This window comes from Salvia miltiorrhiza, chromosome 4, assembly GCF_028751815.1.
Source record: "Salvia miltiorrhiza cultivar Shanhuang (shh) chromosome 4, IMPLAD_Smil_shh, whole genome shotgun sequence".
Taxonomy (NCBI): domain Eukaryota; kingdom Viridiplantae; phylum Streptophyta; class Magnoliopsida; order Lamiales; family Lamiaceae; genus Salvia; species Salvia miltiorrhiza.
Window position 1 is genome coordinate 7,706,720 of NC_080390.1, and position 72,089 is coordinate 7,778,808.

A 72,089-nucleotide genomic window follows, 5' to 3' on the forward strand; every position below is an offset into this window, starting at 1 on the left:
TATTTTTGCACACACCACCTACAATTTACCATCTGTCCCCGCCCTAACCCTACTGCTTCCATTTTTTTCTTCAATTAAAGTAGAATATATTGCATATATTGATGTGCACCTTTCATTACCGACCATTCTTGTTTTGTAGAATATTATGTTTATGAAATGAGCAAATAAGTTACTAACAAACACTACAAGAAACAGCGGCTCCAACGACCGAAATTAACGACCGAAATTTTCGGTCGTTAAAAAGGCGGCCGTAACGATCGAAATTTTAATATTAACGACCGTTTTGTTTAATATTTTAAATCTTATTTTTTTATTTCCTACGACCGAATGAAACGGTCGTTAATTTATAACGACCGTAACTACGACCGTTTTTACGGTCGTTGGTTTTTTTTTTGAATTTTGATATATTTTTAATTTAACGACCGTTTCTAACGGTCGTTGTATTTTAATTTATTTAAATTTGAGTTCTGATATTTTTAAGTTTTCGGAAATATTTAACGACCGTTTTTTAACGGTCGTTGTATTTTAATTTATTTAAATATATTTAATATTAACGACCGAAATAATTATTTTTAACGACCGTTTTTCGGTCGTTGTATACCGAAATTATTAATATTATAATTAAAATTAGCAACGACCGAAAAACGGTCGTTAAATTGACATTCGGTCGTTGAATTCGCGGACTTAACTTAGGTTTTCTAATTTTTCCCCCATTTTCTTCTCCACCCTTTCCTCATCCGATTCTCCGCCTCCTTCCGCCGATTTCGCCGTTCCCGACACCGCCGCCTCCGTCCATCGAACGGCCACCTCCACCGACGCCGCCGCTGCTGCTCCTCTCCGTCCGACGCGACCGCTGCTGCTTCTCTCTGTCCGACGCGACGCGACCGCTGCTGCTCCTTTCCGTCCGACGCGAGTGGCGTACAAGGATTACATCAGCAATTGCAAGAAGGTCCTGTTGATACATAAGAAGAAGATTGATTATCTTCAGCCTAACATTGAGGCAGCTTGGAGGGCTTATTGGGCTTTGCCTGATACTCAGGCAAGGTCTGCTCAGGCGTCCAGGAATCGCCGCTCAGAGCCAGGCGGTCCGGGTACAGGGATGGCTATCCATCATGGAGGGTCGCGCAGTGCTTTAGATCATGCTGAGCATCTGGTAACTTTACAACGTTTTATTTAAATTTTTTATGCATTACTAAATTGTTACTTATATTTTTAATGTGTTTTGTAAGGCTCGGGAGAGCAATATTTCTTTTGACGAGGCTACTTGGGCGACTTTTCGACGGATGCATTATAAGAATGGACAGTATACCGCTGGACGACCTGCGCAGCACGGGGTATGACGTTAATTTAGTATGTTTAAATTCCTTTGTTCGAATAAATTATTTTACAACTATTCTAACTATTTTTGTATTGTAGTTGGAGGTCGAGAGGCGATTGGCAGAGCTTCGCCAAACACAGGAAGAGGTCACGCCCGTAGATGTAGAGCGCATCTTCCGAGAGGTCGTCGCTCCTGATTCGAGGGGGCGCATCATGGGATTAGGCATGATGATGTCTAGGGCGATTACTGAGAGCGGCGAGTCGTCGAGCACGCACTCCACTAACACCTCCCAGTTTCCTTTCCCTGTTGCCTCGAGAGATGAGCTCATTACATTGAGGGAGGAGCTGAGCTCCACACAGAGGGAGCTAGAGGTCAGGAGAGCGAGCGAGGAGGCTCAGAGCAAGGCTATACAGGAGATGCAAGCCCAGATCGCCCTCCTCATGCGAGGATATCATGCACAGTCCCCCTCCGACGCCTCTGATGGGACCCACCCGGACCTCTGATTATATTATTTACTATCGTTTGTTTGATACTATACTTTGAATACTGAATTTCTAAACTTGTTGACATATTTTATGATTTGCTACTTTGTTATATTTGATGTCTTTCTACTTTGCTCATCTTCATGATTTTGAATAATTTATAGATTGTTATATAATTGAAAACAGGAATACAAAACAAAAAAACAAAAAAACGACCGAAATTAAACAACGACCGAAATTTAAAAAAAAACGGTCGTTAAGAAATGACTGAAAAAACAGGAAAAACGACCTCTAACGACCGAAATTTCGGTCTTTAAACAACGACCGAGTTAAAAACGGTCGTTAATTCTTTCGGAAGAACAACGACCGTTTTAAAAACGGTCGTTGTTTAACGACCGAAAATCAGGACTCAACGACCGAACTTCGGTCGTTGATCAACGACCGTTTAAAAACGGTCGTGGATGATCTCAGAAGATCAACGACCGTTTGAAAACGGTCGTTGATCAACGACCGAAGTTCGGTCGCTGAGTCCTGATTTTCGTCGTCCCTGGGAGCTTGGCTGCGGTTTTAAAGACCGAATAAACGGTCGTTATAATTAAATTTCGGTCGTTGAATTTCAACGACCGAAAAAAAACAGTCGTTGAAGACCACACGACGAACAAAACGGCGACCACAGTTTTCGGTCGTTGTTTCGGTCGTTAGGTCTGTAACGACCGTTTTTTCGAGTTTAACGACCGAAAATTCGGTCGTTAGAGCCGCGTTTTCTTGTAGTGAAATATATGCCTAAAAAAACAAGTTACTAACAAATATAAATAAATGGAATTGAAATCATTGTTCAATTCAATTGGAGTAGTATATATCACTATAGAGTGTAGGCGTTATAATTTATGAACTACATTACAGATAATAAAGTAATGAATTCAACTTATTTATCAACCAAGCCACCATATGAGAATGCATGAATTTTTTTAATTCGATCTCCAAAATGTGACTCTTAGGTTCACTAAATTAATTGTTCCAACTTTAACCTTTTCTCGATTTTAACTTAGGGATAATTACGTCAAAAATATACGAACTTTCACACATTTTTGATTTAGGATATGAATTTATAATTTTGCCTTTAAATGCACGGACTTTCATTTCATTATGATTTTGCACATGATGAATTTTTTTGACGAATGATTCGTTATTATATTTTTGTATTCTTGCAGTGGAGTTTTCCTAATGTGCAACTACACCATTTAGGAAGAATTTTATTTAAGTCATATAGATAGTTCTGGCTTCTACCTTAATATTCATTCGCCAAAAAATATTTATCGTGTACGTGCAAAATAAAAAAGAAATAAAAATTCATGTATTTAGAAGAAAATTTTTAAATTCATGTGTAAAACAATATATATATATATATATATATATATATATATATATATTCATGTATTTTAGCATTATTACCTTATACTAAACGAAGACTTCTAATTACGTAAGTTCTTGCATCGAAAATCAGTATCCTACAACCATTGGCAGATCCAGCTTATAACATGGGGGTGCAGCTGCAGCCCAAAAAAAAAAAAAATCTTAGTAGTATTAATACTTATATGTAAATTATTTGAGATTTAGTTTTTGCACCCCCAATTAAAAATATAACCTTAAAAAAATATAAGTTCAACTTAAAAAACAAACCCTAAACTTCAATATTAAACAATATTTGAGTATATTTATTTTTATTATTAAATATTTTTTATATTTATAATTATTTAATTATTTATCGCACTCTTAATTTAAAAACCCTGAATATTCATAATGAGTGTATAATTAATCCTCTACATTAATTCTATACTACGAATTAATTACTGAACTTATAATGACTTTTGCAATTAGGAAAAAGGTAGGTTTTAGTGCTGAAGAAATAATAGCGTTGAGTAAATAATATGCCGCCACCTTTTCTAGAAAAAGTATATTTATTTGTTATTAAGAACATTGAGGTCAACATTTGTTGGATAAATAATTGAGGGAGAAAGTGAGAAAGAGACGTGTGAAACTTTGGAAACCATTGTATTTACTTTGATTATAAGTTATTGATTATATTAACTTAAAAGGTCTATTTGTAGCCTCTAGCTAGGTTTAAGCTAAATATAAAATAGTAGATGTTTGTTCAAATTTGACAACTAACTATCCAAGTTGGGATAAATTTCCCTTTCATGTAATTTCTTAATTAACATATGAAAATTGAGTCCAAAATTTAATTTTCACAACTTGAGACGTTCTATCTAGTGATGCTAATATATAGGATGCAACAAGTTGGGTCATCTAGCATGAGATTATCACGTTGTGATGTAATAATTAGAACTTCATTTGTCCCAACTAAATAGGTGCGAAGGTTTGAATATGAATATTGAGAAAACAAATAATTTATAATAAAATATAAAAAATATTTTTTTCAAAAATATATTTGTCAAAAAAAGTAGAAGAGAGAAGTGAAGATAATTTTAAGTGAAATGAGGATAATTATGTGTGGAGCATAATTCCATTTGGTGTAAATTAGGGATGAGCAATCGGTCGGTTCGGTTGAAAACCGATCCGAACTCCTAAAACCAAATCATCCAAACTTTTAAAAAATGTCAACCGATCCGAACCAAAATTCTCCTTCCAACCGATCCGATCCAAACCATACTTAAACTTAGGTTTCGATTTGGTTTTCGGTTTATCCAAACTTTGATATAATATTTAAATTTTTAATTTTAGAAACGTATTTCCTATCAATGAGAATTTTGTAACAAAATAAGTTAAACCAACCTTAACTCAAATATTAACCATAAATATAAAATTTACCTATCCACTGACCAATTTCAATTATGATAAAATTGTAATTATATATATACATATATATATATACACATATATATATATATATATATATTATAACTTATTAAATTAAAAAACTTCGGTCGGTTCGGTTTCATTCAAATTTTTTAAACACAAAACCGATCCGACCAAAAAAAATTCGATTTTTCTAAAATTAGAACCGATCCAAAATCAAAATAATTCAAAACCGAACCAAACCGACCAAATACCAATGGTTCGGTTCGGTTATTTGGATCCGGTTCGGTTTTGCTCACCCCTAGTGTAAATAATGAGTTATGTGGGGTGTTTGTTATGTATTGATTTTTCATTTTAGGAAGTGACCTATTGGAATGAGACATCCAAACATGACATATTGAATTGAAACGAAGGGAGTAAATATAGGAAAATCCGCCATACTTAATCGAAATATATACGAGTAAATCTCATATTTAATTGCACAATTATCTGAAAATTATACTCCCTCGGTCCCACTTGAAATGTCTCAAAACTATAGGACATTGAGACATTTCAAGTGGGACGGAAGGAGTCCGTCCCACTCCAAATGACCCTATTTCTATTTTGGGTTGTCCCACTCCAAATGACCCATTTCCTTTTTTGGCAATACACTCTCTCTCTATACTTAATATTTAAACAATTTTCACCAACTCACTTTATCTACTTTATACACACTTTATCTACTTTATACATATTTCTTAATCTCTGTGCCGGTAAATTTAGGACCATTTGGTTTGGGACGGAGGGATTAGTAAATTATACTCCCTCCGTCCTTATAAAAAGTATCCATTTGTAAATGGCACGAGTTTTAATAAAATGATTGAATGTGTTGTGAGTGGAGTAAGGGCCCTACTTTATTGTGAGTGAAAAACTTACCAAAAATAGATTGAATACATTTTATGAGGACGAACGAAAATGACAAATTGGATACATTTTATGAGGAATGAGGGAGTAGTACTTTGTTCATACAAACCTGCAAATTATATAAAAGGAAATAGATCACACTTCAAAAAATCAAGTATAGCAAACTCAATACTCCCGCTATTTTTTAATAAGTGCCCTATTTTAATATACTTGTTTCTTAATAAGTGTCATATTTCAAAAATTGAGAGTGTAATGATGATATTTTTCCTATTTTATCTTTATTTAAAGTTTATTTGAATATAATAATTAGTTGTGCATCTGTATTTATTATGATAATTAATAAAATTATAAATATAAATATCTTATTTTATTGGTATATATATACATTCTAATGGTTGAGGACACTTTATAAATAACGGAGAGAGTATTTGTAAATCAAATAACTCTTAAGAATATATTTTAAAAGTGCTGGTGAAGTGCAAATTTAAACTATTTAATCTCAAAAAATACTAATTCTACAATTTGGCTATATTTTTATGTGATTTTGTGGTCTTGAAATTGAAATTATTGGAGGTGGAGGCAAACATGTTGACGTGAGCTACGTGGAAGTAGTTGATTGCTGGTTAAGCGGCGGACCAGCACCAACTTTTTTTGTCTTTATTTTTTTCTGTTAACGTTGGTTTCGAAGCCTGCTTTGGTCATCATCCGGTGAGTTTGCGTCACCTGGCCCCACGCCGTAGCGTCATTGTCGGTGCAGTTAAATTCAAACGCGTGTACACATACAAGACAAGACCGGTGAAAATCATTGGGTGGAATGTAAAGTTTGAATAAGAGAAAGTGTAATAGGAAATGTCTACTCGATTTCATTACATTTTTGCCAAAAAAAAAGAAAAGAAAAAATCATTACATTTTTTGCATTTGCATATTGATATATGAATGTTGGGAACTTTGTGGAATATCATAATCCTTATTTTGATGATACCAAAATCCATAGGTCTTAATTGTAATGGACTACAACTGTTTGAACTCAAGTGTTAGTGTTCGGTTCTAGTTAGTTTGCGGTTCTGAAGACTGAAGACTGAAGGACGAATGACTGAAGACTGAAGACTGAAGATACCAACTGAAGTATCAGTTGAAGAATCAGTTCGAAACTGATTACTTAATGCGTGCCGCGTGGACTCAGCGGACTGATACTAAAGTCAAGTATCAGTTAAACATTCTTCTTCGGACTGAACTTCCAACGTTCAAAGGAAGCCACGTACTCCAAAAAGTACAGCCGCATTAAATACAGAGATCTCAGGATCATCCCTCTCTGCAGAGGTCATTCCTATTTGGTGGCTACTTTATCAGAGACGTCACATCTCTTGCTCTTCAACATAGTCGTTCCCACCAAACAAGGAACCTCGAAGATTGAAGCCTCAGCCCAAATTCGAAAAGCACTCCAAAGGAAGAAATCTTGAAGACGTTCTCCGCCAACGGATCTATTCAAGACCTCTCCTATAAATAGCGCTCGAGGATCACTTCAATCTTCACCGATTCAACAACATAAGCTGAAACTCTGCCAAAATAGTTTCTCAGCCAAAAGCTTAACCTCCCCAAAGCTTGAATCGAAGAAGAGAATTCCAAAGCCAAAAATCAGTCACTGCTAATTACATACATTCTCTTAGACCTTAGGCAAACCTCTGTTTACCCAGAAGCCTAGGTCAAACTTGCTCTAAAGAACTTGTTCTTTGAAGAATAGTTGGTAAGTTTTCAAACCTCCTTTCGAGAGATAGAATCGAGTGTTTGAGTGGTAAGGAGTTCAGGAAGGTACTCTGACTCCGTGAGATCCTAGTGTAAGGTCGTGCTAGGAGTGATAAATCCAACGCGAGTGAAGTGTTGGTACTGAAGAGTGGAATCTTCAGTGGTACGGTTGTGTGCACCCGGCAAGCACACGGTTCGGTTTACAGTGCACCAGTTAACCACTTGCGGAGTGGATTGTTGGTCTGATCAACCGACCGTGGATGTAGGAAGTGTTTTCCGAACCACGTAAAAGTCTCTGTGTTATTTACAGCTTTCAGTTTTACATTCATACTTGTGTTCTTTCATTTGATAAACTGAATTCTAATTAACTGCAAAAGGAAACCTAAGACTAACAACGTGCTCAACCGAGGCTATTACGAAACAAAGTTATTTCCGCTGCGTATGATATCAGTCTGACTGATCTATCCTCTGATAGTCAGGAAGAGTGATATCATCTCTGTTTTAGCAAACTCGACTGAAGCCTTAACATGCATCAGTTAAGTTCCAGTAACTTAACTGATAACTTCTTACTGAAGAGTTTTTCAGTATCATTCGTCAACCCTGTTTGGTCAAAACTCCTTTCTGTTAACAGGTGTCTTAGTTTGCTTGTAAAGTTTCGTTTTGATCTCTATCTTGAGATCCCTCTGTTTTAGAGGAGAAAAATAGCCCATAGGTGTATTCCCCATCCCCCCATACACCTATTCGAGACCCTCCGGACCTAACAATTGGTATCAGAGCAGGTTGTTCGCAAGAACATTCTGTTTCTGATTAGGTTCTAACTGAACTAGATCCTACTGAGGGTAATTTTTCTTTGACCAATTTCTTCTCAAGATTCTTCTTGAGACTGCTTGTTCTGTGTTTACTTCTTGTTCCCTGTGTGTCTTCTCTTTCTCTTTTCATGAACAGGATCAAGAAAGACTCCTCCAGCGATTCTGTTCATACATAATTTCGAGGAGTCAACGAACTTGAGATTGGGACATTGGATTCTGACCACGACGACAGAATCATCTTTTCAGAAGAAAATCAGAGTCCAACCTACTCACAATCAGAAGGAACAAGCAGATATGATCAAATTCGACAAGAGTATCAAGACCTAAGAATGAGATTTGAAAATCTCCTTAGGACAGATCATCAGAGAGATCAATCATGTGCAAGATGCTCGAAGGATCATCATGCGCTATTATCAGACGAAGACGAAGCTGATAGAAGAAATGTTAAAGAGCGTAGACTGATCAACAGACTGAAATTGCTTCAGTCTCAGAAACAAGAACTTCTGCCACGTCTTGAGGAAACAGAGATAGACTTCAAAAGGACGTCAAAAGTATTTGAAGAAGTGATTCATGAAGAAACACTTCAGTTCAGAAGAATGATGAAACAAGAGAAGAACGTGCAGCAACAGTTGACAAAGTAGTAGCTGAAGGAGAACCAGTCATCCATTTAAGGGGGAACTTCCGAACTTCCACTACAGTTAACGACTAATCTAGTGCTAGTCACTGTGTAAGCTTCTCTCAACAAATTCATTTTTTTTAATGACTGAGTTCCTTTACTTATTTCGACTGAAAATTGCTCTTAGCTGATGTGTCATTAAAATTTACTTTCTCATTTTCTTGTTAAATGACACGTAGAAATTCCGTTTAATTATGGATGACACACGATCACACGATCCCGCCCTTTTTACTAACAAGCGGATTGATCCACGTGCCACGTCTCTATTTGCACGGATTTCAAAAGTTTATTGAAACCGCCTTGTGCACGATCTTCCATATTCTCTTTAAAATTGTTTCATCTTCTGAAAAAGATTTACTCAATCTCAGAGAATCTTTTGTGCCAAAAATTTTGAAGTGTGCTTTCTCTCCAAGACTAACAGTGAATTCCACAGTTCAATCTCTGTGAGAACAGTTTACAGATTTTTGCAAAAATCTTTCCTTTCAAAATCCACATGGCAAAATCCATATCTCAACAGGCAATATGTTACGAATCCATCGTTACATCTGAGGCTCTTCAGAGTCTCACTAAATATGACAAGATTAATGAAATCTTGGAACGCCATGGATGGACGAGGTTTCTTCAAAGCTCGCCGGAATTCCTTCTCGACAAGCAGACCATCAGAGAATTCTATGACAACATCAAGACTGATGAGTCAACTGGTGACTTCACAACGGAAATCCATGTCTTCACCAACGAAGATTTCTCAGAATCAACGAAGTTCACCATCAACGTCTCTCGAGCAGCAAGAGAACTGTTCAATCTTCCAACAGAAGGACCATCTCCATTCTTCACTGATGAAGAAGCCACCAATCTGATGAGAGATACACTGATGAATGATGCATCTTTCGATTCCAACATCACAAATGTTTTGAGCATGTCAAGATTGCATCCCCATCTCAGGCCAATCGCCAAAATGATCAAGAGGTGCTGGTTTGGCATTCTTGGATCACCTGGTCATCTCTCAAGACCACACAAATTGGTGTTGATCGCTTTGCTTCAAGAAGGTCCATTTAACTGGGAGAGGGCTTATCTTCAAATATTGGCTTAAGAAAAGAAGGAATCTCATTTCGTCCCACGAATCTTGACACGTTTGATTTTGGCACGAGAATTAAGGAGTAGTAGATTAGTGTTTTAAGTGTGTAGTTAATAAAGTATAAAAATGATAAAGTAGGAGAGAAAATGTAATAAAAGTGATAAAGTAGGAGAGAGAAGATAATAATTATTATCTTATTTGGAAATGTGTCAAGATTCGTGGGACAGCCCAAAAAGGAATACGTGTCAAGATTCGTGGGACGGAGGGAGTATTTTCTAGATTAAAGAACTGTTTTATCTTTAACTAACATTTGCACCCCATCTAATGCACGAAAATTATTTTAAAATTGTTATATTTATATAAAACTAATATTGAGAGCATCCATAGTGGGATACTCGATCCAGCTTACTTGAGTAAGCCGGAGATCGAGTATCCCACTGCAACTGCTGCTTACTCGAGTTATACTCGATTTTTCGGGCAAGGCCTGATGGATAATTTAATTTTGAAATCAACAGCTTTGTAGCCGATTTAATTTTGTTTTTGTTTTTGTTTCCAACGGCTTTCTTGCGCTTTCTTCAACTTTTTTTTTTCTTTCTATAAATATCCCTCATTTCTCATTCATTCACATATCCAACAAATTTTCTCCTTCAATCTCTATCTTTCTCTACTAAATTTTTATATTCTCTTCCTCTAAAAATGGCCGAATGGTTTGATGATACTTCTTCGTCTAAATCCAACGGGGTTGCGCAAGAAATCGTCGATGAGATCAAGAAGCAGAAACAAGTGATTGCTCAAATGCTCTCCCAACCGGAGCCAGAACGTGTTATTCACCACCAGTCTTACGTCTATCGTGATTGTGAGGTTGCCCATTTACATCTTATGCAAGACTACTTCAACGACAATCCGACGTACACGCTTACTTTTTTTCAACGGCGTTTTCGAATGCATAAGGAGTTGTTCTTGCGCATCGCCGATGCTGTGCAAGGTGAAGATGGTTACTTCCGGATGAGCTATGATGCTGCGGGCCGGGACTCTCTCACGCCTTTTCAGAAATGCATGGTGGCTATCCGTCAATTGGCCACCGGCGTCAGTGCGGATACTTTCGACGAGTATCTCAAGATCGCCGACACGACGGGGCGTATATGCCTAAAGAAATTATGCAGAGCTATCATCCGAGCATACGGTGCCGAGTATCTTCGACGTTCTACGACGGCGGACGTCCAACGCCTTCTTCAGATGCACAAGGCGCGACACGGATTTTCCGATGCTCGGGAGTCTTGATTGTATGCATTGGGCGTGGAAGAATTGCCTAAAGGCGTGACATGGCGCATATACACTCGATGGTTAAGGGAAGCCCACCTTGATCTTGGAGGCCGTTGCATCCCACAATTTATGGATTTGGCATGCTTTCTTCAGTGTAGCCAGTTCGAACAACGACATCAACGTTCTAAACCAGTCACCTATGTTCTTCGACGTCTTGGAAGGAACGTCGGCGCCAGTGATCTTTGAGGCCAACCGACAATACTACTAGATGAGCTACTACTTGTGTGATGGCATATATCTAGAGTGGCGTTGCTTCGTCAAGAGTCCACCGATGGCGACCAATCCAAAGGAGGCGAGGTTCAAGATGATGCAAGCATCAGCACGAAAGGATGTCGAACGTGCCTTTGGAGTGCTTCAAGCTCGATGGGGAATAATTCAAAGTCCGGCGCAGAGTTGGTATGTCGAGCATCTCAAGGATATCATGATGTGTTGCATCATTCTCCACAACATGATTGTGGAGAACAAAGGTGAAGCGGCTACCCACTGGAGAGATAACGACGCATGACACGGGGCGTCTAGCAGTGACTCGACGGAGAGTGCTCGACCTAGCTTTGAGGAATACGTGCAAAGATATGCAATTATCAGAGATATGCAGATACATGCTCAGCTCCAACATGATTTGATCGAGCACGTTTGGGCACGTTTCGGGCCTCTAGGGCCAGAATAGTTATTTTAAGACATGTTTTTAAATTTTTAAGGTTTATGTAATTTTTAGGATTTTAAAATTAATGCAATTTAAATTTGAAGTGAATAGTGTTATTAAAAATTGTGCAATTAAATTTAAATAAAAAATACAAAAATCAAAACTAAAAAGATCAAGTAGGAGATCAAGTCATCCCACTGTGGCTTCCTTACTCATTGTGGTCCATCCCCTTCTATTAAGTAAGCTTCTTACTCAACCACTGCTAATGCTCTGATTCAATTATCATACTTACAAATATAATAAAAAATAATTTTAACTGAATATATTTGAGTTGAATATTGAAAAAATAAAAAAATTAAGAAGAATTCACAATTATATTAGTAAAAAAATTAGAAAATATATTTATTCAAAAAAAGATGAGAGAGTGAATTTTTTAAAATTTTAATATGTAAACAAATTTTTAATATATTTTAATTTTTTTTAAAAATATGTGAATATTTTAAAATTTTAATATGTGAACTTTGGGAGTATAATTTTTAAAACTGATTTCAAATTGGAACTTGCCTTATTAATATATTATAGATTATATTTATATAAAATTGATACTAGTTCAATTATCACACATATAAATATAATAAAAAATTAATTTTAACGGAATATATTTGAATTGAATATTAAAATAAAAAATAAAGAATAATTCACAATTATAAAATTTGATATTTTGAAAAGTTAAAAAACAAGTTAAAAAATAAAAAAATACTAATAAAAAAGAATTAAAAATAGATTATTAAAAAAAGATGCATGAGAGAGGACATAATTTTTTTTTAAATTGCAATATTTAAACAAATATATTTTTATATTTAAAATCAAATATTTACATAAAATATATCAAGTTAAAGCTCTTATCGTGATCTTTAATTTGATATGCATATTAAATATTTTATAATTAATCAAATTTCATAATTTTGGAAATAAATAAAACAAATAATAAGAAGTTAAAGAAAAAGATGATAAAAATAAAAAATATAGTTTACAAATAAACATTCAATTTTATTATAACTACAAATTGCCACTTAATTTTCAAATTGATTTGAAATTGATATTAAATTGGAAGTTGTTTTTTTAACATTAAACATATTTTAAATTGTGAATTACCCTGTTTAAAAAGCAATTCAAATTAAATAGATTTTTAATTGTGAAGATGAAAGTAGTAAAATTGGCTATTTTAAATTTTTTTATATTAATTGTTAAACTTTATCTTTAATCTCATAGAATAAAGTTTTAGAGAGAAAGTGTTGTCTAACTTTTATCGAGGCGTTAGCTAAGCATAATAAAATAAGTAAATAGATAATTTATATCAAATAATTAAACATGATAGGAATTCATCAACCGATTAATATAAATGATAGATTAATTAATGGTATTAATTTTATTTATCTATCATATTAGTTTCTAGTTATCGCGATAGAATATTTTGTACACCCTAGTAATAGTTATGATAATTTTTAGACACGGTTAGTCTTCAACCACAATTATGCATGCAGAAGATTCATTTAAAATTAAAATTATTAATCTTTATTTGAGTACTATTCCAGTTCGCTCGCTGTTCATTTAATTAAATATTTTATAATATAATTTGATTGATCACTAAGTAATCATACAGTAAGTATCTAATATCTATCGTTTTTTTACGAAGTTGTATGCCGTATGTAATATCTATCTCAAATGATAAGTAATGGTATAAATTATTATGGTTAATATATATAAAAATCTCATTTATACATTGGTATTGATCGAGTTATCAAATTATAGTAACAAAAAAATAATAATCAAGTTTTAAAACTGAAGTTGGATTGACATAAAATAAACTAAAATATTGTGGTGGAGTCCATCTACGTAAACATAAAATATCACATAATTGAGCATATTGGTCAATGCAAAAAGTAAATTACGTAGATTGACTTCACCACAATACTTATTAGTTATTAGTTAATGTATTATTGCCTTTTGTGTTTCTGTGTAGTTCGATCATTAGAATGTAGGCATTTTTTTAAGGATAAATCTATTCATACATAATATAACTGCGGCTTTATATAAAAAAAAGAACGAAGAGAAACAACCAAAAACCCTTGAATGCACAGAAGAGTAAATTAAGGGATGAGCCTCGTTAAAACAACATTTAAAAAAAAAAAATCCAAAGACAAAAATCTTAAAGTGGAAAAAGAGTACTCAATAGGAAGAGCCAGGAAAAACAAGAAACGGGATGGGGGCGGGAGGCATCTCTTCAGAAGTTTCGGCCTAACCATCGCCTCCAATAGAGTCCGGCCCCCACAACCCAAGAAGCCCACACGGCGCTTCCAAAGAAAAACAACATCTGTTCATACATAATATGTATAAACATAATTGGACATTTTAGTAAATTCTCATTCTCTAAAATGTGTTTTGACATTTATAGCCTTCACCAATTTTATGAAAATAAATTTAAGTACTCCCTCCGTCCCAAACGAAATGTCCTATTTCTTTTCGGCACGGAGATTAAGAAATGTGTATAAAGTAGATAAAGTGGGTTGGTGGAAATTATTTAAATATTAAGTATAGAGAGAGAGTGTATTGCCAAAAAAGGAAATATGATATTTCGTTTGGGACAACCCAAAAAGGAAAACAAGACATTTCGTTTGGGACGGAGGGAGTATCAAATTTCAAATATGAAAATAAATCTCTTTCTGTTAGGTTCGGAGGGTCTCGAATAGGTGTATGAGGGGAATACACCTATAGGCTATTTTTCAAAATGAAACTTTAAATACAAACTGACTCAACCTTTTTACTAAAAAGAGTTTTGTCAAAACTAGGTTGACGGCTGATACTGAATACTCTTCAGTAAAGAGCTATCAGTTAAGTCAAATACTTTAACTGATACACGTAAGGCTTCAGTCGAGTTTGATAAACAGAGAGATGTTATGAATCTTACTGACTATCAGAAGATAGATCAGTTAGACTAATAACACACGCAGCGGAAAACTTTTGTTTCGAAATAGCCTGTAATTTTAATCACGTTGTCAGCAGTTAAGTTTCTCTTTGCAATTAATCAGTTTTCAGTTTAGGAAAGCAAAAGCACAAGTAAGAAGGTAACTACTGAAAGATGTAAATAACACAGAGATTTTTACGTGGTTCGGAAAACACTTCCTACATCCACGGTCGGTTGATCAGACCAACAACTTCACTGGGCATGTGCTTACGGGTGCACAACAAACTGATGCGTGTGCTTGCAACCGATACGTGTGCAACAAACCGAAACAACTGAAGAGCCTATCTTCAGTACCAACACACTGGGTTGGATTTCTCACTCCTAGCGCACACTGGACACTAAGATCTCACGGAGACAGAGCACTGGTCTGAACTCCTTTTCGACACAAACTCTCAATTCAGTTCGTTGAAAAGATGTTTGAAAAATTGCCAACTAAACCACAAAGAACAGGTTATTTGCAGTCAGTTTTACCTAGGCTTTGGATATACAATATTTGCCTAAGTTCTAAGAGAATGTATGTAATCAACAATGACTGATTTTTGACTTTGTGATTCTCTTCTTCGATTCAAACTTTGGGGAGGCTTGATTTTGTTGAGTAACGAATTCGGCAGCGTTTCAGCTTATGTTGTTGAATCGGTGAAGATTGAAGTGATCCTCGAGCACAATTTATAGGAGACGTCTTGAATATATCCGTTGGCGGAGATGGTCTTCAAGATTTCTTCCGTTAGAGAGTAATTTGAACTTGGGCTGAGGCTTCAATCTTCGAGGTTCCTTGTTTGGTGAGAGCGACTACTTTGAAGAGCAGGAGATGTGACATCTCTGAAAAGGTAATCACCAAAAAAGAATGGCCTCTGCAGAGAAAGGACGATCCTGAGATCTCAGCATTTAATGCGGCTGTACTTCGGGAGTGCGTGGCTTCAGTCTTCAGAACAGCAACTAAACTAGAAAAGAAATCTAACACTTGAGTTCGAACAATTCTAGTGTATTACAAGTGAAACCTATTGATTTTGGTATTATCAGAATTAGGATTAGGATATTTCATTAAGTTCCCAACACTTTCCTTAATAGTTAAAGATTATTTCCCTTTATACATTAAATCAATTATATTATGTTTGACTAATTTATTACTACCTAATATGTATTGATTTATTTTTGGATATATTGACTTGATTTTTTTTTATCATTTATTAATTATATATATATAAAGCTTTAGGAATTTCGTTCTCTAGCTTATTTAAAAGGTGCATTGTTATTAATTTTATATGTGGTCATTTCAAGATTTAGTTTTTGTAAACAAATATTGCATTACTAATTAATAATTTATATTCTTGATTAAATATTTATATAAAATTTAATATATTTTATTGTATATAGAAAAGTGCATATAATTTGACATATATACAAGATTTATTTTATTTATTTATTATTGAATATAAGAAATAGGAAAGATGACAATGAGTTAGGTTAATATTTGATACGTCTCATGATCAATTTCTTTTAGAAGCATTACTCTTTTTCATATTTTTTCATTTCTATTTTCTTGTTTTGTATCTTAATTTTATTTTATATTCTTCTAATATTTTATCTATTTTTTTTTTTATTTTATTTTATATATCCAATGTGTGACTCTCTTCATTTATATTTTAAATATCTATTCATATTAAAATTTGAGCGTTAGAATCCAGTTTTTACTAATATGTTGTTATTCTACTACACTAATACGCCATCCGTGCTATGCACGGCGAACACGAAAATTAAATGACACGTTTAAATAAATAAGTATAAATATTAAACAGAACTAATATATAAATAAATGCAAAATATATTTTAAAAGTAAAATAAACATATCAATTCCTCTAAATTATTTGATAATGAAAATTAACATTACACATTTTTATTATAGAGTATTGCGCGTCATAATAAATAAATAAATATTTTCATACACAAACATAAATAAAAAGTTGTAAAATATTAACGAAGAGAGAGGAAATAAAATATTTTAAAGTTTTAATAATTTATTCATTTTAAATTCATTTTTGATGAATTTTATATAATATTAAATATTTTGTCACGCACTTATATATAATAGGGTTAAGTATCAGATTGCCCCCTATCGATGGCGTCCCTATGGCTTTTAGCCCCCTAAAGTCAGGGGGGAGAACTGCTCACTACCTTAACGTGGCTTTTTGGCACCAATTTTCCCCCAGCCTTTCGACGGAGGCAGCTCTCCCCCCTGACTTTAGGGGGCTAAACGCGAGGGGGACCCCTATCGATAGGGGGGAAATTGGTGCCAAAAAGTCACGTTAAGGTAGTGGGCAGCACTCCCCCCTGACTTTAGGGGGCTAAAAGTCATAGGGACGCCATCGATAGGGGCAATTTGATACTAATTAACCCTATATAATATGCATATTAAATATTTATGCGTAAATTAAATTTGAAGATGTTTAGAAAAAAATTAAATTATACTACCTCCGTCCCAACGAAAGCGGTGCGCTTCTTTTCAGCACGGGATTTAAGGAGAATAAGATTATAGTGTAAAAGTGTGTAAAGGTGTGTGGGACCACGTTGTTTGTAGTGTAAAATTATTACCAAAAAAAGAAAATGCACCACTTTCGTTGGGACGGCTCAAAAAGGAATACGCGCTGTTTTCTTTGGGACGGAGGGAGTATAAAAAAATAGAGAAAAAAATTGGTGGGAGAAGAAAGAAAAAACAGAGGAAAAAAAGATGGAGGGAAAAAACTCATCTTTTATATATTATATAGATTATATTTTTATGTAATAATTAAACAATGCGGTTGATGATGATTTATTTTTAAAACGAATCAATGTTAAGCTTTTATTTGTATTTAAGTATAAAATTGTAATTTGTAATTTTATAATACTCAATTCAATTTAATCTTATCTAAGTTGAATTTAATAATCCCCAATTCAATTTCACTAGAAATCTAACTTGAATTTCATAATCCCCAATTCAATTTCACTCGATCTAACTTGAAGTTCATAATCCCCAATTCAATTTCATCTTATCTAAGTTGAATTTCTAAGTTGAAGCAATATTTATTTTTGTACTTTTTTCATTTCTATTTTCTTGTTTTGTATCTTTAACTTATTTTATTAAATATTTTTCTAATATTTTTATTTTTATTTAATTTATCCAATGTGCGACGATCTTCTTAGTTAGTTATATATATATATTCATATTCAAATTTAAGTGTTGGAATCTAATTTTTACTAATATATTGTTATTCTACTACACTATAATTTTATGTAATAATTAGATACTATTGTTAATGTATGAGACTCTTCAAATTACTAGTATGGTTGTAAATGGGTGCCTAAAGCTTGAGGATCGAATCGATACAAAACGATCAATGTTAAGGTTTTATTTGTATTTAAGTACAAAATTATATAGTTTATAATATAAATTTACCTATTAATTAGTTTTATAAATATTAATGATGATTTATTATTAAAAGATTGTAGCATAGCATATTGACATAACTTATAACATAAACACTAACACTTTACACATATAATCAATATTAATATGATTTTTTAGTTATATTAGCACTCTAACACAAATAACACTCTACATGTAACTTTAAGTATTTAGTGAAACAGTAGTTCGTAAACTGATAGTATTTTTTTCATTTCTTCTATTTTTTTCATTGTTTAAAAGGATATTTTAATAATATTTTATTTTAAAAAAATAGATGATAAGAAACAAATATTTTTATTTTTTGTTAAACAAATATATAAAGGATAATTATTATGACATATTTGCATTTTTGGTTATTAACAAATATTTTTATTTATTATCAACAAATATTTACATCCTTTATTAAATAAAAACTTAAATATTCATTATTTTTGTTTTAATTTAAAAATATATTATGGATAAATATTAACAAATATTTTTTCTATAAATATTTGCAATATGAAAATATATAAATTGGGAGAGAGACAAATCAACCTATAATATAATACCCAATTATTCATAATAAATCTTGCTAATATTTCTTGCTAATTTGTTGCCGAATGAATTAACAAGTACATATAATAAATCTTGCTAATATTTCTTGTTAATTTGTTGTGAAACCTCAATACCAAACAATACAACACCGCACGCAGGCAGGTTTGAACCCAAGACTCAAACAATACAACACCGCACGCAGGCGGGTTTGAACCCAAGACCTCTCACAAAGAAGAGTATTTGGATGTCTCAGTTTTGCCACTAGAGCAAGGCCTCATTGGCTATTAGACTGTAGGCCTTAATTATAAAGAAATAAACATCCAGAATAGTTTGCACACATCGATTTTTTTTTTAATATACCAAGGAGCGTAATTACGAAGGGCTTCTGTTTATTGGCTAAGTAGGTGCCATTAATTACACTTCATATTTTTAAGAGTAAATACTATAACTTGTTTGGTTGATTGATCTTATAGGAAGGTGCGGTCGAAATTATAGAAATAAATAAGTCTATCTGATGAGGGGTGAAATACGCGAGGCCCTAAGATCAAGACACGTGGCCTCACTTGGAAAACCAGAATGGAATACCGGTAAGGGCTATGACACTTATCGGTACAATGCTTAGCAATACCAGAGCTCGTTTCACCAGAGGCAGCACTGCTGAAGATCGCCTCACCAGAATAGGGCACGACAGAACTAATTAGGTCCAGAGTCAGAGCTAAGGTATTAGAGTCAGAGCCAGAGCCAAGCTGCCAGATCCAGAGTCAGAGCTAAGCTATTAGAGTCAAAGCCAGAACTAAGTTGTCAGAGACAAGGTCAGAGCCAAGTGACCAGAACTAAAGTCAGAACCAGAGCGCGGAGCTACACGCCAGAGACAATTTGCTAGAAGGCGGAGCTACTTAGCAAAGCAGAGCCAAAGAGTAGAAGTCTGCTCCGAGGAAGGAAATCCAGAGCTACCAGACAGAGCAGGATGGTGAGGACAGAATCCAGCTCTGTAGTTAGGGGACAATGACCTGACAAGTTATAGTCTAGTAATAGCCTTAATTAGTCTAATGGTGAGCACGCGAAATAGATGACCAAACGAATTTACTACTTTACCCCGACTGTAATACCTATAAATACCTACGATGATGAAATAAAACACACGCTCTCTCTTTTATTGCTTTGAGAATCCTTCTCTTTCTTTTCCTCTCTAGAAATTCTCTTAAAGATCGGTGAATCATGGGAACACAGGTAGACGATAGTGAATCTCCACCGTAGATCCTATAGGTTTCAATTATAGATTTATCAGCTGGCGCCGTCTGTGGGAAATTTGAGCTAAGACGTGAGAAAAATCGATGATTGTTCCATTTTTCTAGAATTCATCTCGAAGTTCCTCATCTTCGCAGGTGCATTCTAGATCGAGATCTAGTTAAGGAGAGAAATCGGCGTGATTCGCACAAAATACGTTGATAGATGCGCGCTAAAATGAACCATATGAGCAGATCTACGATTTTATTGTTTCCTGCTGTGGGTTTAGATTAGATTTCGACTATGCTTGCATGATTGATCCTTTTTCGCATGATCTTCAAATGTTGATGGTTGCGCAATTGCATGATAGCACACACGGAGATACATATATGCTAATTCCTTAAATCAAAACCTTCAATCTGAGCAGTATTATTTCTCGTCAAAGTGGTATATAGGCTGGAAAACCTTCCTCGTGCCAACGGGTCATTTGATGATCTAGGTCTGGAATGACAACAATGCCACGCACTCACGAATAAGTGTTTAGATCTGGAAAATGAAAATCTAGGCCGAATTATCCTGATTATTGCTAGTCATGTGCGCAATTTGTATGATTTTACCCTGTTTTCCCCTGTTATGCCTGCGGAAGTTTATCATGTTTTATAATCACTCGCTTCTTCTAAAGGAGATTTCCCTCATGAATTGACTCAATTTTACAGGAAAATGAACGTAATAACATCGCAAAAAACCTCGATGAGGACTTTAGAAAAGAGGCCAACAACCCCGGTTTGACGGGAACATGGGAAGAAAGTCGTGCTGTCGAGTCAACACCTTTGCGGACGACACATCCCACCTTGTTGCAGGTTAACTCTGGTCTGTCGTTAGCTGGATCACACCAACCAGGGCAAGGCCTTATCAATGTTACTATGCCAGAGCAATTGCTATCTTTATTCAACTATACTTGTCTAAAGCAAATGTTGGGAATTCCGTATGATCCGACCAACCCGGGATTTGCACAGATACCAGGTCTACAGTCATCAGGGGCAGGAAATCCAAGGGTTACATTGCAGCCTACAGGGGAAAAGGGCAACATGACCAGATCTGTCCATGCAGAGCGATTCAGGCAAACGGGACCTTTGTTCCCAAGAGACATGGACAATATTGAAGAAGGATATGATACTTCTAGTGGCACTTTCTCTCCCATGGACAGGAAGACCTAGGAGACAGCTCTGGAATCCAGAGCTACTAAAAGCAAAAGTCCAACGTATGCAGAAGCACATTCAGGAGTTAGAAATGGCGATGAAAGGTAAAGGGCAACAAAACAACATTGGTGAGGATATGAATCAAAGAGGCAAGAATAAGACGGACATCCCCAGAAAGAGGCGTCTCGCCTATGTTGAATCCCGACCAGAGGCTGAAGAACAGACAGTCAGAGCAGAGGAAGAATGGGTTCACTCCTCATACCCAGAGCAGAGTCGGACGAACTTTTCTTAGCCTTATTACGAGAATCACCTACGAAACAAGAAACCAGCCAGGGATAGAGCTCACCTTCCCCAAATACAGGCCAGCCCATTCTCAGAGGAGATCCTAGCTGACATTCTGCCTAATCATTATAAGCCGATCAACATGGAGTATGACGGGTCTGAGGACCCAGAGGTGCATATGGCAAGATTCGAGACCGTGGTAATGCTTCACCAATATTCAGAGGGTATTAAGTGCCGCATTTTCTTTACCACCCTCACGGGCCTAGCTCAACAATGGTTTCGGACACTTGATCTAGGATCTATATATTCATTCGCGGAGTTTCATGATCTCTTCATGTGTCAGTTTGCTAGCTCGAGGAGGATGGCAAAGACGGCCATATCTCTGATGGAAATCAGACAAGAGCCAGGAGAAACACTCAAGGAATATGCATCGCGGTTCACTATGGCTTCTCTGGCTGTCCCCATAGCTGAGTTCCAGATCAAGGGTTATGCTTTTGTTAGAGGGTTAAAACAATGTGCATTCTTCGAGGAATTACAGATACACCCACCTGCTAATTTTGATGAGATAATGGCCAAGTTGCCAGGGTACATTCAGTTGGAAGAAACCAAGGCCGGCCGTAGAGCTGAAAGTGAGCGCAATCGACCAAAGAAAATAAATACCAGAGCAGAGCCAGTAGAGGCCCATACTTACGACAGGTCGCATAGGACCTCCTTTCGAGGATTGCCTTCGAGGTTCTCTCACATGGCCAGAGAAGCCCAAACACCACAACAAATAGTGAACAATGTGAACCAATTCACTGACTTTACGCCTATGAACACTCCTCAAGAAAAAAAATTCAATTTGATCAAAGATGAAGCATGGTTTCGTCCACCACCAGGATTTGAAAGGGGGCAGCCCAAGCCTGGACCCAATAATTTATTATGTCTCTACCACAACGCATATGGACACCCCACGCAATATTGTCACAATCTGAAAAGGCAAATCGAAATCCTTATCAGGCAAGGTCGATTAGATCGATTTGTGAAGCAATCTCCACCAGTTCATCATCAGGACAGAGGAGACAATTTTCTAGAGGGGCAACAACATGGGACTGACAAGGAGTACAGAGCTAACAATGTTCCTCCCAAAGAACGACGAGTGGTGCACATGATTATAGGGGAAGAAAATGGTCCAACGTCAAATAGAGCAAAAAAATAAGCTATCCGAGCTGCCAGAGTTGGCCTATATCCGTCTCACGTAATGACGATACACAACACTCCTAAAGAACCATAAATCTCTTTCGGAATAGCTGACCTAAGGAATATCGTCCATCCGCATAGCGATGCTCTGGTATTCTCAGCAGAGGTGGCAAATTGCATAGTTCACAGGATCTTTGTTGATACGGGCAGCGCAGTCAATATAATTTACAAGGACTGTCTAACAGCCATAGCTCTGAACGCGTCCCTAAAACCAGTAGGCGCACCTCTGTATGGATTTACTGGGGAGGCCATTACTCCGATCGGTTCTATAGAATTTCCCATGATATGGGGGCAAGTGGGAGCCTCTAGAACTCGTATATTACGTTTCTTGGTAGTGGATTTGCCCAAACCAAGTTATAACATCATCGTGGGTCGCCTTGCTCTAGACGCTTTCCAGGCTATGATTTCGATGTATTACCTCAAAATGAAGTTCCCTCTGGAAGAAGGATGCGTGGGAGAGGTCTGTGGAAACCAAATCTTGTCCAAAGAATGTCACGTTCGTAGCCTCACAGCGCAGACTTCACGAAAACGGGCCAGAGCAGAGGAGGGACAAACAGAGACAGTACATGCCAGAGCTGGTTTATCTGCTAGAGCTGTCTCGCCATCAAAAGTTGGTTTCTCTGTCAGAGTTGTTTCTCCTGCCAGAGCTGTGTATCTCTCAGTCATGTGGTTAACTCTGGAGGAAAGAAAATGAGCGAGGAAGTTAATGCAAACTCAGACAAGCAGCCCATGATAGCGACTAATGATCATTTCATGCTAGTGGAGCTCTTTCCTAGAATAGTTGGTTTCACCACGAGAATGGGCACGGACGTGGAGCCCATCATAGAAAAACAGGTTACAGAATGTTTACGACGAAATGCTGATGTCTTTGCCTTCTCCAAGGCAGATTTAAAAGGAATCGATCGAACCCTGGCAGAGTACCGACTAAATGTGGATTCTGCCATAAAACTAGTGATACAAAAGACATGACACTTCGGGCCTGAGAAAGATGCAGCTATTCGAGAACAGATCCAAGCCCTCTTAAAGGCAGGACACATTGTAGAGGTGCAGTATCCGATTTGGTTATCTAACGCCGTAATGGTCGAGAAGAAGGAGAAAACTTGATGCATGTGTGTAGATTACAGAGATCTGAATGCGGCGTGCCCAAAAGATTGTTACCCTCTACCGAGAATCGATCAACTAGTAGACTCTACTGCTGGATGTGAGTTATTGTCTATGATGGATGCCTATCAGGGCTATCACCGGATCAGTAGCACCCGGATTATATCGCGAAAACAACCTTCGCCGTATGCGCTGGAGTATTTGGGTGGGCTAGGATGCCGTTTGGTCTTAAGAACGCGGGAGCTACTTATCAACGTATGATGGATAATATATTCGCTGAACAGATCGGGAAAACCATGTCAGTTTATGTCGATGATATGATGGTCTAGAGCAGAGAAGCCGCCTCCCACCCTCGAGATCTGGATGAAGTCTTTGCGGTGATTCGTCGGAATAAATTAATGTTGAACCCGAGCAAATGCACATTCGGAGTCAAGACAGGAAAGCTCTTAGGATACCAAGTCACACCTCAAGGGATTGAGGTCAACAAACATAAGACGAAGGCCATCATGAACATGACACCCCCACGGAGCGTCAAAGAGGTCCAAACTTTGAATGGAAGAATCACAGCGTTGGGACGTTTCATCTCTCGATCGGCAGACCGAAGCCTTCCATTTTTTAAGGTATTAAGAAAGGGATCCAAATTTACGTGGACACCCGAGTGTCAGAGTGCGTTTGAAAAATTAAAAGCATATTTATCAGAAATGCCAGTGCTGACAAAACCAATGTCAGGGGAGGATCTATATCTATACATAGCGGTAGGCACAGAGTCACTAAGCTCAGTGCTTCTTAGAGAAGAAAGGGGGCAGCAGCAGCCGATTTATTTCTTCAGCAAAATAATACAAGGACCAGAGCTCAATTACTCTGAAGTCGAGAAGGCAACGCTGGCAGTATTGATCACAGCACGGAAACTCTGACCTTATTTTCTCGCCCACAGAGTGATTGTGCGAACATCTTTACTCTTTAAACAAATCTTGGGACGAGCAGACCTTTCGGGGAGAATGGTCAAGTGGGTAGTTGAGCTAAGTGAATATGAGGTGGATTTTGAGCCCCGGACAGCCATCAAAGCACAGGCCTTAGCTGACTCTCTTCAAGAAACCACCAGAGCAGAGAAAAAGTTGCCCTAGGTGGCACACGTAGATGGCTCGGTGACAAAGGAAGGATGCGGAGTAGGAATTCATATATCCTCTCCTTCACGGGATGACCTACAGTTCACCATCAAGTATGAACAACGTTTGTCTAATAACGAGGCAGAGTATGAGGCAGTGGTCAGAGCCCTGCTTTTCTTAGAAGAGCTAGGGGCTGAACATGTAATTATAAAGTCTGATTCACAATTGGTGGTACAGCCATTATTAGGCGAATATGACACAAGGGAGGACAGAATGGTTGCTTACCATGGCAGAGCCAGAGAACTTATGTCGAAATTCCATAAATGCCAGCTGGAACAAATCCCCAGAGCACAGAATAACAGAGCTGACTTGCTTGCTCGGATGGCCAGTGCAGTAGAGCAGGGCTGGAGCGATAAAGTAACACTTTTGTACGAACCATGTCAGAGCGAAAAATCACAGATGCTCACTCTGGAGACACGAGAGGATTGGCGAACACCCATTATTCATTTTCTCAAGACAGGGGAGCAGCTTAATAAAGAGATCTCCCAATGCTGCTTATACCAACGATATTGCCTACTCAACAATCAACTCTACAAGAGGTCTTTCACTCATCCATTGCTAAAGTGTCTTTCGCCAGAGGAAGCGCAACAGGCTCAGGAGGAAATACACCAGGGTTGCTGTAGGAATCACGCCGGATATAGAGATCTTATGAGAAAAATTGTCAGAGCTGGATTTTATTGGCCAGAAATGGGAGAGCAAGCAAAGGATTACGTCAAAAGGTGCTCAACTTGCCAAAAATTCGCGCCAAAGATCAATGTTCCGGGTGAGTGTTGGGATTGGGTCGAAAAACGCAGCGGAAATAATTGTTTTCGAAATTATAAATGAAATAACTATTATTTCATTCCAACGACATTAACGACTTCACGTTAACATGATGAGAGAGCGAGAAAAGAATCTCATACCTTTTCGCACTCCGGTTGATGTCGGGATTAGAAGCAATCGGTTGCTCGCAGGGATCCAAGCGTATCCCCTCCATCAAGTCCACACTTTAGCGACCGTGTCAAGCGATTAGTTCTTCGCTAGCAAAACTAAGCACTCTTGTGTTCTAGAGAAATCAGAGAGAGAGACGGAGCAGAGAGAGTGTCAGGAAAAACAACGCAGAAGGCATTTTTTAACTCTTGCAGAAACGATCCCAATTAACGCAATAATTAACTCGCTTAATTATGGAATTAATATCTTTATGCGGTTACGTCTGCTGGACAGCCGCCTCTTTTCTTCTTCTCCAATCCAGAGAATATCCGGATATCTTATATCCGGATACAGTTATATATATCCATATATATATAAATCTGATTTTGTTGGATTTAAAATTAATCTAATTAACTTTATCTCTAATTAAAATTAATCCTATTAATTTAATATAGACTCAGACTTGTTAATCCGATTATATTCAACAAAACTAATTTAATTGAATATCTAAATTAACTCATTAATTTAGAACAAGTCTCAATATAATTAATCAAATTAATTAATTGGATTTAACTATTAAATCGATTTAATCTGACACGTTCTACTAAATTGTGTGTGACCCTCTTAGGTTCACGACTAGCACTAGTAACAGGCTTGTAACACATTACAACTTAATTAATTTATCCGATAAATTAATTCACTTGAAATTAACTATTTAATTTCAAGAACCTATAAACCATGGGAACATCTAGCAAGTAGCATGGCCATCTAGCACTATGTGAAATAGCGAGTAAACCTATTTTGATTATGAATCGTCATACACGTACGGTCCTTCTATCATCTAATTTTCCAATTGGATATTGAGTATGGAATTAAATTGAAAACTCAAAATAATCCAATAATCATATTTTAAATTGAATTCAATAACATAATTCATTATGCCCTGGCCACGGTCTTCAAGTTATGAACAATGAAAACTATAGGAAATTCTCTTGTCTCACAAGTAATAGATTCTTTATTGACCACTCATTAATCTCCATATAAGTTCATATTTCATCCAACATAAAATCTTTAGTGATTGACTAGCAATCAGAAAATATATCAAAATGAAATAGAACTAATACAAGATTATGGGTGGACCATCAATAGATTCTTTATTTGGTGGACCATCTATTGATTGACTAGCCATCAATAGATTCTTTATTGACCACTCATTAATCTCCATATAAGTTCATATTTCATCCAACATAAAATCTTTAGTGATTGACTAGCAATCAGAAAATATATCAAAATGAAATAGAACTAATACAAGATTACTATGGTGTCTCAAGTCAAAGGACTAATCGTATACTATCATAATATAGTAATTCTTATTTCGATAAAACAAATTTCATATAAGAATTTCTATCGGGTCAGTTCGGTGTACTTGTTCTCCAACAAGCACCCACATATATACACTTACATCAACTACGTTAATGTTGATGAAACGCAACATTCTCATCTTATGAGTATGTATCATATGTGCGAGCTGTTTCCAACAATTCAATACCCTTTTCTTGAATAGTTATTTCACTCGGAACTATTTTAAGACCAAAGCTTTAAAGACATATTTCATAATCACCATCATATGCGTGATCATATCTTATAACTCTTTATGGTCCAAGGACTTCATCTAAATCGCATAAGTTATTAAAAACAAATACATTAGATAAGTAAATGCCTTTATTAATATAAATTCCAATGAGATTAATAAAAATGACCAATCTAATTGGTGCGCCGGGTGTAACTCTTTCAACACTGCTTATACCAAACGATATTGCCTACTCAACAATCAACTCTACAAGAGGTCTTTCACTCATCCATTGCTAAAGTGTCTTTCGCCAGAGGAAGCGCAACAGGCTCTGGAGAAAATACACCAGGGCTACTGTGGGAATCATGCCGGATATAGAGATCTCATGAGAAAAATTGTCAGAGCTGGATTTTATTGGCCAGAAATGGGAGAGCAAGCAAAGGATTACGTCAAAAGGTGCTCAACTTGCTAAAAATTCGCGCCAAAGATCAATGTATCGAGTGAGACTATGGGAGTAATGTATGCCGCATGTCCCTTTGACAAGTGGGGAATAAACATAGTGGAAAAGCTATCGGTCGCACCCGGAGGTAAATGTTTCCTCATTGTGGCCGTAGACTATTTCTCCAAATGGGCAGAGGCAGAGGCCGTAGCCAAGGTAGATGATTGCGCCGTACAAAAATTCATATGGAGAAATATTTGCTGTCGATATGGGTCTCCCCGCATCCTCGTCTCTAACAATGGCCTACAATTCACCAGTAGGAGCACGGAAGAATTCTGCCGACAGTTGGATATTATTCAGCGGTTCGTCTCGGTAGCACATCCACAAGCCAATGGCCAAGTAGAGCTAGCCAACCGCATTATCTGTGATGGATTAAAAAAGAAACTAGAAAGGAGCAAAGAAAGATGGGTGGAAGAGCTTGACGGAGTCCTATGGGACTGCAGAACAAATCCCATAACAGCTACATGAGAGGCACCTTTCACGCTAGTCTATGGTTTCAACGTTGTTATACTAGTTGAAGTCCAATTAGCATCACACCGAATACTCCATTACGATCCCATACAAAATGATGAGCTACGACGACTGGACTTAGATCTCGTCGAGCTAAGCAGAGACATGGCTATTCTCAGAGCTGCCAAATACAAGAGCATCATCAAAGCCGGTTTTGATAGAAAGGTAAAAGTTAGGAAATTCGACAAGGAAGATCTAGTCTTGAAAAGGGCAGACGCATTGCAGAGCATTGGTAAATTCCAGGCCACATGGGAAGGGCCTTTTATCGTGACCGAAGTGCTAGGAGGAGGGGCATATCGCTTGTCAGATAGCGAAGGGAGACCACTCACGCGCCCTTGGAATATCAACATACTGAAGAAGTTCTACGTCTGAACCATACTCAGAGCAGGATAGACCAAATACTCTTTTTCCCCACTGGGGTTTTAACGATGTTTGGGGCCAAGGTACCAACAATAAAAGGTATTCTTGGTTTTAGGAAACACACGTGTGTTGCCTTTTTATTTTTCGTTACTTCCTACCTCGACATATTAACAATCAGAGCATAGCTAAAGAGCAAAGCTACAGAGCATAGTTACAGAGCACAACTAAGAGCAAAAGCTACAGAGCAAACTGCCATGCCGACACCGGATGGTTGTCAAGGCATCAGAGCATAGCTAAGAGCAAAGCTACAGAGCATAGCTACAGAGCAAATTGCTAAACCGACACCGGATGGTTGTCGATACATCAGCTAAGAGCAAAGCTACAAGGCATAACTAAGAGCAAAAATTACAAAACACCATTCCAAGGTAAATAACAATTGTCGAGTACAACTTTCACAACAATAACTATCAAAGTTAAAAATACAGAGCATAGCATCAGAGTAGAGTACTAAATATTACACAACAACGTACTAGCTTCTCATAATCGTGCTTGACTTCTAAAGTACGCGCACGATACTGGGGGGATGGGGGACTAGGGGTGGATAACCCTCCCTGTGTTTTTCAAAAACTCAAAGACAACTCTGGTTGTCAGAGCATCAGAGCAATAGCATATACTAACAGAGCAAACAACTAGAGCAGAGACAATTCTGGTTGTCAGAGCATCAGAGCAAGAGCATATACTAACAGAGCAAACAGCTAGAGCAGAGACAACTCTGGTTGTCAGAGCATCAGAGCAAGAGCATATACTAACAGAGCAAACAGCTAGAGCAGAGATAACTCTGGTTGTCAGAGCATCAGAGCAAGAGCATATACTAACAGAGCAAACAGCTAGAGCAGAGACAACTCTGGTTGTCAGAGCATCAGAGCAAGAGCATATACTAACAGAGCAAACAGCTAGAGTAGAGACAACTCTGGCTGTCAGAGCATCAGAGCAAGAGCATACGTTAACAGAGCGAACAACTAAAGAAAAGACGGCTCTGGTTGTCAGAGCCAGAGCCAGAGTGAGAGGAAACGCTAAAACACAGAGCAGAAAATTATGTATACACAACTGGTTGCCAGAACATAAGAAACAGAGCAGAATGTTATACAGAACACTCAGAGTACACATCACAAATGATCAAAACAAGGGACATTCATAGCCCGAAAACAGCAACAGAATCGTACTTGACTCCTAAAGTACGCGCACGATACCAGGGGGAGTAGCTATTAGCTTCAAGAAAAGAGTCGATGGATGATCAGACTCTGGAAGGTCTCGTCTGACCATACCAAGGGGGGAGTAGCTATTAGCTTCAAGAGTAGAGTCGGCGAATGATCAGACTCTGGAAGGTTTCGTCTGACCATACCAGGGGGGGAGTAGCTAATGAGGGGTGAAATACGCGAGGCCCTAAGATCAAGACACGTGGCCTCACTTGGAAAACCAGAATGAAATACCGGCAAAGGCTAAGACACTTATCGGTATAATGCTTAGCAATACCAGAGCTCGCTTCACTAGAGGCAGCACTGCTGAAGGCCGCCTCACCAGAATAGGGCACGACAGAACTAATTAGGTCCAGAGTCAGAGCTAAGCTATTAGAGTCAGAGCCAGAGCCAAGCTGCCAGATCTAGAGTCAGAGCTAAGCTATTAGAGTCAGAGCCAGAACTAAGTTGTCAGAGACAGGGTCATAGCCAAGTGACCAGAACTAAAGTCAGAACCAGAGCGCGGAGCTACACGCCAGAGACAATTTGCCAGAAGGCGGAGCTACTTAGCAGAGTAGAGCCAAAGAGTAGAAGTCTGCTTCGAGGAAGGAAATCCAGAGCAGGATGATGAGGACAGAATCCAGCTCTGTAGTTAGGGGACAATGACCTGACAAGTTATAGTCTAGTAATAACCCTAATTAGTCTAATGGCGAGCACGCGAAATAGATGACCAAACGAATTTACTACTTTACCCCGACTGTAATACCTATAAATACCTACGATGATGAAAAAAAACACACGCTCTCTCTTTTATTGCTTTGAGAATCCTTCTCTTTCTTTTCCTCTCTAGAAATTCTCTGAAAGATCGGTGAATCATGGGAACACAGGTAGACGATACTGAATCTCCACCGTAGATCCGATAGGTTTCAATTATAGATTTATCACTATCACTGTTAAATTATTAATTATTACTCTATTAATTGTTCTAATGTAATTCTATAAAATGTACCGATTAGTGGAGTGTCTCTATTCTCTAAACGAACTTTTGAGGGATATTTTTGAGTAATAACTGCACCCTGTTCATTAATGTTTTTATATATTTATATAAGGGTTAATATCATGAAAATTCCTGACGTATATCCGTTTTATTAAAAATATCCTGAAACTTTCAAAATGTTCTCTAAACCCTCAAACTATTAGATTTTTAACAAATATATCTGCATCTATTTTTGTTCAAATGTAATGGCAAAAACAACGTCGTTTCGTATCATATCATTTAAAAAATATACTCTGAAATTTAAAATTCACTTTTATCGTGTTTGAAATTGACGCTAATAACCTAGAATTAGGAATAAACACGATAGAAGAATAACTTATATTGTATTAGCGTGAATTTCAAACACGATAGAAGTGAATTTTAAATTCCATAGCGGATTTTTTAAAAATGATATGATACGAAACAAAGTCGTTTCTGTCATGTCATTTTAAAAAAATAGAATAAAAATTACATTGTGGCATCCGACGAGCCACATCACGTTTCTGGTGACCGGAAAATAGATACGGGATATATTTGATAAAACCCCGATAGTTTGAGGATTTAGAGAACATTTCGAAAGTTTCAGGGTATTTTTGATAAAGCGGGTATAGTTCAGGGGTTTTAATGATATTTACCCTTTATATAAAATTGATACTATTTTTTTTATATCATAACATAATAAAAAAAAATAATTTTAAATGGATATATTTGAGCTAGATATTTTTTAAAAATGATAATAATAAAAATTGATATTATAAAAAGGTTAAGAAAAAGCAAAAAATGAAAGAAAAAAAAATTGAAAATAGATTTATCCAAAAAAGATGAGAGATATATTTTTTTTAAAATTTATTGTTAAATAAATATAACTTTTACATTTAAATCAAATATTTACATACTATCAAATTAAAGCTTTTATCATGATTTTTAATTTAATATGTATACTAAATATTTTATAATTAGTTGAACTTCACAATTTTAGAAAGAAAAAAAAAGAGAAGAAGATAAAGAGAAAAAGTAAAATATAATTTATAAATAAATCTTCAATTTTATTATAACTAAAAGATTACTTCCTCTGTGTCATAATAAGTGTTATATTTCCCTTTTTGAGTTGTCCCACAATAAGTGTGATTTTTCTAAAATAAGAAAGAGGGTTCCACTATTTTTTTACCTTTTTATCTTTTAATTATCTCCGCTTTAATTTATTCCTCTCACAAAATAAACATGTGCTTCATCACTTTCTATTTTTTATTCTTTAATCATATCCACCTAAATTTTCGTGTCAAAATAAATTAGGATACTTGTTGTGAGACGAAGGAGAGTACCATTCAAAAAATTATTTTAAATTTAATTTCAAATTGAAAACTTTGCCCTTTGCCCTTTTAATTTAATCATAAACATGATTTTTTTACATCACTGATAAGTTTTACTGAGTGTTAAATTACTAATCCTACGTATATAATAGCAAAATAAATCTTATCCTACGTGGCATCGTATAATCACTCCATTCTAATTTTCCTCAATTCTCATTCATTCTTATCTATTTATATATTTCTAATCAATTTTCACATTATAGCAAAATAAATCCTATCTTACGTGGCATCTTATAATCACTTCATTCTAATTTTCCTCAATTCTCATTCATTCTTATTTATTTATACATTTCAAATCAATTTTTACATTTAAAAACTATTAAATAATCATATAAATTTATAGATAAATTATATACTATTAAATAATCGTATAAAACTATTAGATAAAGTCTGTACTATTAAATAATTGTATAAAACTATTAGATAAATCCAACATATCCATTTAATTATAAATCCTACATATATTATAGCAAAATAAATCTTATCCTACGTGACATCGTATAATCACTTCATTCTAATTTTCTTCAATTCTCATTCATTCTTATCTATTTATATATTTCTAATCAATTTTTACATTATAGCAAAATAAATCATATCCTATGTGACATCATATAATCACTTCATTCTAATTTTCCTCAATTCTCATTCATTTTTATTTATTTGTACATTTCTACTTAATATTCCCTCCGTCCCCCAAACATCTTCCTAAGAGAGGATGACACGAGTTTTAATAAAAGTTAGTTATGTACTCCCTCCGTCCCGGCTTTTGGTATCCAGTTGAGAACGGCACGGGTTTTAATAAAGTGATTGATGTGTTGTGAGTGGAATAAGGGTCCCACATTTTATGCGAGAGTTAAAATAATTAAAGTGGAGTAAGGGCCCCACCTACTTTTACCAAAAATAAAAATGGGTACTAAAATGTGGGATGGCCAAAAAAGGAAAGTTGGATACTAAAAGCTGGGACGGAGGGAGTATTTGATAAGTTGAGAATGGGTCCCACAAAAAATTGAAAATTATAAGAGTGGTAGTTAGTGAAAGTGGATAACGAGTCCCACAAAAAGTGAAATTGTAAGAATAATAATTAGTGAAATTGTTTCCAAAACTATGTTAGGAAGATGTTTTGGGGACGAACCAAAATAGAAAAAAAAAAGGAAAATATTTGAGTGACGGAGAGAGTAAATATTATCGATATACGATTAATAGCAATTGCGACACATCAATCGCACATCATATCATACTTTAAATTTATATATTTTTTTCTTTTAAAATCTTCAATCCCACATCAACTTTTTATAAACTTCATCAAATGAATATTTATATAAAAATATATTTTTATTATCACAACCTATATTTAATTGGCGAAAGTGATTAAGATTAATATTATTTCAAATATTGTATTACTAATTTAATTTGATCATATCAATTAATTAAAGAAATAATTTATATATAAACTAGTATTTCATATGCTATAATAATAAAAATAACATAAAATACTTATAAATGATGACATAAAATGATTCCCGTCGAAATTCGACGGATTTAATGCTAGTTTTCTATTATAAAGGCATTATTATGACCTGACAACGGTAGTCTGTAATATTTTGTTTTAATTTGTGAAGTATTTGTCTTATACAGTTTAAATATTATTAAATTTAAATAGTAATGTTAATTTTATAGTTACCTTACCTGCTACCTGCTTAGGCGGCCCAGCGCAGGTCAGCCCTCTCAGTTCAATGCATTTTTAATTTTTAAAAGTAATTTCAACGGGGAAGTGGGCCCGGAATCCCACCCCCTCCCGAGGAATCATTAAATCCAACTTTGGAAAGATTTCAAATCCGGAAAACGACAATAAACAATAGAAAAAGGGCCTTCATCCAATCACTAGCAGCCCACTCACTGTCTGGGCCATCAGCCCAATATTTATATTTTTTGAAGTAGACTTATATATAAACACATATTTACAAAGATGTATGCATATTTATATATTACTATTACTATATTTAATATAAACGAAAACTAGCTCTTAAAAGTCTTCCCACCAAAAAAGCAAAAGCCATCGCCTTGTTTCTCCATTAGATTCTCATTCTACTGTATCGTCCCAAAACCGACACCAAAATTCCAGTTCCATAGAGCTTAAATTTCTGTTTAATAATCAGAAATGGAGGTTAACGAGTTTGAACTCTATCACGATTCTGTCATTTGAAGTGCTGTTTCAGCAGTGTAAGTTTCATTATTAATTTTATTGTGCATTGATGGATTAGGATCAGGAAAAAAATTTCATGAATTAAAATTCATGAAATCGCTTTTGAGTTAATTGTTATATTTTCAGTTGATTGTGGTTTGCAGGTTCAGTGCATAAAGTTTTTATTTCTCATCTTTATGTTCTGATTTGAACTGCAAAACGTGTTATGAAGATGAAATTTGCTAATTTAAGTTCTCTTAGCTTTTGTTTGTTGGGAAAGACATGTGGAAAATAGTAGTGTCTATAAGTGGAAATTGATGCATCCAATTTTTACTTAACTTAGCTATATCCGGATCAGTAGTGATGAAAAGGAAAAGGTGCATCTATTAAAGCATAAAGTTACATCATATGAAATGACGAAAATATTTTTAGTTAGTAAGTAATATACTATAATCTAAAGCTGAAGCGCAGTTTTAGGAACTGTCATGGAAATATTTGCCTCAATATGATGTTTATTCCAGGTGATTTGTTTGTCTGGCACATTTTCTGTTGGAATATTATGAAATTACCTGCTTCTGAGAGCTGAGATGACTATGGTTAATAGTTTGAGTGGAATCCTGGCTGATTTCTTGAATTTCATCTTACTTCTCAGGCTCTCAGCTAGTTCCACCTGTAATTGCAGTTCCTGAGTTTTGTGCCAGTTCATAGCTTACAATAAAGCAGCTTTCTTGCTTTTGTATCGGTTACATAATAGCAACCTTTTCGCTACAGAAATTCCTGGTGGTTCGCTTGAGCAGTTTGGAACTTCTTTCTTGCGTTTATTTCTCGATTGATATTTGTCTTGCAAATCAACCAGTTACGAGATCATGGAGATTTCTGGCAGAAAATTCTGTGTTCTTTCTTCCCATTGATTTTCTCCTTCTATAATCCTTGTACCAACCCATAAAAGTTGAAGAAATGTTGGATTTAGTTAAACCAATGGAGCCACCAATGAAACGAAGAGCTGGTCTATGGATTGTACAGGCAGGACGAGGTTCATATCGCGGAAGTTAGTGATTGTTTTGATCTAACTGGTTGGCTGATTTTTGTTGCAACGTATCTTTAATTTTGTTCGTAACATATTAATCCATGGGGAGTAGATTCTTGCGGCCATTCCTCCAAACTCTTTGCTGCAATTCTCCTTGGAATTATGCAGTGTTCTGGAAGCTTAAGCATCAAGATGATATGTAAGTCGACTCTTGACCTGAATTCTCTTATTTCTTCTCTTGAGCCATTCTATATTCAGCATTTTTGTGGTTTCAAGATAATAAAGACAAAGAGCAGGAATTATTATAAACTTTTTCAGAATTGTAAGTTTCTGCATCATCTAAAATGAATTGGCATACTATGAATAGTGATGGCCTGATGAAAAGTTTGAAATTACACTTTCTGGCCTGCTTAGTGCCTTTTCTCTGAGCTTGCCATAATCATGAGTAGTATGTGCAGTGTGGAATTGGCTTGTGCTTTGTTTTCCTTAGAATTGGATCTTCAACTTATTGAGAGTTTTAAATAAATAAAGACAATGGGGAAAACTTTCTCCCATGGTTTTCACCAGTTATCCTCTTAAGTCATTGCTTATTGGGTTCAACTTTTATGTGGGTGCTTGTAGAAGAATATGATCACAACAACTTTGCATCTCAAGATTATCAATTAATATGGCATTAAAAAATATCTAGACTCCAGGTTCCTGTCCTGTTGTTCGTCTTCAACTTTTTTATGGTTAACTTGCATTTTCTTTTACTGCACAGCAGTTGCCTATCTACTGTGAAATGATATTTACTTTTTTACATCAAGTTCCCTTCTCTCTCATGGCATATCTTACTCCAACAACATCATGCCCTTTAAAGTAGAATGCTTAAATATCAGTGCTTGCGTTATGTATTACAGAAACCATATACAAATCTAAAAGCCAAACGACCTTACTTTTCAGGATTTTGGCATGGGAAGATGGCTTTTGTGACATTTCAAAGCCAAGAGATGCCATGGTGAGCCCGGTAGAAGATTTGTACTTCAAAAGCTCAAATATGATTTTGTCATCGTCTCTAACACCAAGTCTGCTTGATGGAACTCCTGGCGACCATCTAGTTGGATATGCAGTTGCTGAAATGTCGCGTTCTTCTCATGTAGTGGGGAAAGGGTAACTTAAATGATCTCTCTTCTTGCGTACAATTTATAATATTTATATTATATATTTATTACATTAACTTACTACTCTTACTCCTATGGGATGTGCATCATCATTTTGTTCTTTCCTCATCATGTTTGAGGTGTCATGAATGACCTATGTTCAGCAAAGAAAAGTGGCTCTGCACGTAAATGGTTGCTTTTTCGTTCATCGAATACAACCTCTAAAATCTAGATAGAGATCCTATTATATGTGATAAACTGTACTCATATTCTACAATCAAACAGGGTGGTCGGGGAAGCAGCTTTCAAGGGAAATGCTCGCTGGATATATGCAGACAGCATACAAACTGATGTTTTGAATTCCATTTTAGTTGCTAAGGTCTATCTCTTGATACAATGTTCGATCTGTTGGTTCTTTTTATTTACTACTCCATCCGTCCACAAAAAATTGCCCTAATAAGGGACGACACGAGTTTTAATAAAAATAGTTATTGTATTGTGAGTGGAGAAAAAGTCCCACTTATAAAGTAGTGTTTATAATGATTATTAATTGTATTGTGAGTGGAGAATAGGGCCCACCATGTGATAGATCATAGATTGTTTCCAAAAATGGAAAGGGACTGATTTTTGTGGACATCCCAAAATGGCAAAAAAGGACTACTTTTTGTGGACGGAGGAAGTATTATTCAAGTTGAAACAGACTCTTATTGCTTTCTTTCTATAACAGTATCCAGATGAATGGCTGCTTCAATTTGCGGCTGGCATAAAGGTTAGCAAATTGATGATTTAGATTATGGTGTTTCATATATTTTCTAAAGTGTTTCTGATACTGCATTTTATGTTTTAACCACTATGTGTTACTTAAGTGAAAAATGGTGGATTAAAACCTTTATAAAATATGATGATGTTTATGCAATGCTCATGCAGACAATATTGCTTCTGCCTGTAATTCCTGATGGAGTTCTACAGCTTGGATCATTGGAAATGGTGTGTATTCTGTCTCACATTATTATTATTTTCTGCCTTCTCCTTCTATAACTGTGGTCTTTTTTCTGTTGCCTTACTTTAAGCAAATAGTCACTAATAAATGGCACTTCTTTCTGTTTGTATTGGGAAATTAGTTTGTTCCTGGGCATCCAATCAGATTTGCTGTCTCTGTTCCTCCCTTTTCCTTTTCTTGTTTTACTTTTTCTTGGGTTTCAATTAGTAATTGTGCCATCTAACTTAATTAGCTATATAATGAATCAGGTGGCTGAAGATGCAGCAGTAGTTGTTTATCTCAAAAATAAGTTTGATACTCATAAAGAAAGTGATGGATATGTCTCCCTAATGTCTACTTTCATGGATTATTTAGAGGAGCCATCAACTGTTACCACAGAAAAAGTAACTGAGGATCAAAATTACATTCATGCTGTAGAAGATCTTTACTCAATTGCAAATCAGATGGTGCCGGTGTTCAAGTTCCAAGATTTATACAACTCATCTGAGAGGCATGTAGAAGATAACCATGAGAATGTGGCCGAAAGAGAAATGAATCAGCAATGGATGGGTATGATTCATGTACCTGAACCATGTCAATTATCATATGCAGATTATGAAGACGAAATCTCGAGATTTATTCATGAAGAAAGACTTAGGGTATCACCTCATTGTTATGAGTTGAATAGGAGGATGTGTGGGGATTTCGTGAATGAATTAATGGATTATAACTTTGAAGAAGGTGGAACTGAACCAACATCTGTAGGTAATGACTTTGACAATGCCATTTGTGAGAGTGGAAGCAACCTTTTCAACTTCCCCGAGGCCTTTGGACTGGGCAAAGCTCTTGGGGAAGTTGTACCGGATAAACCTCACGAACTTATTTATGGAGAATCTATCTTGGGTCAAGATGTTGCTTGCCACTCCATTGGTGACAGGGTGCCTTCTGGCACCGTGGATGTGTCAGGAGTGGAGTCTGTTGGATTTCCTGTGAAACAAGTGGAAGTGGAGCACCTCTCCGAAACTGTTGTTGCTAATACAAGCAACAGTTTTGATGATAATTCATCTGACATGTCCAATATTACCTCAATTAATATGCCATCTCGTGGTTTTTCCAAAGCTCGTGGTCAATCCAAACACAGTGCTTCAGTGAGACTAGATACCACATCTAATTTCTCTGCTTCAGTATCTTCAGTAGAAAGCAAGATTAGTTCACTGTCTGATAAGCAGCAACCAAGAAAGGGACATGATCCCATGAACCAAAGAAAATTATCAAGATTATTAACTACCAGCAAGAAAAGGGCACGCAGTGGTGATAATCAAAGGCCTCGACCACGGGATAGGCAGTTGATTCAAGACCGGATCAAGGAGCTAAGGGAGCTCGTACCAAACAGTGAAAAGGCAAGTGCTGTTTGCATTTGCAATATATCCTCGATACTCCTTTTCTTCCATATTTTCAAATAGCTGCTAACCTATTTCCTATTATAAATGCAGTGTAGCATCGACGGACTCCTGGACAAAACCATAAAGCACATGCTCTTTTTAAGAAATGTGACCAATCGGGCTGATAAGTTGAGGCACCCAATTCTGGAAGAGGTAAGAATCTTGTAAAACCTATGCATGCTGCTCCACAGGATTGAACTTTGAAAGCTTTATGCATTTGGCCATCTGTACTCCCCTTTCTATGAAATTCACGCGCCTTTGGGAAATAATTTTGTCCCTCTCCATAGTGTAGAGGGTTGGCATTTTGAGAAATTTAATGTTCAATTTCTTTTTCAGGAAGTTGATGAAAATACAACAAAACAAGCTGAAGTCAAGTGTAGCCATCAAGATGGGACAAGCTGGGCTGTAGAACTAGGAAGCGAGCAACATTTTTGCCCTATAATTGTGAAAGATCTGGATCATCCTAGACACATGCTTATACAGGTATGCCTGTTAAATGCTTGTGCTCTTCTAGAAGGAAAGAAATGCAACATCATGTTCTGCTTTGATGCTATTGTGATGTATACCATCGAGATTTGACACCTTCCTCATGTCTTGCCCTTTAAACAGATGGTCTGCATTGATCATGATCGCTTTCTAGAGATTGCTGATGTGATTCATCGTCTGAAATTAACCATCCTCAAAGGTGTGATGGAGAAAACCACTGATAATTCATCATGGGCCCACTTCATTGTTGAGGTATTGCTTTCGTACAAACATATAAGTTTCATTGTTGAATAAAATACTTGAATTGCTGATGGACCACAAAAGGATAAAAAAATCCATCAATTTCATGCCAAGAAGAGAACACTATGGTCTCAAAGTAACACATATTTAGTTACAGAATGATTATAGATGATTGGAATACTTGAGCTGTCAAATCCATCCACTTCTCCTTATGCAAACTCTCCAAAACAAACACCAATAAATACGCCCTATCAAGAACCTCGATTTTTGCTGCATTGAAGTTGGTCATGGACAGGTGCAGGTTGCCTTAGTTGTAACATAGAGATCTCCAATTCTTTGCTTGAACATTCTAGTTATGTCATCTTCAAAACAAACTTCATTTCGGGTAGGACGTCAAATATGTTATAGAACAATCATGCATTTCTTATTTGGGTGGTTTAATGAACTGCCGAGTCTCCTTTGCAGACCTCAGGAAGCTTCCATCGGCTGGATATATTTTGGCCGTTGATGCAACTCCAAAAAGATCGAGCGCCTATCTCAACCAGCATCTAAGCTTCGTTGGATTGTCTTGTCTTTGTATATAATGCGAGGTGCGCGGAATCAGTGCAATTTGGTTTGAGCTATAATATAACTGCTTGGAAGGTTTTGGGGAACTAGTTGCATATGTATATTAGCTCAATAGAGATTTGCAGAATTGATTTTTATCTTTGAACTCTCCTCTGTTGATTGATTATTAGTACTGTTTGTTTTAATTTCAAAAAATGAACTTGCATAAATCTTGATCTGGTTCAAAGTCAAATATGGATTATCTAATTTAATTTTTAAACGCTTTGTGTACTACAAAAGCGAGCCAGAAATACGGCACGACTTTTTTCTTTTTTTTTGCTTCACTTTAAAATCAACATCCAATTCGAGAGGCAGGCTTCTCAACAAATCCAAGTATATACACTTGCTTTGTTGGTGTCATTTGTTGGTGTCGGCAACTAAGCAAACTGATCCATCGAGAAAAAATGTCTTTGTCTCCCATAACAAGACATTGGCCTCTTTTTATTCAAAGTAGCCAGCCCATGATTCTCATTTTGCTCGGTTTGATTATTTTACTCACTTTCTCTCTCTCCTTCCCCTATATATATATATGGGAAGGATCTTGTGAGAACTACGTCTTTTTGTGAAAATGAAAAATCACGCATAAATACATAAAATACATGTTCATATATATATATATATATATATATATATATATATATATAGGGTTGCATTCTATTACAATCACTTCTATAGATAAAGAACAAAGACCACATCTAATCCATTCATCTAATCTCAATCAAGGGTCCATATTATTTCTTGATATGATTTTTAATGTAATTAAAAATTGTTTAGTTATCCTTTATCAATCGCAGAAGGACAATTATGTAATCTCGAACTCACAGAATTTGGTATGTTGATCCAATCCTGAAAATTACGCAAATTCTATTATGGTGTGATCTAATTTGTTAGAATGGAGCAATATTCTAGGTTTCATGAAATATCTTCATCGCTGAATCAATTTCTGAAAGTCTGCACCCAGTTTTTAATCTCCGTTTTGCCAAAACGCTTCATCGCCGAGAACCATCTCCGGCATCGTCCCTCTCTCCGTCTCTCGCGTAACCGACGGCAGACGGTCAATTAGGGAACGTCGCCGCCGCCGCTCGCCTCCCACTTATCCGTCTCTCGCATTTTCGGCAACGGACGACCAAGGAAGGAGCGCCACCACCGCCGTCTCTCCTCATCCTTCTCTCGCATCTCCGGCAGCGGACGGCCTAGAAGGAGCCGCTGCTGCCTCTGTCCGCTGCGTCGCCTTCCCTCTCTCACCACAAAGGGATTCGCGTCTGGAAATCAAGGCGGCGGCCTGCACGACTTCCTGACACTTGCAAGGACTGACGGCGTGCTGCTCGGCGTCGGGAGAAAAGTCTGGTTGCTGGAAGTGAAGGTCGCGCCTTGTGCGGCTGGCTGATTCGCGCAACGGCCGGTGTTGTGCACAGTAGTTCTGTTCGGAGGGCCTGGAGAGATAGAGGCAATTTCGCCGCGGCTGGATCTGCGCAATAGTTCTGTTCTGACGAACTTGGTGTAATATATTGAACATGTTCATTGTTTCAATGAACGTTGCTTATGAATTTGATGAACATGGTGTGATATATTGAACATTCAATGAATTGATACTTCCCTGGAGAATTCATAGCGGATATTAAAAGTGTAAATTTTATTTCAATGAAAAACTAAAGTTGGAGAAAGGAATCTGTAGCAAAAAGGTTTTTTTTTTCATGAAATTTTTTATCACGAACATATATATGAACATAAGTCCAGCTCTGGCAGCTTGAGCTCTGCACGAATGAATGCCAGCTCTGGCGGCATTGCTAGTTCTGGCGAGTTATTGTCAGCTCTGGAAGCTTGAGCTCTGCGCGAATGAATGCCAGCTATGGCGGCCTTGGTCAGCTCTGTCGAGTTTGGTCAGCTCTGGCACGTGTAATTGCTCTATTTTGCTAAATATTCCAATTTCCTCCATCTTAAACTCTTTTACAAAAAAGTGAAATTTTCTTCATTAAATTCGCCACATCAATAACTAAGAGTTCAAATTATCATCAACTAATCCCTCAAATTATGAACAATTAGGCATAAATCAGCTATGAATCAAAAATTAAAGATGCAGTGCAATAGACTATGAATAAAAACTTAAAGAAGCACGTCCCTTTTTTGTTGTGTGAATGAAGTTTCTTTGTAACAGACCAATCTTATAGATATGTTTCCATAATTAACAGATTTGATTAGATATAGTTTATGAGGTAACGGATATGATTTGAAAAGGCAATTACCAACTTATCCTTACTGCAAAATAATAACCGAAACAAATATTAAAAACCAGCCAAATCAAATCAAATCACAATATCCTAGAATAGACGCACACAATTCGGTCTTCGTTCTCTACATAGGGGAGTGGTCTCCATTGAACTCTCCCATATATATATAGGGTCAGGGAGAGGTTCAAATAAGAACCACTAATAAAATAAGAACGGAGAACCATTTTAAGCCATTCGATCATCAAGATCTACGGTGGATGCATCATCTTGGTGGATGGATGCAGGTGCTGGGTTCGAATCCTGAAGGGAGCAAAAAAATTATTTTTTTCGGATGCATTAAATTTAATAGCGGATGCATTAATTTGTATAGCAGATGCAGTAATTTTATTGGTTCTTATGTTCTCACGATAATTGTGGTTCTCACTATAACCGCACCCTATAGGGTCAAGTTAAACAGAGAATTATTATATATTTAATTTTGAACAAGTCTATACATTTTACGAACAGATCAACATAACTAACGAACAGACGTATTTAGTGAAAAAAGAGAAAAACTCGCCACCAGCAAGATTCGAACCCGGGGCAAATTGTTGTTCATGCGGTACATTGATTTGTTCGTAAAAATTGTAGATCTGTTCGTTTTTATTTCACGAATTCTCTATTCTCTAAATATTTAGCATTCTCTGTTTAACTTTTCTCTCTCTCTCTCTCTCTCTTATATATATATACATTATGAACAAATACATAAAATACATGAATAAAAGACAATAAGACATGGACATTTTTGTTCATGTGCTTTTTATTCATGAACAAATACATAAAATACATGAACAAAAGACAATAAGACATGAACATCGTTGTTCATGTGTTTTTATTCATATATTTTATGTATTTGCTCATGATTCTCCATTCTCACAAAAAAATGAGTTCTCACAGGATCGTAATCTTATATATATATATATATATATATATATATATATATATATATATAGGGGAAGGCTAAAATAAGAACGCTTCTTAAAATATAAATTAAGAACCATTTTCAGTCCTTAGATCATCAAGATCTACGGTTGATTCATCACCTTGTTGGATAAATTCATGGTCCTGAGTTCGAATCCCAAAGGTAACAAAAAATTACTTTTCACAATTCATGCCTTTATACAGTTTATTCATGCGTGTTATACATAAAATTCATGCATTTTTGTTGGTTCGCAATTCTTAAAATAAGGGTGGTTTATTGAATAACCGCCCCCTATATATATATATATATATATATATATATATATATATATAATAAAATATTTGTGTGTAACGTTATGCATATCTGTGCATATTCGTGTTCAACTATATATATAGTACTATGCGATATTATCATGTGACTCGCCGTTGGTCACTGACTGGCTGGATCATATATTTTCATGTATATTTCTATCCCACGTTCTGTATATTTGTATTTACCTTTATGCATATTTGTGTTTAATTATTCCCATAATTTTGAAGACGGTCATGGAAAAAAATGAATTTTCGGTAAAAAAAAATATTTTATTTATTATATATATATTTTTTATTTCTAAAAAATTTATTTCTATTTTACCCCGTGTATTTTGCCTTGGAAAAGTGTCACACTCTTAGTAAGCAACATAGCCACATTGTGTGGTTCAGATTTGTACTATGTACTATGAGGAGAGTGAGATCTATAGGAACCCATCCTTATATATAGGAGTAGGTTCTAGTGAAATTGCAAATAATGCAGTATATAGTGATGAATAAGACAATGTTGAATCATTATATTAAAAAAAATTGTAATATTTTTGCTCCCTCTAGGATTCAAACTCAGGTAAACCTTTTTCTCCTCTAGATAAATATAAGCCATAGGATATATTACAACAACACCTATAAATCAATCTAAGATCTCACCGTATAAGAGGGATCTCATTGAACCATTCCATATATATATAGGGACCGAGGGTTGAGTTTCGATACAAACTTATTTAACGTAAAAATTAAAAACTTCGCACTTAATCAATAAAGTTATTGCACTTTACATATAAAATAATTGCATTTTTGTGGTAATAAATTGTCCTGTAATCGTACTCCCTTTGGATTGTCGAACCCAAGACCACCAAACCGCAAATACTTTATAGGTGAAGTGTAATTATTTGATAAGTTAAGTGCAAGAGGTTTGTAATTTGTATGTTAAGAGAGATTTTTATTTGATTAAATCACTGGGGGTTGGTTATAAAAACTGCATTTATTGTGAGAACATTGCATTGAACGTATAAAGTTATGGTATTTGTAGTGAAGTTTACTGCACTCGAACAAAATAAAATTTTCGCTCCCTCCAAAATTCGAACCTAAGTTCTATATTCATCCATCAAGATGATGCATTCACTGTAGATCTTCACGATCAAAGAGCCGAGAATGGTTCTCCGTTCTCATTATAAAATGATTCTCATTTAAACCGATTAACATAAAAATCGCAATTATTATAAGAAATGAGAACCAAATTTCATAAATGCACAGTAATATAATTCTTGATGCATTTTATAACAGTTATATTTATATTACTTAGTTATATTTATATTTTTACAATGAAGAGGATCCTATATTATATAAAAATTAAGTTATTAAAATCGTATATATATAATGAATATGAAATATATAAAAGTACATTAGAAACAATATACTCGCATGCCCATTTTGAAGAAGCAAACACAATATTTAGTCATTAATTGAAAAAACACAAAATTTGATCATTTTTTACGTTTTAGAACTTTTTTGCCCTTAATTAGGGCAGACCAGATTCAAGTCGAATTCAGGTTTGCACACTATTAGTACCATATACTCAGTGCTGCACGAATGGTACTTATGGTCATATTAGTGCCATATGAATGGTACTTATGACCATATTAGAGACATTAATGTCATATACCTGTGTGCTGATATTATTTAGATGGGTACAATTAGATGACCATTTTGAACATTTTTCCGTAGGGTTTAGATTATCCATTTAGGGTTTAGATTCTCCATTTAGTGTGCTGCACGAATGGTACTTATGGCCATATTAGTGTCATTAGAGTCATATACTCTCTTATATAGTGTTGCACCAATGGTACTTATGACCATATTTGTGTCATTAGTGCCATATACTCATTTTTTTTTTTTTTTCGGTTGGCACATATGCCATTAATAGTGTCGTATATATGTGCCTAACCTGCGTGCAAACCCAAATCCAACTCGAATCTAGTTCACCCTAGCTAATTAAGGGCAAAACAGTCTTAACACATAATAAATGACCAGATTTTATGTTTTTTCAATTAGTGGCCAAATATTGTGTTTCGTTCTTCAAAAAGACTATCTCAAAAGCGCTCTCAATACATTACATATAAAACTATTATAAAATATGATAAAATTATACTCCCTCCGTCCCACGAAGCATGACCCAATTTTCTTTTTAATTTGTTCCACGAAGCTTGACCTGTTTCTAAAAATGACAAAAAATTTACTCTTTATTCACTTTTTCACTTTTTCACCTATCATATTTAACACACAAAATACCAATTTCTTAATTCTCTTGCCGAAAAGAACCAGATCATGCTTTATGCGATGGAGGGAGTATACATTTACAAAATTTAATTCTTGTTTAATTATCGCAATAATTTTAATTTTTGTTACAACTCCTCTGTATATGTTATATATGCTCATTGAATTAAAATAATTAAGGAACATCGGATATTGAGCTCCCTTGCCAACAATGTTATGTTGGACGTGCTCTAGATTTTGCCAGGATTCAAGTTGGGTTCGAATTTAAGACTAGTTTACGAATTACAATGATTTTTCTAACATTCTCATTGCGTCTCCCCATAAAGTGCATGCAACAACCAATGTAAATATGGAATCAGTGAGTTAATTAAACTTTAACTAAATCTTACATCTCCATATTCAAAAGCTTTATCTACTCATAAAACAGTGGTCAACTGTATTTCATTTATCAGTGTGTGAAACATATACTATATTTTATGTTAATCTTGTGATCACATTAATAAACTTAAACACGACAACAATATCCAAAATTTCCAACACCCATGTGCAAGCAAATCCGATGCTACTGCTAGGCAAAGATTTATATTTGTATAAAAAGGTCAATAGTGTTTTATGTACTAAAGTTTTAATTTTGTTTCATAAAATATTTCAAATTTTTATTTTTTTTCAATTTTTTTTGAACTCTTGGGATTTTTTATAAAATGTCTCGCTATACAAAATTTATAAACTAAAAGATGACTCATCTCATTGGAGAAGTTTTGAATTATCAATTTGTTGATGTATATTCACAATTTGACTGCAATCAATTTGAGATTAGTCATCTTTCCGTCACCAAATTTGTATAGCAGGACATTTCAGGAAAAATGTGAAAAAAATCGAGATTTTTTGGGAGAAAATGAAAAGTTCATGACAATTTATGAAAAAATTGTGAATTCGAGACGACATGCATAAAACACTATTAATCTGCGTTTATTTTAGTTGCAAAATTTTCATTGGAAAATGATAGATACAAAAATATAAGAAAATATTAATTAATCTTTTTTATTTTTTTTATCATATGTTTGCTAGAGATGAAAATATGAGAAAATATTGGAAGATATTTCACACCACTATCCAAAAATAACTATTATCCAACATTAGAGAAAAAATGAGCTGCCCGAGAAAATATTTCACCATGCTCGAAAAAAAAAAATCTATCATAATATTAAATAAGCATGTAAAAATAGTGGAAAAAATGATGAAAATATATATTTTATCTCAATTTTCATCATAGTAAACGGAGCTTTAAAGAAAAAACCCTAGCCATAAATTAAGTCTGAGGATCGAATTTAATATGATGGAGTAATTATATGTTGCCATGCCATGCATGCCATAAAGCATAGTTTATACAATTATTAAAGGAGGCTATAGCAGCATATGATATGTAGCAATGAATATTGAAGTATTAATAGCAGCCTGCTGTATAGCCTCCATCAACGTAAATAACCTGGCCAGTAATGTAAGAAGCAGCAGGAAGGCACAGAAATGCAACCAACGGCGATATCTCATCTGCTTCCGCTATTCGCCTCACATGCGTTCGAGCCATCAATGGCGCCACCATCTGCAGAATCGACATCTCCACATCCTCCTAATTACCTCACCAAATAAACTTAATTAATTATTAGTCCACCCATAATCCATACTTTTATTAACGTGTCTAGATGCACAAATTTTCGGTTGTTCTATTTTTTCACACGGTTGTCAATTTTCGACGAATTGTAGCTGCTGAAGTGGCGTACACATCCAGCTATTGCCGTTCAATATATCGATTGTTTAAGCTATGTAAATATTTCAGGGGTCCGCCTCATCAGCATTAATTCGACACCAATTGACAACCGTGTGAAAAATCAGAACAATTGACAATTTATGTATTGGAGGTTAATTGCATATAAATTATTGAACTTTCAAATAATTCTCATTTTGCACATCAATATTAAAATTTATACTGAAATTACTCAATTGTTTTACTTGTTTTAATTGCTATCTCATTCATTTCTCAGTCAAATTTAGTGCTGAAGTACCTATCTAAACTGATGCTATCTCGCCCAATTTTCTCTTTAATTTGCAAACCGACATCATTTTAGTGATCAGTATATTTGGACACAGAAAAATGGGCCAAATATTAAAATGAGAAGAAGAAAAAATCAATATAAATTTTAAAATTAATTATTGTGCAAAATGAGAATTAATTGTTAAAAAATTCAATAATTTATATGCAATGAACCCTAAAAAGGATTACATACAGGTTTGATAATGGTAGTTCTAACACCAAATGGTGCGACGGCGTTGGCACGGATGTTGTCCTTGGCCCACTCGCACGCCAAATTCTTTGTTAGTTGATTTATTGCACCTGAAATAATAATAATAATAATAATAATATATGAAAAGAGATGAGTGATGAGTGATGAGGTGACCTTTGGAAGCAGCATAAGCAGACATGGCAGGGAGGGCAATGCCACCAGCAACAGAAGAGATGAAAACGATGTTTGCAGATCCAGAGGCTTTGAGAAGAGGATGAGCCAATTGGGTGATGTGATAAGGGGCTTCTAAGTTACTCGACATTATTCCATCAAAGTCTTCAGCAGTGTGATCACAAGCATGCTTCAGTAAACTTGTTGCAGCGTTGTTTATCTATCATCACCATCATCATATAATTAATGAAAACTAAAATAAATGTATAAAACAAAAAAGAACAACATAGATTAAAAGGAAACGATGTTAGCATAATGGAAATGAGGGCTAGGGTATATACACATGTGCTGTGCGTGTATTCATTTTTCTATTTTTGGTGAAATATGACTCAAAGGATCTTGCCATCGTCGACTATATCTAAATGTGATGTAATAGGAAATCTCGTACACAGAGAGAATCCATTTCTTTCTATTGTAATTTTCTATTTTTAGGTGCTCAACTTTCTTTTCCTTCTTTTTCTTCATTGATAGAGCTCATGCTTTAAGCCAGATCTCTCATTATTACTAAATAAAAATTCTTGGAATTTGCATGAATGATCCTTTTTAGTTCTTTCAATTGAGTTAAAATCTAACCTTCTGCTTGTGCCCACTTATAATCATGATTACTGCTCATAATTTTTAATGAAAACAGCAAAGAAAAAAAGAAAAGAAGAAAGAAATAAAGAAGCTTTAATTTTAAATGATGCTAACAAAAAGGAATTATTGTAAATACACACGTTCATATCTTGAAATTGAAAGTATTGTTTCAACTTCACTAAAAAATTTATATTTAATTCATACGGTGACAACTCTTATTCCATATCCATAACACCAGCCCTGCCATTATCACAACTTTTTGAATTTTTTTACAATACTATAGGGTATAGTTTATAGCGTACACACACACATAAAAGAGAGGGGAAAAAAAGCTCGACAAGAAACTTTTATACTGTCGTCGTTATGGTTTATTTTAATCATCAATTAATCACGTAAATGAGATTCGATCACATGAATTAATAACATAATCAAGATTATGATGATTGAGCAGTGATTTGGAGGGGCAGCATCAAATATAACTAGGTGGTCCAGTATATTAATTATTATTGAAAATTAATTGATATAAATAAATATCGGAACAAATGAGGATGATGTAGCAAACAAAGTTGATTATAGGTAGAACAACAACCAATTAATTTTCCCTCAACAAGTCACCTATTTTTGTCTATACTTATTACTTATTAAAGCTATCAATAAAAAATACAAAAAAAAAATAAAATTGTGCAGATGTCATCTACCAACTAATTTTCTTTACATGTGTCCAAGAAGAAAAATGTTCATTCATCTAATTTCTTGATTTCTTGTGGGCCGGCTAATTAATTTTGTCAAATTTAATATTATTGTCTCATACTCTCTTCGGAAATACCAAAGGGGTGGACTTCTTCTTTGTAAACAGCAATGGCTATCTTCTAAACACTCGAAGAGACATAAATTTAGGGTTTTCTCTTGCAATTTTAGAATTTGGTCAAGTATGTATGTTTACCCTAAAAAACACATTGGCATGATTGTATTCAATCACGCACCATTAATTAATCCCTTAATTTCTACTTCTTCCGTCCCACGAATCTTGACGCATTTGGTTTCGGCACGTGAATTAAGGAATCATATATTAGTGTTTTAAGTGTGTAGGTAATAAAGTATAAAAGTGATAAAGTAGGAGAGAGATGGTAATAAAAGTGATAAAGTAAGAGAGAGAAGATAATAATTATTACAGTACCTTATTTGAAAATGTGTCAAGATTTGTGGGACGACCCAAAAAGGAATACGTGTCAAGATTTGTGGGACAGAGGGAGTATTAAATAAAATAAATTTTCCAATTTATGCATGTATAAATGCACACAACATATTAATATAAACAAAAACAAAAAAAAAAAAAGAGGAGGAGGAGGAAATTATTCTCAACTTACCAAGATATTGAGCTTGCCATCAAATTCTAAAGAAACATTTTTGATGAGTTCTTCTCTTTGAGTTCTTGACGTCAAATCACACACTGATCCCTTCACCTTTAACCCTTTTGCCTCCCATTCTTTCAGCCTTTCACTAAGCTCAGACCCATTTCTCGAACATGTATAAATCGTTGCACCAAATTCTGCAAGCTCTTCAACAATGGCGTATCTATATATGTATACATGTGTGTGTGTGTGCGTGTAATTTCACACATACACAAAAAAAAAAAAATGAGTTACATATATATATCAAACAGATCAAGATATATATCTACAAAACTATATATATATATATATATATATATATATATATATATATGTATTTTACACACGTAATTAATTTGATTAAATTAAGAGTCAAATTTAAAAAAATAATGGAGTAACAAAAAAATACCCGATTCCTTTGGTGCCACCAGTGACGAGTGCTGTCATACCTTCGAGACTCCATCGTTTCTGCCTGTTGGAACTCTCCATGTTTTTTTTTTTTTTTTTTAAGTTGAGATTTCTGCAACTTAGTTTTAGTTGGTTTTTTGGTGTAAGCAAATTGAAATGAAGTTGATGAGTTGATACTTATTATTTTTGGAACAAAGTGGGTTCGACCAAAGGCGTCCTAGCTAGTTGGGAGTTGGAGATTTTGTCTCTGTATTTAATGTTTGTTTGTAGCATTCGGCTCAAAAGTTTGTGAATCGACTAAACCCGATTCATTAGCTTAATTAATTACTTTCTAGAATACTTTCGGAATTTTGGACGCGCGTGACATTTTATGTCATATCTTGTTTGTATTCATATTATAAAACATGTTTGCTTAAATATAGTATTTTATTTTGTCAAAATTTCATATAGATATTCAATAAATTAAACTTTTATCTATATTAAGTCAATATTTTTTAGGCTTGACTCTACTCATTTGCACCCCTATACATTTTAGAAGTTCTTGTTGTAATTGCACACTGTAAATTTTAATATGGAATATGTACATAAGATTAAGATTGAGGACTTAGTTTTACTCGAATCAACTATTTTATTACTCCCTCTTTCGTCCACAAAAATTGTGTGTTTATTACTACTATTTTCATCCATCCATAAAGATTGTGTACTTTCTTTTTAAGAAATTCCCTTTATACTTTAAACTTCATTCACACTCAATATTTACAAAATACTCATTCTTTATTTTTACAATTTGATGGGCTCAATACTATCATTTAACACTAAAATCATATCTTCTAACTTTTTTATTAAAATTTGTGTCCTCCATTCCGTCACGCACTCTTTATGGACGGAGGAAATATCTTTTTGACTTACATAAGGAGGAAGTGGTGATATTTGAATTTTAATTAGACATCGCTACTTACGGATTGAAATAAATTTTTTTAATATATAGCAGGTATATTGTCACTTCTAGAAAAAGAAAGTAAAAAAACATGTCAAATATATGTTGATACAACCGAAGAGAGAAAAATATTAGTTTATTTCTATGCGACAAAACTATTACTAACTTTAATTCAATCGATATTTATTTAATTAAACTTCTCGAATGATACAGGTACAAGCGCACATCTATCTGTTGTTGTTTTAAGGCCACTTCTTCGTATATAATTGACAGATGTACTACTATTTAAATAGAATAAAAATTAAATTTTTAAAAAAAAATTGTGAATCTTCATCACTCCCTGTCAGTCTAGTTTGGTTTGCTTGTTTGACAATTAAAACCATAATTTAAGTCTGTTACTGCAGCGAAATTTAAATAAAAAGAAAAAGACTGTTACTGCAGTAGAGTACTGTTAGTTCAAAATAATTCAATAATTGTACGAATATAAAGCATAGTCATTTTCTTCTTCCATCATTCGTTTTTTTTTTACCAATGATATTATTAAGAGTTATTTGCGTGTAAATACACATATCTTAATATTTTCTAATTTTTTTATAAATTTTATATTTTAAATATAAATACATCAGTTTTGTGTTCGTCTAATTTTTTTCACAGCAAACAATTCCGATCAAATTGTAATTGGATCTTTCTGTGGTAGGTGACTTCTAATGCCGCACATTTATTTATACTAGTTGAGAGAAAATGAATTTACACACCATTCATGAATTCCAAATTAATCAATTGTTAAAATTAAATAATTAAAATAAATTTCAGTATAACTATTGTTTTGATGGTTAGTATAAAATTGAAATTTTTTAATTAATGTAGGAATAAAAAAATAAAATTATTATTTTAATGTATATTTAATGAATTAATATATTATTATTTTTGAGATTTAATCTTCTTCTTTTAGGTAGAATAATGAAGCAAGACTGCAAACGTAATTTTTAATGTAGAGATGAAAGATGAAATCAAATAAATTATTAATCTATATCTAATGAGTTAATATATATATATATATATATATATATATATATATATATATATATATATATATAGGAAGAGGTTCTAATAAAAATCTCTTTTAAAATGAGAACTAGGAACCTAATCTTAGCCTTTAAAATTGAAGATCTAGTGGTTATGATTAATTTGAAAAAACTAGCTACACATGTGGATTCAATTAGTTTTAAAATGCCGTTTTTTTTATTAGTTAAGTAGTCAAAGGTTATTTTTGACTTTTACTATATTCTTAATTAGTTTTACATGATTAATTAGGTGTGTATTTCATTGGTTTACGTTCATTTTTTTTTTTTTTTTTTTTTTTTTTTTTTTTTTCTGGATTCACTACACGTAAATATAATCTACGCAATTACAATTACTAATGTGCAAATAGTACATTCCTATGCAACCAGTACATATTCCTATACACCAATGTAATTTATGCATATATAATTTCTATTGTGCAACAAATGATTTAAATAATACTATAAATTTTAAAATTATTAATAGAAGAGTTATTATCTTAAAATGATTATTGATGTATCGTTAAAATTGATTAATAGTCATAAGTGACCCGCCGCGGCCCCTCTGCCTCCCACCCACCCGCCGTCTGAGCCGCGCCGCCGTCCGAGCCGCGCCCCTCTGCTCAGTGCTCACCCGCGTCGTCGACGCCTTCTCATCCGGGCCGCGCGGTTTCTGTCTCAGGCGGAGCTCTATCTCCGGCGTCGAAACCAACCTCAGCCTGCCTCGTTTCCGGCGTCCGACGGCCTGAATCTAACAGCATCCGGCGGTCAGAAGAACGAATCGTAGCCGCAGGTATGCTCTCTCCCCAAGCCACTAACCCTAGCCGCCCTAAATCCTAAGTTTCCGATCGTTGCCGGTGATGGACTCGAGTTCGCCGGCTGTCAATCAAGATAAGGGGGGCCTCAACCTTCCCCCGGTTTCTTCTAATTTTGACGGGTTTCGATCGAAATCCCCTGCCAATGTTCTGTCTCGGCACCCGCCCCTCTCTTCCGGCGCAGTGGCTGCTGGGCAGCGCTCGTCGGGCTTCTCACCGAGTCCAATTGATGAGCAATCGACTCATAACCATGGCTTCTCTGGTTCGATTCAGCCGCTGCCTTCTGGTGTTGCTTCAGCGGCGCAGATAGCGCCAGGATTTTCTTCCGGCGCGGTGGCTGCTGGGCAGCGCTCGTCGGGCTTCTCACCGAGTCAAATGGGTGAGCAATTGACTCCTAACCAGGACTTCCCTGGTTCAATTCAGCCGCTGCCAGGAGTTTCTTCAGCGGCGCAGATAGTGTCGGGATCTGCCCCGGCTGTCTCGTTCGCTGCTAAAGTTCAACCCAAGGCACCGGATGTTGCTGCACATGGCCTTCGAGCCCTTCCGCTTCAGCGTGAAGGAGAGGTTGTCACCCTCTCAGTGCCCAAATCGGAATATCAAAAAAAGTTGGAAGAGTTTCAATTTGCACTAATCGGTAGGCTTATCCAACGTAAAGGGGACAAGCCACGCTCGTTCGCCGACCTCTCTCATGAACTTCGAACCATATGGCAGTGCGCCGACTGTCAACTGGTGCCCATGGCTAAGGGATTCTTCGTTGTTAAATTTTTGACGATGGAAGCGAAAAAGAAAGCTAAGGGGAGTTCTTTTCTCCAACTGTCAATCGGCCACGTACGTTTCCGTGAATGGACTAGGTATTTCGATCCGTATAAGGAAGTGTCGTCTCTGGCTCAGGTCTGGGTTCGGATATATTATCTCCTTGTGGAGTTATGGACTCCGGTGATTATTGCTGGTATAGGTCGTGTGCTTGATCATCCGCTGCGAATTGATAACGCCTCCGCTACTGGTCATGTGGGACATTTTGCGCGGGTTTTGGTGGAACTTGACATGGCTTTGCCTATTCTCAACTCGATGTACATTGATGACGGCGATAGATCGTTCTACATTGAGTTTGGTTTTGAATCTATGCCCCTTTTTTGCTCGCGTTGTAAACTTACAGGTCATTCAACGGATAAATGCCGGAGAGCTGATAGGGCCACGAGCAAGCAAAAGATCACTGAGCCTCCTGCTGTGGTGGTGAAGAATCTTGATAAGGGAGAGGGTCCGACTCCTGCATGGCAGCCTAAAGTTGATATTGTTAAACCTCTTTCAGGTCCTGATCTTCTAAAAGCGGCTACAGTGCCGGTTAAGGAAAATGATCTCCCTCTGGCGGGGGATGCTAACCGATATCAAGCGCTTGAGGAGGATGAGGAAGAGGAAGTGGAGGAGACTATCATTGCGGACTCCATTTATGAAGCAGAGGCTTTAAATGGGGGAGAAATTGATGGGTCGCCTCACACGGACAAGGCTAGTGATAAAGAGGGCTCGAGTGTAGAGGGAACTTTGGAGTTGGATCTTGGAACGAATAGTGGAGATATGGTAGAGCAGCAATCGGTAGTTGGGGCAGAAGTTTCAGCGAGCCAGCGGGTTAATTCTCCGATTAAGGACGTTGATTTTGATAAGCAATCCAATCCTACTCCGGATGACATGGCGAGTCATATAATTAGGTTAGAGGAGCAGGTTAATCAGGGGATGCAGTTGCTCTCGGAGCAGAAGCGCGGACGTGGTCGTCCAAAGGGCTCGGTAAAGGGACGAGAGCCTGTACATGCAATTCCGGAAGGTTGTATTAAAAGTCGTCTCAGGAATGCGGAAGAAAGGGGTCACAAGCCGAGGGAGTTTGTGGTTGACGTCACCAATAGGCCTAGTATGATTGCAATGAATAATGTCGTCCATAGGCGTTGGTCGGATGATATGGATAATTATCCTGAGTTTCCTTTTTGAGTTGTTTTCCTTCGCTTTTAAAGTTTTGTGCCCTTAGTCTGCGTCTTTGTGCTTTCAAGGGATCTTTTTTCTTTTTCACTTTTTTAATAAATCTCAATTTAATTAATAGTCATAAGTCATAATTGCTACTGTGCAACAAACATGTTCTAATTATGCAAACACTTAAAAACAACTAAGCAATGAGCATTCAGTATCGAACCCTAAATAACTGAGCAACTGACCAATGTAATCTATGCATATACAATTTCTACTGTGCAACAAATTATTTAAATAATGTAAATTTTAAAAACATTATTAAAATAGAGGTTATTTTAAAATGATGATTCATGTATTGTTGAAATTGATTAGAAGTCATAAGTCATAATTTCTACTGTGCAACAACGTGTTCTAACTGTGCAACAACATGTTCTAACTATGCAGCTATATCATTCACATCTTCAAATGCTTCAAAAAGATGTCATCTACGCGTCATCCTATTAATTGCCTCTTACTCATTTCAACCTGCATGATCTACGAGAATCACATTATTTAAACTAACACAACCATTACACCTTTAAATACCACAACAAGAATGCTATTTATCTCCTACCCATGTTACTATCAACGACAAAAGCTCATTAGTACATATTTCAACTACATACATTCATGCATTCATATTAAACTCAAGTAACGTTACAGGAAAATCACGGACAAGCAAATCCAAATACACCAGTCATTCTATGCACCACAATAATCTATGCATTTACAATTTCTACTATGCAAATCCAAATATGAATCCCTCATAATACACCAGTCATTCTATGCACCACGGTAATCTATGCATTTACAATTTATACTACGCAAATCCAAATATGAATCCCCCAAAATACACCAGTCATTCTATGCACCACAGTAATCTATGCATTTACAATTTCTACTATGCAAATTCAAATACTCCCTGATACCGTCGTCTCCCTAATTTTTCCACCGACTCCCTGATTTCTCCGCCGCTGTCTCAGATCCGCTGCCGTTTTTAAAATAATAAGATCGGATTGTTCGAATTGTTCGTCGACTCCCTCAGATTATCAATTGATTGTTGTCGCCGGTTGCACGATTGTCGCCGCTACGGTCAGATTTTCCAGTAATCGTTGGTTGCACGATTATCATTGCCGTCAGATTTTTCACGCCGCTGCTGCCAAATTTGCCAGAAATCGCAGATGATGCCCTCGATTAACCATTTTAGTAGATGCTTTCTTTACGTGAGACATATTTAACTGTGCAACAATAAAAGCATTATCAACTTGTATGCTACAAAATATTGGAAACTATATCTATGCATTTACATGTTAATCAATGGAACACAAAACAATGACTCATGCAATTCAAAAACCAACTGTGCAATGAATGAAATCTGTACATCTATGCGAATATTGTATGTTTATGCAACCCAACAAAACTGTGCATCTTTATGCAATTAAAAAATATTGTATCATTGAAATTGGTGTTAGAATCTTGAAGTGTGCAAGACGAAGGCTTTTCTGGCGTCGGCGAGAGTCTTAGTCGTGGGTCTTAGGCGTCTCATTTGAGAGTGTTTGGATGTCAAGCTTTTGCCCATCTGTGCAACCAGTTTGCACATCTATGCAACAACAACCATAATCTATGCAATCTAAAAAAAATCAAACAAAACCCAACATCTGTTCAACGACATACAACATCTATGCAACTGAAATTCATACTCATACAACAACTATGCAAGACCATCAAACATCTATGCAATAACAACAATCATTTATGCAATCTAGCAAGAATTAACAAAAAAAATTGAAGGCAATGTTTTATCTGTGCAACACATCGCACATCTATGCAACAACAACCATCATCTATTCAATTTTAAAAAAAAATTTAACAAAAACTCAACATCTATGCAAAAACATCTATGAAACTGAAATTCGAAATGGTTAAGCAATTACCTATTTTGAAGGGCCTGAAGAAAGACCGAGTTTGTAGCCGCCTTGAAACCGCTTCGCCTACGCCTCCGCCTACGTTGAATCGCCGGTGAACAACCACTTAAGTTAATACCTCCGACTTCGCTGCCGCCGGAAACGCATAAGACCCACGACTAAGACTCTTGCCGACGCCGGAAAAGCCTTCGTCTTGCACACTTCAAGATTCTAACACCGGTAGATTCGACCGGCGACCAATTATTCCTACTCGGTTTTTTCAAGAGATTCGATCAATGAGGTGCATAGGCGGCGCCTCTGAAGTAAAAACCCTAGGTTAAAATGAAGCTGTGAAAATGAATGTGGAATGTGAGACGTGATTATTTTTTAATTATTGTATTACATGTTTACACTTTCAATTTTAATTGCATTTAAATTATTAATTAAATTATGCATCTGTAATTTAATCGCAGCCATCTATTTTTTCTAAATGAATGATTTAGATTAGCTTCCTAGTTTTCATCTTAAGAGGGGTTTCTACATTAACCTTACCCTATATATATATATATATATATATATATATATATATATATATATATATAGGGGTTGGCTATAATAAAACCTAAGATTAAGCTATAAAATAAGGCTCATCGTGGACCATTGGATATTTTCAATCCCACGGTCAGTTTTTTACTTCCATTTCAGCATCTAAATAACGTTAGACTAGGTAATAGGGTAGTTGGGTAATTACATAATCATAATAACTATCTAATCCACTAATTAAGGGATCACGTACAATCAAATTTACAGTGGCATTTCAAAATAAAAAAGCTTTTCATATAATAATTCTCGTACAAAAGGTGATTATTAAAAAAACCCTATATACTAACAAAATTCAAGAACAAGGCCAGAAATCTATGGAGGAAACTGGTACGCAAATCCTAATGAACTGCATATTAAATTATTTAAACATACCCCCAAGTAACGATCGCTTAAAAGCTAACAATGCTGGATCATTCCGATACTTCATACGAACTGCATAACGTATTAAAAGTATAACTCATATTTTAGTGCAATAAACATCGTTATTCTATAGAATGGCATTCATTAACATATAATAGTCAAAATATAACCTTCATTCAGTTGTGCAACACCTTCATTCAGTTTGGCCTTTCCCTTTACGCTACCTGCATGTACAGGCAATCAAATGTAGAAAAGATTCACGCAAACTTATGAACTTAACCGTCTATTGAATGTGACAAATACCAAAATATATTAAAGCTATTTCTTTTCAAAAAAATATTTGCATGCACAACTGTACCCTAATTAATAATTCAGTTATTAGAGAAATTCATATAAGCAATAGAATAGAGATATAATATAGAAAAGCATTTATGCATTTTTCAAAATATTCATGCATTACAGTATATATATTCAGACATTAGTATATAGCCAAAGTATAAAGTATATACTCACAGCACAAACAGGAAGTAACTCACGAATTTTTATAAATATCGCACTAAGCAAGCATACAACGATAAGGAATACAAATTATTCATGCAGATTACAATAAAATTCGCACAAGAATTTCACAGATTCATGTGCTCTAATTTAAATTAAAAATTCATACCAAACAAAAAAATTTTAGTACCTCTTTCAGCATTATAGCTTAACAAAATGATATTCAATTAACTAACCTAACTAATGACAGTGACATTTAACAATTTTGAATTTGCTAACCCATGTAACGACAATGACATCTATACTATAAAATATCCATTCACTTATCAAACCCACTTCATGCATTTTAGTACATATATTCGTTCCATACATTTATTAGTGCAACAAATGAACATTATTCATACAACTAAAATAGATTATTCATGCACAATTACCTCTAGTTACTCGAGGACTATTCTCCACAAAATCAGATGTATCAGTCACACCTTTCCCCTGCACTTTGTTCTTACGCTTCCCTACAAAAGAAAAAAAAAATAATACCAATGTTAAAAAAAGAGAAAAAATTCAGATCTCACCACATGTACAATTTCACTCAAAAGGATAGTAAAAATAGAAAATACTATACTATGCAGAACAATTCCCACAAAATCACAAAAAAAAATGATAACTCTGTTTGCAGTACGACTACCCTCGCTGAATACCGAACCTTCAATTATATTTTTCCCTTCGTCCTTTGTAGTAACATTCCCTGGACATTTACATTTTACAGAAAAAAGGTTACAACTCTAAAAGTAAAGTAAATAATGAACAAACACCAAAAATTCATTCAAATTACAAAAAGTTTGCCAAAAAGAAAATATTCAACCACTGAAAAATAACCAATCCAGTAAATTCAACAAAACTCAATTTTTGGATGAGGAAACACACACGTGGAAATCGATAGTCAATGAGCACCAAACATTGATTAAAGTGTAGACACTAGTCTATTTCCATCCCCACTGATCTGAAAACGCCAAATAGGGACCACCAAAACATAGTACCGGAAAAAAAAAATTCATATAAAACCAATATTGATTCAACCACACCCCAAAAAAAGTGCAGAACATTTAATTACTAATAACAATAGCAAAAATTGCGAAAGTCCCAAAAATCCCATCGAAAACAATGCTTGTTCCTATTAAATCTCACTGATTCGACCTGTTGGGAACCTTGTTGAATATCCTAACCCTTGTTTTGATGATACCAAAAATCATAGGACTTAATTGTAATAGACTAGAATTGTTTAGAACTCAAGTGTTAGAGTTCGTTTCTAGTTTAGTCTGCGGTGTCGAAGACTGAAGACTGAAGACTGAAGAACGAAGGACTGAAGACTGAAGACTGCAGATCCCAACTGAAGTATCAGTTGAAGAATCAGTTGAAGACTAATTACTTAATGCGCGCAAAGGACTGATACTAAAGTCAAGTATCAGTTGAATATTCCTCCTCGGACTGATCTTCTAACGTTCAGAGGAAGCCACGTACTCACAAAGTACAGCCGCATTAAATACAAAGATCTCAGGATCTTATCTCTGCAGAGGTCATTCCTATCTGGTGGTTACTTTTCAGAGACGTCACATCTCCTGTCCATCAAAGAGAGCCGTTTCCACCCAGACAAGGAACCTCGAAGATTGAAGCCTCAGCCCAAATTCGAATTGCTCTCCAACGGAAGAAATCTTGAGGATGATTTACGCCAACGGATCTATTCAAGAGTTTTCCTACAAATAGCGCTCGAGGATCACTTCAACCTTCACCGATTCAACAACATAAGCTGAAGCTCTGCCGAAATAGCTACTCAGCCTTAAGCTTAAACTCCTCAAAGCTTGAATCGAAGAAGAGAATTCCAAAGCCAAAATCAGTCACTGCTGATTACATACATTCTCTTAGACCCTAGGCATATATCTGTTTACCCAGAAGCCAAAGGTCAAACTTGCTTCAAAGAACTTGTTCTTTGTAAGTATATGGTGGACGTCGTATACCACCAAATAATTCCTGCAGAATTATCAAAATAAATTAGTATCGTGATAAGCAGGGTCGATCCCACAGAGAGCAGATAAAACCATTCAATTCCCTAAATCTATAAAATTTTGGTGTAGCCACCACGCCTTAATTTTGAGAAGAATTAACTAAAACTAAGAATGCAATAAATCAAATAAAAATAACTCTTGAAATAAATCAATAAAAGGTAACTCGGCTCAAATAAATCCACACTAATTCAAAGCTCTGATCATCGACGCAAAGATTAATTAATCCCTATCAACCAACCAGTTATAAGATACCGTGAAACGCAACGGACGTACCCCAATTCCCACTTACTGTATCGATAAACAGCTGGAGACGCCAGACCTGCTTATTTCCCTTATTAAAATATAACCTAGCTGGAGACGCCAGACCTAGATTTAATATTCTAATAGCATTAAGATGAAGGAACCCAGTTTAGATAAATTATCCTAGATACGCTAGTAATAATTAATCCACCAATTTATTCCTACTACGAACATGGTAGCTTTATCACTAATCAGCCCTATTCCAACAATTACGGATTGGAGGTGCTAATTGACTGTAATCCAATTTAACTTAAGTTGGCCAGACTTAAATAAAATCAGAATTATCTTTAAACCCTAGGAATAAATCGAAATCAATAGGAACCAATTTTAAAACCAATTAGGTCTCACAGATTAATAAATTAGTGCTTCATTATTCTCGCCGAATTAAAAGTTTAGCTACTCATAATTAAACTAAGAACAAGCAAATAAATTAAAGTAAACATGAAACAAGAAAATAAATTAAATTGCGAAATAAATAAAATCAACACTGGAATCAAAAATAACGATAAACCGTCTGCTACAAAATCTTCAAGTAGCCGCCAACTTCAAAGCAAAACAAAAGCAAACAAGTAATTGAAATAATCCTAAGTGAACTAATTAGTAAATAACGTGCAGTGCAATTAAGGGAATCAAAAAAAGTGTTCTCCAAAACCAAGTCAAACTCGTCTCTCTCCAGTCTCAAATTGCGGCTGCTAGTAATTAGAAAATAAAACCTATCATATCTCTCCTCCTCTATGCGGCGCGCTAATATAAAATAAATACTAGGGATTAAACCCTTAAACTGCCGTCCAAAAGCTCCAATTAAATGGGCTAATCGGCCCCTATCCTAACTTAAGCCCAAAATACTTAAAAATATGAGTTTTGGACTTAATTAAATTTGGAACAATTATCTTCAAGCTCAATCTCTAAAATTCTCCACAAATTCACCAACTTCTTCAACCAATTTCTCGACTTTCACAACTTCTTCCATCCACGAGCATCCATCTCCAACCATCTAATTCCTGCGCCAAAATGTCACAAACCATGTAAAATCATATAAAAATCATGGCGAAACACACACCAAACTAAGTAGCTAAAATACACACATCAGTATAGTTGGCACTCGTTCAAACCTCCCCCCCATAAGAGTGTTTTGAGTGATTCGGAGGTCAGAAGGGTTTTCTGACTCTGAGAAGTCTTAGCACGGGTTGTGTTAAGCAAGAGAAATCCTACGCGAGTGAAGCGCGGGTACTGGAGAAGGCTTTTCTTCAGTGTACGGTTGTGTGCACCCGGCAAGCACACGGTTCGGTTTGACATAAGAGAAGTAGCTAAAATACACACATCAAATCCCCTCACACTTAGATAATACTTGTCCTCAAGTATGACATAAGAGAAGAAATTAATGGTGAAATTCAGCCACTAGAAGCAACTCACTTCCTTGACACGACACTAAAACTCTAAAACAAAGAACGAACAACAGACACAAAACCAAACGGAAAAGGAACAGAAAACACGAGGACACTACAACGACAAACTCAACAGACAACTGCAAAGTAATCATCAAAACACCAGTAACAGAACATACTGCCAAGTCAAACTATGCAACTCACAATCAACTCTCAACTCTCGAATTCAAGAAAGAGGGATTTAAAACAAGTGTTTTCATTGTCAATTTAGTCCAAATCAAGCAACAACGAGCTCCTCTCAAGGTTCACTCTTCTCTCAAGAATTCATTTGGAAATTCACACACAAGAAAGAAAATCCACTTAGTCGTGATATGTCATGGTCACATAGTAACTCAAAAAGGTCTTTTTCTCATTTGGTTGTAATAGGGCTAAGGACCATTCATGATGTTGGCAAGATCCTAGGGGTCCTAAGCTTAAACATTGAAAATCAAAGTGTGCACATCTAATCAAAATCATCATCCACAAATTCAAGTTCATAGAGAAAGAAAGCAAGCAACTAAACTTGGGGAAAACTCCAACAACAACAATCATACTACATACTCAACTCAAATTGGTGCAACATATTTTTTTTTTTCATTTTCTTTTTTTTCTTTTTTTTTTTATTTTTCTTTTCTTTTTTTTTTCTTTTTTTTTTCTGCAGCACCCTTCTTTTTTGTATCCTCAATCAACATGCAATCATCATCTACAAAATATTCCCACAAATTATCTCCCAAAACTGCTCCCATCCCAAAAAACTGAACTGATCAATGCCACTGTTTGGCCAAACGGATCACAGATCCTTATCATTTTACACAAGACAGCAGTTTGGGCAAACGACACATGTAAACACAGCTTAACTTTCTCTAGTAATTAATGGAATGAAGTTCAAAATTAGACATGCATCACTGGGCCAAAGAGAGAGTCTAAAACAGGCCTTGGCTTAATTATTTAGTGACTCATAAGAAAGAACATGGTCAAGGCTTCAAAGGGCTCACTAGGGGTTAATGCATAGGTAGGAATTCAAAAGCAGGCCAAATGGCTACCCTAGTGCCTTCTATCATGCATCACCAATGACTCACAACATATCACAACTTCATGAATAACAAACCACTCAAAAAGAAAATTAGTAGAGAGTGCTCTACTCTAATAAGCTCAATTCTCACTTATATGTGGCTTTTTACTCATTGTTGCTCTTATTTGTCATCCCAAATTTCATCCAACAAAAACACAAAATTTTCAATCTCAAAATCTCAATTCTCAAGTATCAAATCTCAAGTTCATCACATAACTCAACCGGGCAGCATGCTTATCACTAATATTTCAACAACACAAAGCTCAAGACTCACAAAACGACATAAAACTGACTCAACAGAAAACAAACTCAAAGACGCCCCCCTCACACTTAGATTTTGCTTGCCCTCAAGCAAACAAAACAAAGCATAAGCAAAGGAGCAACAAGACACTCAACTAAACGAAAAACAAAGACAAAGACAACACAAAAAACACACGAAACAAAACAAGAAAAGGAAGGAAGTCACCGTGTACGCTGCCGCCGCATCTCCTGTGAAATGGTGGCGCTCAAGTTCGCAATGCTCTCCTGTAGGGCTGCCACGTTCCCATCGATCTTTTTTTTTTTTTTTTTAACTGAAACATAACAAAAATATTAAAACTAAGGAATGGAAACTAAGAAACTTAAAAAAAAACTAAACAAAAAACGAGAATTAAAGAAAAGAAGAACAAAATGGAAAATTAAAAGGGAAGAAAGTCGGGTTGCCTCCCGATAAGCGCCATTATTTAACGTCGTTGGCTCGACTGCTCAAGTGCTCAAAACGTGCCCGAAAGCAGCAGCGAAACAGACTCCGCTGGAACCAAAGAAGAGGCATCATAGTACGGCTTCAAACGTTGTCTGTTCACGGTGAATATCTTAGCCGTGTCTAAACTGCGAATCTCAAACGCCCCGTCTGGGCAAACAGACTGTATCACGAAGGGGCCAATCCACTTTGTCTTCAATTTTCCGGTCATCAACCGCAGCTTTGACTGGAACAAAAGTACCTTTTGGCCGACTGTAAATGTCTTTCCTTGCAAGTTCTTGTTGTGCCACATCTTGGTGCGATCCTTATACCATATCGCAGCGTCATAAGCTTCAAGACGAAGCTCCTCCACACACTTATCTTTTAAGTCGGGTGGTTCCACATCAAAATGTAGACTTCTGTCGCGTGGCTTCCGTTTGGGCAAACAGTCCGTATGTCCAGAACCTGCGAGTTTCGGGTCAACATGAAGAAATTTGTCCTGCACAGATTTAGTCTCAAGATGTTCTTGGACAAAAGGGTCAGTAACATTAGTGGCACAAACAGTTTCAACAGCATGAGGACTTTTCATGGTATCATCAATGTTGAAAGTAAACTTTTCTCCATGATAATCCAAACAAATAGTACCACTACAAACATCAATGACTGCCCTAGTGGTCCTTAAGAAAGGACGACCTAACAGAACACCAGCTGACTCCTTCGACTGCATACCACTCATTTTCACCACATAGAAATCAGCAGGATAAACAAAATTATTCACTTTCACAAGGACATTTTCAAGCAAACCTTCAGGGTGCACACATGATCCATCGGCTAACTGAATCACAACTTTAGTATCTACCAACTTCACACCATTTAAATTATTATAAACAGCTAAAGGCATGACATTAATAGAAGCTCCTAGATCACACATAGCATGCTCAATCTTAGTATCACCGATGTAACATGGCAGAGAAAACATGCCTGGATCCTTGCATTTGGGCGGCAACTCTTTTCGTATCACTGCTGACACGTTCTCGCCCATCACAATCTTTCCAGATTTCTTAGACTTTCCATCGATGAAGTCCTTCAAAAACTTGCTCAGATGAGGGAGTTTGAGTGCTTGGAGGAAAGGAAGATTAATCTCCAACTTTCCAAATATCTTCATGAAATCCATTAGCTCTTCCTTCGGCTTCTTCTTTGCTAACCTCCTAGGAAAGGGAACAGGTATCTCGATCTCGGGATCATGTAGACTCAAAGGTTTATGAACCTTAGACTGCTCACCCTCAACCAATTTGTGTTCTGCCTCTTTTCCTTTCTGCACAGCTGCCAGGTCACCGTTCTGTTTGGCCAAACCGGACTGATCTGCATTCTGGATTGCAGAATCGATTTCCTCTCCTGAATTTTTTAATTGTTGTAGCTGCGATTCTGCTCCAAAATCCTTGCTCAAGCCACTCATTGTATTCTGGATTGTGGGCTCATTCAACTCCTTGCCACTCCTCAAAGTAATCATACTAACGTTCTCCCTCGGATTCAATTGGACTTGCGATGGCAATTTGCCTTGATGGCCATTGAGTTGATTCACGGATGTCGCAAGCTGAGACATCTGACGGGCCAGCCCTTCAATTTGCACCTTCTGCTCGGCTTGGGATTGTTGGAGTTGTTGCACATTATTCTGCAAAAATTGTTGATTACCAATTAAGTCCGCCATCATCTCCTCGAGTGACTTGCCTTGCTTTTCCGGAACAGATTGTTGAACTTGTGGTGCTTGGTACCCTGTCCTTTGATGTGGAGGACGGTAGTTCTGCTGCTGTGGCTGATGTTGCTGCTGCGGTTGCCTCTGATCCGGATCCCCCCAACGAAAGTTAGGACGGTTTCTCCATGGTGCATTTTGATTATTCGAGTAGCGGTCCCGTTTGGGCAAAATGGGCAGTGGCGCGTCGCAGCTGTAAAAATTGTGAGAAGAATTCGCTTGTGCTTGATATTCTTCCTCACCCCCGGTGCATTGCAAGCTCGTATGGCCAAAACTTCCACACGTTCCACATAATTTCTCCATAGGTTGTCCAGGACTTGCCACTTTTTCCACCACAGTGCTCAACATCTTCTCTATCCTTCCCATCCTTTCTTCAAACTTATCCTCAAAGTGAGAGGAACTTGCTTGAGCGGCTTTCTTGAGCAATTGGATACGCGGCTCCTCGTACTCTCTTGTGGCTTCCACCAAGTGCTGAATCAACCTCTTAGCTTCACTCACAGTGTTCTGAGAAAATCCGCCTCCACTAGATGAATTCACCAAGTTCTTTGTGTCAACTGTCATCCCTTGGTAGAAATACTGCAACAAATCTCCATCAGAAAATTTATTATTCGGGTAACTATCTACCAATCGTCTGAATCGGGTCCAGTATGCGCTCAATGACTCATCAAACTCTTGCTTAACTCCGCTGATCTCCTTCTTCAAGGCATTTGTCTTGGTAGGAGGAAAGAAGTGCTCCAAAAACTGTTTCTTCATCTCGGCCCATGTTGAGATGGAATTCGGTGGAAGACTAGCAAACCAAGAATTCGCCTCGGCCGATTGGGTAAATGGAAAGGCAGCCAATCGAAAGTGCTCCTCCGTCACTCCAGTGGGGCGTTTCTGCACCTTGCAGATCTTGATGAATTCGCTCAAGAAATTGTACGGATCTTCTCCCTTCTTGCCATAGTACTTCGGGAGAACATTAAGCAGTCCAAGCTTAATCTCAATACCGGTAGCAGCTGCCGGCATCTGAATTGGGGTGGGCGGGTCATCAGCCTCGTGACTGGAGAGGTCACACAATCTAGGATCGTCAGCCATGTCGCTCTCAGTACTTGCGACAGAAATCGAGTCGGTTTCCTCTGCACAATCTGCGTCTGTCTCTGAATCGTGGTCTGTTTGGGCAAACAGAGCCTCGTCAGCAGCGACAGTAATGGGCTTCTCCTCGACGAACTGTTCTGGCCGAATGGGAAGGTCAGACTGCGAATCCAGCAGATCCAGTAGCTTCCTCGCCTTCGCCTCTTTCCTTAACTTCTTCGCGGTCTTCTCAATTTCACTATCGTAAAGGAGGTTCGGCTTGGACGATCTGCTCATAAACAAAGAAAATAAAAAAAAGAAAAATAGACAAAGCGAAAAGAATTAATTAACACCGCTCCCCGGCAACGGCGCCAATTTGGTGGACGTCGTATACCACCAAATAATTCCTGCAGAATTATCAAAATAAATTAGTATCGTGATAAGCAGGGTCGATCCCACAGAGAGCAGATAAAACCATTCAATTCCCTAAATCTATAAAATTTTGGTGTAGCCACCACGCCTTAATTTTGAGAAGAATTAACTAAAACTAAGAATGCAATAAATCAAATAAAAATAACTCTTGAAATAAATCAATAAAAGGTAACTCGGCTCAAATAAATCCACACTAATTCAAAGCTCTGATCATCGACGCAAAGATTAATTAATCCCTATCAACCAACCAGTTATAGGATACCGTGAAACGCAACGGACGTACCCCAATTCCTACTTACTGTATCGATAAACAGCTGGAGACGCCAGACCTGCTTATTTCCCTTATTAAAATATAACCTAGCTGGAGACGCCAGACCTAGATTTAATATTCTAATAGCATTAAGATGAAGGAACCCAGTTTAGATAAATTATCCTAGATACGCTAGTAATAATTAATCCACCAATTTATTCCTACTACGAACATGGTAGCTTTATCACTAATCAGCCCTATTCCAACAATTACGGATTGGAGGTGCTAATTGACTGTAATCCAATTTAACTTAAGTTGGCCAGACTTAAATAAAATCAGAATTATCTTTAAACCCTAGGAATAAATCGAAATCAATAGGAACCAATTTTAAAACCAATTAGGTCTCACAGATTAATAAATTAGTGCTTCATTATTCTCGCCGAATTAAAAGTTTAGCTACTCATAATTAAACTAAGAACAAACAAATAAATTAAAGTAAACATGAAACAAGAAAATAAATTAAATTGCGAAATAAATAAAATCAACACTGGAATCAAAAATAACGATAAACCGTCTGCTACAAAATCTTCAAGTAGCCGCCAACTTCAAAGCAAAACAAAAGCAAACAAGTAATTGAAATAATCCTAAGTGAACTAATTAGTAAATAACGTGCAGTGCAATTAAGGGAATCAAAAAAAGTGTTCTCCAAAACCAAGTCAAACTCGTCTCTCTCCAGTCTCAAATTGCGGCTGCTAGTAATTAGAAAATAAAACCTATCATATCTCTCCTCCTCTATGCGGCGCGCTAATATAAAATAAATACTAGGGATTAAACCCTTAAACTGCCGTCCAAAAGCTCCAATTAAATGGGCTAATCGGCCCTTATCCTAACTTAAGCCCAAAATACTTAAAAATATGAGTTTTGGACTTAATTAAATTTGGAACAATTATCTTCAACCTCAATCTCTAAAATTCTCCACAAATTCACCAACTTCTTCAACCAATTTCTCGACTTTCACAACTTCTTCCATCCACGAGCATCCATCTCCAACCATCTAATTCCTGCGCCAAAATGTCACAAACCATGTAAAATCATATAAAAATCATGGCGAAACACACACCAAACTAAGTAGCTAAAATACACACATCAGTATAGTTGGCACTCGTTCAAACCTCCCCCCCATAAGAGTGTTTTGAGTGATTCGGAGGTCAGAAGGGTTTTCTGACTCTGAGAAGTCTTAGCACGGGTTGTGTTAAGCAAGAGAAATCCTACGCGAGTGAAGCGCGGGTACTGGAGAAGGCTTTTCTTCAGTGTACGGTTGTGTGCACCCGGCAAGCACACGGTTCGGTTTGCAGTGCACCTGGTTAAGCACTTGCGGAGTGGATTGTTGGTCTGATCAACCAACCGTGGATGTAGGAAAGGATTTTTCCGAACCACGTAAAAGTCTTTGTGTTGTTTACAACTTTCAGTTTTACATTCTTACTTGTGTTATTTCAATTGATAAAACTGAAAACTGACTAACTGCAAAGAGAAACCTTAACCAACAACTTGATCCACCGAGGCTATTTCGAAACTAAGTTTAATTTCCGCTGCGCATGATATCAGTCTGACTGATCTATCTTTCGATAGTCAGGAAGAGTGTTATCATCTTTGTTTTAGCAAACACGACTGAAGCCCTTACTTGCATCAGTTAAGTTCCAGCAACTTAACTGATAACTCTTTACTGAAGAGCTTTCAGTATCAGTCGTCAACCCTGTTTGGTCAAAACTGATTTCATTAAAACAGGCGTCTTTGTTTGCATGAAAAGTTTCGTTTTGATCTCTGACTGAGATCCCTCTGATTGAGGTCGGTTGATTAATTTGAAAATAGCCTATAGGTGTATTATCTTCTCTACCTATGTTTAGTATTGAAAAATACGACATATGGAAGTTTCGGCTTGAAAGCTTCCTCACCGCTCAACATGGCCGAATGTGGGAAGTCATCACCAGCGGACCAATCACCATCACCGAAACTGTCAAAAGGGTTCCTGTTGATCCACAACAAGATCCTTACGATGAGGTCCAGCCCAAGCAAAAAGCAGACTTCACCACCGAAGAAAGGAAGCAAGATGAGCTAGACAACCTCGCCAAAAGTATCATCTCCAGCACCGTTCCCAACAAGCATGTCATGAAGATCATCAAGTGCGGAACTGCAAAGGAGATGTGGGACATCCTGGAAAGAATGTGCGTAGGTTCCGAGGAAATCAAGGAGAATAAGCTATCTATAGCTTGTCAGAAGTTCGACTCCTTCCTCATGCTCAAGAATAAATCTGTCGAGGAAATGGAACTTAGATTCAACCAAATTTTGAATGAAGTTCAATCCATTTCTAAAGACAAATACACTCAACGAGAAATCAACCTGAAGATTCTTCGAGCACTGCCACGTGGAGAATGGCAGATCTACTCAGTCGCTCATCAGCATAGCCAGGATTCAGTCAGCTCCCGACAAACAAGCTTTTCTCTGATCTCATGGCAAATGAGTGCGACCTTCTGAGAAATCTTGGAAACAAGAAGGCTGGAGGATCAGACGAAGATGGTCCATCAACCTCTAGAGGAGTTGCACTGAAGGCCTCAACAAGAGAAGGCAAGAAGCAGATCAAGGAACCAACGGAACTCAACCCAGAGGACTTCTTCAGTCAATATGCATTGTTGTCTGAAAGATTCAACAAGATGGAGTCCAAGTTTCGGAAGTACAGAAGGTTCCACAAACAACACTACAAAGGAAAGGAAAGAGAAAGCAACCCCAGACATTCCACAGATCGAAGCGGAGAAAGGAAGTCAGCCGCTTACGACATCAAAGACATGGAATGCTTTGGATGTAGAAAGAAAGAGCACTTTCGACATGAATGCCCTGATCTGACTCAAGCTGAGCGCAGAGAACTGAGAGCTAAGAAAGAACGCAGCTTTTCAAAGAAGAAAGCGATGGTTGCTGACGATGCTGATTCTTCCAAAGACACATCAAAATCATCCGACTTCGACAGTTCCAGCTCAGACGATGAGAGCCGAGCCCTGATGGCCAATGAATCAGAAAGCGTGGCTGACAACAGCTACGACAATGGAATAAATGGCTCAGAGGTAATCTCTCACTCGAAAACTCCTTATACTGATAACTTCCTGATGCTTTCAGGAGACCACTCAGAATTTGGAGATAGCTCATCCTATGAAACTGACGATCAGCTCATGACTGATCACTGTCAGTTGAGGAAAATGTTCGAAGATCTCCTCAAGCAGAATCAGAAATTGGACAAGGAGATCAATGATGAACGAGCTAAGAATCAGACAATCATCTACTTTCCGGATGAAACTTGTCTTGATCAGCTAATCATGGAGAACAACCGACTGGAGGAAAAGCTCAGAAACTCCAACTCAGAATGTGAGAGAGCATCTCATTAGATCAAGAGGCTCAAGAACTGTCAAGAACTGCATGATGCAGTCACCCATGATGAGCAACTTTCCATCGAAAGGTCTTGTTAAAAGCATTGGAGGAAAGATTGCAGCTGACAAAGGAAAGAAGATCATGATCATTTCAAAGGATGATCCTTCTGAAATCACAACATCAGAAGAATCTAGAGATC

General features: G+C 36.3%; 4 protein-coding genes across 5 annotated transcripts; 3 read left to right on the forward strand and 1 right to left on the reverse strand.

The window, feature by feature from the left end:
* The first annotated feature begins 952 nt into the window (after positions 1 to 952).
* Positions 953 to 1,856, forward strand: LOC131022545 (uncharacterized). The gene is made up of 3 exons (XM_057952053.1): positions 953 to 1,153; positions 1,230 to 1,334; positions 1,417 to 1,856. Exons 1-3 carry the CDS (start codon positions 1,100 to 1,102, stop codon positions 1,819 to 1,821), a joined length of 564 nt encoding a protein of 187 aa, XP_057808036.1. The 5' UTR covers positions 953 to 1,099; the 3' UTR covers positions 1,822 to 1,856.
* Positions 1,857 to 21,304: 19,448 nt separating this feature from the next.
* LOC131022931 (uncharacterized) lies at positions 21,305 to 23,428 on the forward strand. The gene is made up of 3 exons (XM_057952472.1): positions 21,305 to 21,460; positions 21,575 to 22,664; positions 22,785 to 23,428. The coding sequence occupies exons 1-3, from the start codon at positions 21,305 to 21,307 to the stop codon at positions 23,426 to 23,428; spliced, it is 1,890 nt and encodes a 629-aa protein (XP_057808455.1).
* Positions 23,429 to 34,382: 10,954 nt separating this feature from the next.
* Positions 34,383 to 40,761, forward strand: LOC131022546 (transcription factor EMB1444-like). 2 transcript variants are annotated; one of them, XM_057952054.1, is made up of 11 exons: positions 34,383 to 34,710; positions 35,325 to 35,898; positions 36,642 to 36,848; positions 37,124 to 37,217; positions 37,566 to 37,607; positions 37,766 to 37,825; positions 38,087 to 39,217; positions 39,311 to 39,412; positions 39,596 to 39,742; positions 39,869 to 39,997; positions 40,451 to 40,761. In XM_057952054.1, exons 2-11 carry the CDS (start codon positions 35,801 to 35,803, stop codon positions 40,535 to 40,537), a joined length of 2,097 nt encoding a protein of 698 aa, XP_057808037.1. In that variant the 5' UTR covers positions 34,383 to 34,710; positions 35,325 to 35,800; the 3' UTR covers positions 40,538 to 40,761. The 2 variants fall into 2 exon arrangements, with proteins under 2 accessions (XP_057808037.1, XP_057808038.1); XM_057952055.1 differs by lacking the exons at positions 34,383 to 34,710; positions 35,325 to 35,898 and having other exon boundaries at positions 36,797 to 37,030.
* Positions 40,762 to 47,667: 6,906 nt separating this feature from the next.
* On the reverse strand, positions 47,668 to 51,580 carry LOC131022547 (tropinone reductase homolog). Its single transcript, XM_057952056.1, has 5 exons — positions 51,249 to 51,580; positions 50,816 to 51,023; positions 48,816 to 49,032; positions 48,645 to 48,751; positions 47,668 to 47,989 (listed from the first exon to the last, which is right to left on the reverse strand). Exons 1-5 carry the CDS (start codon positions 51,326 to 51,328, stop codon positions 47,807 to 47,809), a joined length of 795 nt encoding a protein of 264 aa, XP_057808039.1. The 5' UTR covers positions 51,329 to 51,580; the 3' UTR covers positions 47,668 to 47,806.
* Positions 51,581 to 72,089: the final 20,509 nt, after the last annotated feature.

Bases quoted from the DNA above. Each gene is read 5' to 3' on its own strand.
- LOC131022547 (XM_057952056.1), bottom strand. From the start codon at position 51,328: ATGGAGAGTTCCAACAGGCAGAAACGATGGAGTCTCGAAGGTATGACA. The intron at 48,752-48,815 runs GTCACCTCATCA...TTATTATTTCAG, and splicing joins TGCTTATGCTGCTTCCAAAG to GTGCAATAAATCAACTAACA. The intron at 47,990-48,644 runs GTATGTAATCCT...TGAGGTAATTAG, and splicing joins GAACTACCATTATCAAACCT to GAGGATGTGGAGATGTCGAT.
- LOC131022546 (XM_057952054.1), top strand. From the start codon at position 35,801: ATGGGGAGTAGATTCTTGCGGCCATTCCTCCAAACTCTTTGCTGCAAT. The intron at 36,849-37,123 runs GTAACTTAAATG...ACAATCAAACAG, and splicing joins TCTCATGTAGTGGGGAAAGG to GGTGGTCGGGGAAGCAGCTT. The intron at 39,743-39,868 runs GTATGCCTGTTA...CCCTTTAAACAG, and splicing joins CTAGACACATGCTTATACAG to ATGGTCTGCATTGATCATGA.
- LOC131022931 (XM_057952472.1), top strand. From the start codon at position 21,305: ATGGCGATGAAAGGTAAAGGGCAACAAAACAACATTGGTGAGGATATG. The intron at 21,461-21,574 runs GTTCACTCCTCA...CCCCAAATACAG, and splicing joins TCAGAGCAGAGGAAGAATGG to GCCAGCCCATTCTCAGAGGA. The intron at 22,665-22,784 runs GTCCAACGTCAA...CTTTCGGAATAG, and splicing joins GATTATAGGGGAAGAAAATG to CTGACCTAAGGAATATCGTC.
- LOC131022545 (XM_057952053.1), top strand. From the start codon at position 1,100: ATGGCTATCCATCATGGAGGGTCGCGCAGTGCTTTAGATCATGCTGAG. The intron at 1,154-1,229 runs GTAACTTTACAA...GTGTTTTGTAAG, and splicing joins TAGATCATGCTGAGCATCTG to GCTCGGGAGAGCAATATTTC. The intron at 1,335-1,416 runs GTATGACGTTAA...TTTGTATTGTAG, and splicing joins GACGACCTGCGCAGCACGGG to TTGGAGGTCGAGAGGCGATT.